Source organism: Eschrichtius robustus, chromosome 16 (assembly GCF_028021215.1).
Source record: "Eschrichtius robustus isolate mEscRob2 chromosome 16, mEscRob2.pri, whole genome shotgun sequence".
NCBI classification, from domain to species: domain Eukaryota; kingdom Metazoa; phylum Chordata; class Mammalia; order Artiodactyla; family Eschrichtiidae; genus Eschrichtius; species Eschrichtius robustus.
In genome coordinates, this window is record NC_090839.1 from 14,580,395 (window position 1) to 14,636,877 (window position 56,483).

At 40.9% G+C, this 56,483-nt stretch overlaps 2 protein-coding genes and 1 pseudogene across 2 annotated transcripts; all 3 read left to right on the top strand.

Annotated features, from left to right (window-relative positions):
- Positions 1–16,520: 16,520 nt before the first annotated feature.
- LOC137750321 (RB-associated KRAB zinc finger protein-like) lies at positions 16,521–31,958 on the top strand. The gene is made up of 5 exons (XM_068524715.1): positions 16,521–16,666; positions 27,955–28,106; positions 28,368–28,463; positions 31,403–31,669; positions 31,927–31,958. The coding sequence occupies exons 1-5, from the start codon at positions 16,521–16,523 to the stop codon at positions 31,956–31,958; spliced, it is 693 nt and encodes a 230-aa protein (XP_068380816.1).
- Positions 31,959–32,100: 142 nt separating this feature from the next.
- LOC137750322 (zinc finger protein 25-like) lies at positions 32,101–33,180 on the top strand. Its single transcript, XM_068524716.1, has 2 exons — positions 32,101–32,287; positions 32,444–33,180. Exons 1-2 carry the CDS (start codon positions 32,101–32,103, stop codon positions 33,178–33,180), a joined length of 924 nt encoding a protein of 307 aa, XP_068380817.1.
- A 13,206-nt stretch (positions 33,181–46,386) lies between these two features.
- LOC137750090 (methylsterol monooxygenase 1 pseudogene) lies at positions 46,387–47,303 on the top strand (annotated as a pseudogene).
- The last annotated feature ends 9,180 nt before the right edge of the window (positions 47,304–56,483 follow it).

A 56,483-nucleotide genomic window follows, 5' to 3' on the forward strand; every position in this document is an offset into this window, starting at 1 on the left:
GAGACTTGTTAGACTACGCCCATCCCACTTGGCTGAACAGGGTTAAGCTGCCACCAATGATTATGGGAACCAATTCAGGAAAGTCTAGATTTCTGACACAAGGCCTGATTGTATCCAGCATTACACACCAGTATTAGCATGCACTAGAAAACTTATGATTTAGTCATCAGGGAATACAGGAAATCAACTTATTACAGATAACACTATGAGTAATAAATTCTCCAGGTCCTGAATCTAAGTCCTAGAATTGTTGCAATCTCTCCATCTCCTCTTCGTTCTCCAGATACATCCAAGAGTGGTGCCAGCTATTTGGGGAGGCTGGGTGTCTTCGAGTTGTTTTCATTTAGAACAGGAGCAGAGACCATCTTCTCACCACTGACCCACAACCTTTGGATTTCTCATGTCTACCCTCTTAACTCTTTATCCTTTAGTTTTTTACATAGTGACCCACTTTTTGTTTTTCATTGTTCACTAGCAAAGTTTCTTCTTCTCTGAAGTTTTAATTCCAAAGAGATGGCTTTTGTTTTCCTTACTTACACTTAGATTAGGGTTGCATCCTCTCCATACAAAAGTTTACACTTTTAGAGAGCTACCTCTATTAAAAATATGATTTTATTCACCCAGTGAAAATAGATTATGAACAAACAGCAAAATGAATCTGTTCTTTTTACTACACCCTTTGAGCTGCCTCTTAGCCTAGTTCCCATCATAGGAACTGCCTCATTCAGTTTCACGTTTTGCTTGAGCATGTTTATTTTTGCTCAAAGATTTGAGTCAATTATAATATAGAAAGTACATCTCTGATCACATCTTCCTGTTTCTTCAACATGTATTTAAATTTCTAAAATATTCCATACAGGGTGAATTCATGCGGAAGAATGGGCTTTGGCTAAAACCCTTTCCACATTGATCTCTTTGGTTTAGATTTTTGATTTCTAGTAAAAGGTAAGTGATTTCTAAGTGCCTTCCTGCATCTTCTATAGTCTTAGGGTTTCTTTTTATCATGAGTTTTCAGATGTCGAGAAAGTTTAGAGTTTAGACTGAAAGCTTTTCCACACTGATTACATACGAAGGGTTTCTCTCCAGTATGGATTTTCATATGCTTACTAAGGTTTGAACTATGGTTAAAAAGCTTTTGACACTCACTACATTTATAGGGTTTCTCTTTAGTATGAATTTTTTTATGTCGGTTAAGGTCAGAGTAATAGCGAAAGGTATTTTCACATCCGTCGCATGTAAAGGGCCTTTCTTCAGAATGAATTTTCTGGTGTTTAATAACATTTGACTGATGTTTAAAGGTTTTTTCACAAACATTACATTTGTAGGGTCTCTCTCCAGTATGAGTTCTTCGGTGTCGCGTTAGATCTGAGAAACGGACAAAGGTCTTTTTACAGTCATCACAGATGTAAAGTTTCTCCCCAGTGTGGATTTGTTGATGACGATTAAGATCTATGAGCTGGGTAAAGGTCTTCTCACATTCATTACATGAAAAGGGCTTCTCTCCAGTATGAATTTTCTGATGTTTGTTAAGATTCGATTGGCTTTTAAAGGATTTTTCACAATCATTACATTTGTAGGGTCTCTCTCCAGTATGAACTCTTTGATGTAAGAGAAACTGTGAATATGGGTTGAAGTCCTTTCTGCAGTGATTACATGTGTAGTATTTCTTTCTAGTATGAGTTTTTTGGTGTTGAATTTTTTCTGAGGAACTGTGAAAGGTTCTTCCACAAAATGTACAGACAAAGAGTTTCTTTTGTGGAGGAGTTCTTTGATGCTGAGTCAGATTTGATCTCTTGCCAGCATGAAATCTCTGATGTGTAATAAGGGATGAAAGAAACCTGAAGGCCCTCTGACACACATCACACTTGTGTGGTTTCAGTCCGCTGTGTGTGCTCTGATGTTGAATAAACTTTGAAGCTCTGTTAAAGGTTTTGCCACATTGGTTACATTCAAGGTGTTTATCCAGAATATAAATTCTTTGGACTGTTGTAAATGATGCGGGATGCCTAAAGTCCTTTGCATTTTCATCGTATCTGTGGGCTTTCTCTACCTTGTGAATTCTCTGGTGTTCAGTAAGTTGTGATCTATAGCTAAAAGCCATGCTGCAGTCACCACATTCATAATGCTGAACAAAAGTAGAAGGTTTTTGATATTTTGCATGGTGAGAGCTTTGCCTGAAGGTATTCATAGATTCGTAAAGGGCATGATAATTCACCAGTGATGGTTGACATGCTAATGGGAAGACAGTATGAGAAAAATAAAATTAAATCCAGGCATCACAACAAATGAGATCACTAGTTAGTGGGGTAGCAGGGAGAGAAGGGTTCAGTGACTGAGGACTTTGGAGGGGTAGGAGGAGAAGTTGGAGTTTGTTAGGGGAGGAATGAGAGAGGAGTGTTCTCCAAGTACAAGGATAATTTAAGTGATCAACGTGTATCCAGTGAAAAATTTCTTTCAACTTGAAATACTTAACATTTGTAACTGAAAAATGACTCGTTGAAATTGTAATCACCAAAACAGAAAAGTTTAAAGACTCTAAAAAGAGCCACATGAAATTCTAAGCAAGGATTAAAGTTTTATTTTCACTAAGGTCCTTTAAAATCTCTCTCTGTAGATACAACAATTTGTGAAAGTGATTATACTTTAAATACTTTCCTTTGAACAACAAAACTGGGGATTTCTCTATGAGTAAATATTAACCTGGTTTATCAATTTTACTAATATTTAATATTTTACTTTATGACAGGGTTATTATTGATTGGGCCAGTGCTCTACTTGGATATTTGAGTTCTGTTTATTTTTGTTATTGCCGAGAACACTAAGAACAATCATATATACACATCTTTGTTAATTTGTTGAAATGTATTCTCGGCATAGATTCTTAGAAATGAAAAGGAGTCCTATTTTTTTATGTATACACACACCACACTCAAGTAAGTTCTTATATTGCATGAGCACATCTTTACTTTCTAGTATCTTGATAACACTAGACTCTATCAAACTTATGACCCCACAGTTTGACAAAAAGATAATTTCTAGCATTTATTTTTTTGGGTAATAAAGAAATCTAAATGAAAATGGGTTAATTGCTAGGAAATTTTTTTAATTAAAAAGGTTAATTAACAATGGAAAACTAGCATGTGTTTCTTTTACCCTCATCATTCTAGATCTTAAAATGCTACTGAAGTAATTAGAAAATGTATGGCTACAGAGGAATAGTTTAAATATATACATGACTAATACTGTCTAAAAGACATTGCAACATAAGATGAAATCAGGTGGTAATAAAAAAGAACAAAGTGAAAATTGATTTGAAGATATAATATTTAAATAAACCTAATAGTTCACATGTATAGAAAAATCGTATGGCCAAAGACAAAGTTACACAAAGACAACACAGTAACCTGGGAAACCTGGTTGGAGAACCCAGAGGAAAAAGGACTGAAGAAATGGAATATGTAACTCAAAAGTTAAAACAGTCAGGATTAAAAGAGAAGTATCACCATCCATTAATATAAGTCCCATAAGGGAAAAAAATGTTAGAAGATTTGCCAACTTCAAATGGCTTAATATGTGGGCAACTGGAATCTCTGAAAGAGATGAGAAAGGGAGATGGAAGGACCAGAAAGAAAAATACTTAAAGAAATAATGGCCAAAAAATTTCCAAACACAGTGAACACTATAACCTCACAGATCTAAGAAGCCCATCAAAGTCAAGCCTAGGAAACATGAAGAGAATCACAGCAAGGCATATCACAATCAAATTGCTCAAAGTCGGTAATAAAGAGAAAACTGTAAAATCAACCAGAGGGGGAAAAAATGCTGTACATGAAGATAAGGATGACATCAGATTTCTCACTGGAATACTGCAAGCAAAAAAAAAAAAAAAAAAAAAAGGAAGATCTTTAATGTTTAAAAGAAAAAGAAAACAAAAAACCTATCAACCAGAATTCTATGTCCAGCTAAACCCTTTCAAAAATGAAAGCAAAGGAGCTTCCCTGGTGGCACAGTGGTTAAGAATCCACCTGCCAATGCAGGGGACATGGGTTTGATCCCTGGTTCAGGAAGATCCCGCATGCTATGGAGCAACTAAGCCCATGTGCCACAACTACTGAGCCTGTTCTCTAGAGCCCGCGAGCCACAACTACTGAGCCCATGCGCCACAACTACTGAAACCCACGAGCCTAGAGCCCGTGCTCCGCAACAAGAGAAGCCACCGCCATGAGAAGCCCATGCACCACAACGAAGAGATTCCCTGCTCACCGCAACCAGAAAAAGCCCATGCACAGCAACGAAGACCCAATGCAGCCAAAAATAAATAAATAAAATAAATAAATAATAAAAATAAATTTAAAGAAATAATTTTAAAAAATGAAAGCAAAAAAAAATCAGACATACAAAATTTGGATTTAACCAAAGGAATAAAAAAAAATCAATCATAACTACATGCTAAATATGTAAGTTTGTTTAATAATGATAAAGAGGTCAATTAATCAGGAGCATTGTTTATGCACCTACAGAGCTTCAAAATACATGATGCAAAAAGAACGTCAAAGAGAAATAAATTCACAATTATAGTTGGAAATTTCAATACCCCACTCTCAATAATTGATTCAAGAGGTAAGCACAATATCAAATATAGTTGAACACAACTATCAATCAGCTTTCACCTTAAAATCTTAAAAGAGCAAATTAAACCAAAGTAAGAAAGGAAGTAATAAAAAAAATCAAAGCAGGAATCAATAAAATAGAGAACAAGAAATCAGTACAGAAAAAAACAATAAAACATAAAGCTGGTTCTTTAAGATCAGTAAAATTGATAACCTAGCCAGACTGATCAGGAAGACAAAAGAGAGGACACAAAGTATCAATGTCAGGAATGAAAGAGGTGATGTAACTACAGATTCTCTAGCCATTAAGAGTAGTAAGGGTATATTATGAAGACATATATAGACAACTGATTTTTTTTTTTTTTCCGCTAAGGTGCCAAAGACAATGCAGTGTTTTCACTCTAGGTGAAAAGGAGTAATTAAAACTACAAGAAAGACATCCTCCAAATACAAACAAACTGGAAACAACCCAAATGCCTGTGAAAAGATGGATGGATAAGCAAATTTTGTACAGCTATACAATGGATTACTTTCAGCAGTATAAAAGAATTAACTACTGATATATGCAACAGCATGGGTGACTCAGAATAATTATGCTGAGTTAAAGAAGCCAGACAAAAACAAAAAGTGTGTACTGCATGATCCTATTAATATAAAACTCCAGAAAATGCAATTTAGAGTGACAGCAGATCAGTGGTCGCTTGGGGATGAGGGGACAGGAGGGAAGGGTGAGGAGGGGAGGATTGAAAGGGGACAAGGAAACCTCTGGGGATGATTACTGTGTTCACCATCTTGACTGTGGGATGGCTTCCCAGGTATATCTTTATGTCAGAACTTATCCAATTGTATACTGTAGATATGCACAGTTTAAGTCAATTATACCTTAATAAAATTTTATGAGACTGATGTACTGCCAGCTGTGCTAAGAGGGCAAACTATAAAACTGTTTTTGAAAACAAGAAGTAACCTGATAATTTCCCAGAATTAAAGTGAAAAGACTGCAAATTGAAAAGCCCCATTGACCACCAAACAAGATAGAAAAGGAAAACCCAAACCAGGTAAAAATAAGAACAACAGAAATGAAAATTCTAAAAGCTCCTAGAGAGAAGGTACAGATCACCAATAATGCTAAGAGTCAGATTGATGTGAAGCTTTTCAATGGTAGCGATTTGGCAAGAAGATAATGGAGTAATACTTTCACAGTGTTGGCTGAGGATCCTCAAAAATTTTAATTAAGACTGTCATATGATTCAGCAATCCCACTGCTGGGCATATATCCAAAAGAAATGACATGAGTATCTTGAAGAGATAAACACACCCATGGTCATTGCAGCATTATTCACAAGAGCCAAGATATGGAAACAACCTAAGTGTCCATTGATAGATGAATGGGTAAATGTTGTATATATACAAAATGAAATATTATCCAGCCATAAAAAAGGATATCCTGCCATTGTGACAACATGGATGAACCTAGAGGACATTCTGCTAAGTGAAATAAGCCAGACAAAGGCAAATACTGTGTAATCACACTTGTATGTGGAATCTTTAAAAAGAAAAAAAAAAGTTGAACTGATAGAAACAGAAGAACAATGATTGCCAGGGGCAGCTGCGGGTGGAAAAAATAGACGTTGGTCAAAGTGTGCAAATTTTAATTTATAACGAATAAATTCTGGGGCCCTAATGCATAGCATTTTGACTATAGTTAATAATGTATGCTTGAAATTTCATAATATGGACAAGATCTATGGGTTATACATAAAATAATCTAAAATACAGTCAAAACATTTGAGAAAAAAATAAATGTATTAATGAATGTAAACCAACATCTGAATAGAAGGTAGAGCAATATTCATCAATGGGAAGAAGGATGGCAGTTCTTCCCGAATTAATCTGTGCATTCAATAGCATCCTAAAATAGCTGTATTTTTCATTTTTGAAACTCAAGTATTCTCAGAATTTATAAGAGAAGTACAGACTCTGAATAAATAGATTTTTAATAAAAGAATCAAGGCAGAGATAGGCTCAATTTTAAAGTATTAAGTATAACGTAGAAGTATTGAGATACACTACAAATATCAATGGAAGAATCCATTCGTGGATGAGTAACTGATTTTGAACAAAAGGACCGATGGGAGTACCTCCCAAGTATCTGACCAGTTCAGCTATTCATACTCCTATTCCTTCAAAAATTTTAACCAGCACACCATTTAGTACCCTAAGACTGGAGGAACAAGGAAAGGAGTACAGGGGGAGGGATGAATGTGGGATCAAAATAAGATTTCTTTAGAAGCCCACGGGGGAGCTCCTCTCCTGTCACTTGAGGGGTCCAGCTTAGTCTGACCAGTTGGGATGTGAACTGTGACGGCCTCCACCTGCTTGTTGTTTGTCAATTACCTGGGCATGGAGCACTTGTCACCTCTCTCTCCACCATCCAGGGCTCCTTCCCTCGCCTCAAAGAGGCTATCACTTCTGCCTTGTAAGTCCAGTGTCCTAAGAAAAATAAATGACCTTGACCATGCTGTGGTTATTACAGAATTCAGACCCATACTTTTGGTGATAATGAATCTCATATCACCTCAAAAATCTCTCAGGAACTGTTCTGTTTAAAAAAAAAAAAAGCCATTTACATTTTTAACAGTTCCCCAGCTATTTCATAGGCAGACATGAGCCTCAGCGGCATGGTTTTTAAGGAAGGTGTGATGGTTTGGAGAATATGAAGCTTCCGTCATCACGAAATGAAAATGCCTATCACCACCCAGCACCAATACTTTACCGAGGAATATCAAGTTGAAATTCAGCCAAGCATTTTCAGGGACTTTGCAGATGGTCCCATGGAAGGAAAAATTCTACCCTGGGCAGTTTTAAACTAACAAAGAAAGCTCTCCTTACCCAAAAACACAAGGTGATCACAGGTATCCAGCATCACATCCCGGTACAATTCTCTGTCTTCAGGGCTCAGATGAGCCCACTGGTCCGGAGAAAAGACCACAGCCACGTCTCTAAACTTCACTGACTCCTGAAGTAACAATTTATTCTTTATAGGTGTACATGCTTTCATGTGGCCCTTGGTAGATATCTTTCAAGTTGTCCGTAATAGGGAGGCAGGCAGACTATAAGGAATGAATACATACATACACACACGCACACACACATATACACAATGGAAGCTGTAAGAAATAAACTTTGTCCTTGTAGAGTCTGGAAGGCAAAATTACCTATCCTCATGAAAAAGTAACAGCTAAAGAAACATACATTTTGTGTATGTGTTTGGCTGAGGAGTCAACGGAGTGAAGCTACCATCTGCAGGATTGTGACCGCTGGCCTCTAATCAGACTCCCAGCCAGGTGGAATAATAAGGACACTCCTCCTGCCCGACCATTGGACTGGGACATCATTCTCTTCCTGCCTTCAGACTCAAACTGAAACACCACTCGAGTCTCAAGCCTGCCAGACTTCAGACTGGAACTTACACCATCGGCTCTCCTGGTTCTCAGCCTTTCAGACTTGGACTAGAACAAAACCATCAGCTTTCCTGATCTCCAGCTTGTTGACTGCAGATCTTGGTACTTCTCAGCCTTATAATTACATTATTCTCAGCCTTATAATTAGTCATTATATCTATATCTATATAATATACCAATATCTATATCTATATCTATATGGATGGATATATCCTGTTGGTTCTGTTTCTCCAGAGAACCCTGATTAATACAATCACTTGTTCAGTGCCATACAGTGTGAATTGATAGAGATTATATGGGCTTGAGGCATCAAGGGAGACCTTCAAAAATGAAATCAGTTTGAACTGTACTTTATATGAAAGGACAGACACCTTTGGTTCTAGCCATGATGGAATAGTTGCTCTGAATTACCCTCTCACTGTGAAAGGGCGGAAAAAGGTAGATAAATATACAACCACTACTTTTACACCCTGGAAAGCAACCTATTCAGGGTTTTGATCCTTGACAGAGGAAAAGCACGTCATCCTGGCATTCTCTTTGATGGCATTTCTAGAGCCACAGTGCAGGGACATAGAACCCAAGTAGAAAGCAGTGACCTTGCTGGATGTAGGGATTGGGCATCGGAGTTTGGAGCTTCCAACATAGCTGGCATTTGGAGGGCAGGGTGCTACACAGGGAGCCTTAAACGCTTGTATGAAAATTTCCCTTGGGTCCTTGGCTGTCATTGGAATTGTGCCTACACGGGGCCAGGCTTGAAGAACAGCTGCTGGGATACTGAGTCAGACAGAAGTTTTGAAGGTCATGCAGTGCTGGTAAGAAAGTGGGATTCCAGCCAGAGTGGAGAATGGGGTGATGGGGCATTTTGTTGAGGCCATGCACCTGGAGTTCTATACCCAGTGAAGATATCTTTTAAAAACTAAGGCAGATATAAACGTATCAATTTGGACTTGAAAATTGAATGACCAATGACCATAACAGAAATGGAAAACTTCTCTACCAGAAGAAATGTCTTGTTAATTTTTCTTGTATCAGTCTGTTATGGATTCATAGTGGTCCCCGAAAAAAGATACATGGAAGTCCTAACCCCCAGGACCTAAGAATGTGAACTTGCTTGAAAATAGGGTTTTTACAGAAGTAATCAGGTTAAAATGAGATACAAATGGGCCTTAATCTAATGGTTTAGGAAAGGGAAATCTGGATACAGAGGCTGACATGCACTGAGGGACAACTTTGTGAAGAGACACGGGGAGAACACAACACAAGGATAAAGGCAGAGACCAGGGTGATGCACCCACAAGCCAAGGAACACCAAGGACTGCCAGCAACCACCAGAAGCCAGGGGAGAGGCCTGCAACAGATACTCCCTTACTTACAGCCCCGAACAGCCAAATGTCATTAGGCCTGTAAATTGGTATTTAGGAAGGAACTCAGAAGTAAGTGATTCACCTGTGATGTCACCTTTAGAAATGAAAGAACCATTTTTCTCCTCTTCCTCCTTCTGTTCTCAGGGCAAAACAGGCTCCAGTGAGCTCACACCTTAAAACTGAGGGCAGAAGTATGTGAGATCAAGCACCCAAGTCCCCCATCCCCACCCCAAATCACTACCACCTCAACCACATACACAGAGGAAACCAGGAACGCACGACAGCCTCCCAACCTGGGCCTGAAGTTTCCCCTCTTCTCCTGGGCCCTACAAGGGGTCCACACACGATGCTGCAGTAGCTGGGATTTCAGGTATATTGGGCCTGTCCCCACGTGCCAAAGTGTGCCGCTCTATTTCCCAGATCTGCAGTGAACAAAACTTCCTCTGCCTTGCAGTGAAACAGGGCGTGAACTCACCCTCTCAGAGAGGTCAGCCCCAGCACGGCCAGCAAACCTGGCACACACCTGAGCCTGCTTATATAGAGTCCAGACCATCACACCCAGGATCTTCTCATTTCCCAATCAAGGCCAGTCACTGCCTACAGGACTGGGATACTGAATCAAACAGAAGTTTTGAAGGTCACGCAGTGCTGGTAAGAAAGTGGGATTCCAGCCAGAGTGGAGAATGGGGTGATGGGGTGTTTGGTTGAGGCCATGCACCTGGAGTTCTATACCCAGTGAAGATACCCTTTAAAAATGAAGGCAGATATAAACGTATCAATTTGGACTTGAAAATTGAAGTCATGAAGTCATTGGTCATGACCATAACAGAAATGGAAAGCTTCTGATCCTGAGGTATATTGAAAACAGGAAGGATTAAGGGACGTAGGATGGTCTGGTCAAGGTTTAGGGTGGAAATTTCCCAGTGGTCGTATTCATGCCTGCTGTGTATCCCAATCATGATGTCATATTACACACACTCCACTTGATACTCTTCCCAGTTGGATCTTTGAGATGAGGGGGGGGGTCTCATGTGGTGCCCCTCCCCCACATGAGGCAGCTACCTGGAGGAGGAGAGGCAGTTACCTGCATTTGGTAGGGAAATGGTGTCAGATAGCACCTCCACTTTCCCATGGCCCATCAGTGACATGGAGGAATCCAGCATGTGCTGCTTGCCCCACGCAGGGGCTGGGAACGATGGAAGGGTGTGGTACACAGAATAATGATCATCACCACCCCCAACAGGGCCACATCCTGATTCCCAGAACCTGTGAATATGTTACCTTACATGGCAGAAGGGACTTTGCAGGTGTGAGAAAGCTAAGGATCCTGAGATGGGGAGAGTATTCTGGAATATCCAGGTGGTCCAGATAGAATCAAAAGGGCCCCTATAAAAAGGAGGCAGGAAGGTCAGGTGATGAAGCCAAGAGCCCAGGAATGGTAAGCAGCCTCTGGAAGCTGAAAAAGGAAAGGAAACGGATCCTCCCTGGAGCCATCCAGAGGGATACAGTCTTGCCAATACCTTGGTTTTTTCACCTATTTCAGACCCATTTCAGACTTCTGACCTCCAGACTGTAAGATAACAGATTAGTGTTGTTTTAAGGCCCTTATGTTTGTGGGGGGTTGTGATAGCAGCAGGGGAAACGTGCAGAGGGCCAGAGACTGAGAATGGCCTAGGTTGGGATGAGGCGGGCATAGAGGGTGGATTCATGGACCAGAGGCTGTGAAGGGGGATGTCAGGTCCAGATGCTCACTCTCTCTAAAAGCCAGGGGGACCAAACGCTGCAGCAGGACAGAAGCCAAAACCGAAGCCCAAGCAGGGTGAGATGCCCCAGGCAGAGGCCTGCCGGACCTGGACACTGAATCTGCCAGCACCTTGATCTTGGACTTTCCAGCCTCCAGAACTGGGAGAAATGTTTGTTGTTTATAAGCCACTGAGTCTATGACATTTTGTTCTAGTAGCCCGATCAGACAGCACCCAGCCCTGAGACATCTGCCTGCTCCTTCACTTGTTTGGCCATCATGCAGGGAACACTTAATTCAGAGGCACAATAGGAGGAAAGGGAAAGAGCACATGTGGGGAGAGGATGTGCCTGAGAGCATCTCTAAAATCAGAACCTCATTTCGCAATTAACTGTCAACTTCAGAAGAGTCTGTTTTAAGAACGAAGGTGTGCAATTACCTTAGAGCGGTATAAATACATGTTTCCTGCCATCATTTGTGGCTGAGCAAATAGAGTTGGATTATACAGAAAGTAAAGACGGTGACATTTTGCATCTATTGTGGCCATTTTAGCCGGCTGCAGGAAGATACTGAGAACCTAGCAGGTGCTAAGCCCTTCCATACTCGTGACCTCATTTCCTGACAGTCTCCCTCTAAGGAAATCATCATTCTTATTTTGGAGACAAAGAAAGGGAGGATTCAAGATATAAGCGATTTGCCCAAGGTCACATAGCACTGAGGGGCAGCACAGGGCTTCACCCGCTGATCTGTCCGACTCTAAAAGACTGGGCTCAGGACTTCCCTGGCGGTCTAGTGGTTAAGACTCCTCGCTTCCACTGCAGGGGACGTGGGTTCGATCCCTGGTGGGGGACCTAAGATCCCTCGTGCTGTGTAGTGTGGCTAAAAAATAGGAAAAAAAAATTTTTTTTTAAATTAAAAAAATAAAAGACTGGGCTCTTTGGCACTCCCCTCAAGGGCATAATCCTGGGCAAAGTTCACATTTCTAAGGCTGTCCCTTCCTCACCTGGCCACATTTTTTCTTAGCCAGGCTCATCAACTCCCTGCACCCACTTATTTTTTATACTTCGTGCTGCACAGTTTTTAAAAATAGATGTTATTTTCTCTTCCAAGACTTCGCTCATGGAGCCAGGACTGTACCTTTTATCTTTCTATACAAAGCCTTTAGTTCTAGCATCTAGCACTTAATATGCCCAAAAAAAGGCGTTATTTTGAGAGTCTCCTACCACACATCCATTGTACTAGCATGAGTTATTTTATTTCAGCATCTTGAAATCCCACTGGTGTAGGTACAATTGACTCATTTTAATGAGTAGAAAATCCAAACAGATTAGTTTTCTAAGATCACACGGCCAGTTGTAGTACTGATGGGATGTATCCCAAAGGTCTTTGAACCCAGGGCTGGAGATCTTGACAGTTGCCACCAAATTCTCCATCATTGTAATTATAGAGGCAGAAATCATGATAATCTGCTTAATATTAACAAGCTTTAGGGGTTTAGGTACCTAACCTTGATGTACCTCTGTTTTCTCATCTTTAAAATAAAGGTGTTGGGTTCTTTCACATTGTTTATCAGGAGCATGATACAAACATACCTGAGCTTCTGCAGGTATAACCTGAGAATGCACAAAAAAGTGAAGACCTTTTGAGTCTCTTATTTTTTATTTTTAATAATTGACAATTTATTCAGATATTTATAGATTCATATGTAGTTGTAAGAAATAAGAAAGAGATCCCATGTACCATTAAATCAGTTTTCCCGATTTAATCAATGGGAAGAGTGTACCTGTACCTGTACCTTCTCTCTAGGAGCTTCTAGAATTTTCATTTCTATTGTTCTTATAACTCATGATATTTTTACCTGGTTTGGGTTTTCCTTTTCTATCTTGTTTGGTGGTCAGTGGGGCTTTTCAATTTGCAGTCTTTTCACTTTAATTCTGGGAAATTATCAGGTTATTTCTTGTTTTTAAAAACAGTTTTATAGTTTGCCCTCTATAATCGTCACATGACGATTGGTGGCACGTTGTATGCTTTTAAAAACTGCAGTAAAACAGAAATAACATGAATGCAAATACGTATTGCCAAGGACCTAGGGATCACATTCAAATGACTGGATGGCAAACTTTACATGTTAGCAAGATAAAAAGAAATTGCTTAATCTTTTTTTCCCCCTGTATTAAAATAATGAGTCTTAGATGACAAAGTAACAAGATCCAAGATACCTTAAATCAAAATATTTATGAAAAGTTCAATAATGTTTTAGAGCAAACAAAAAACAAAAAGGCGAAATTAAGGAGATCATGCGTATTCTAAATTTAATTTTTTCTGTTGGTTCGCGTTGGAGCGTGTCAGTGCTCCAGACACGCAGGCTCAGTAGTTGTGGCTCACGGGCCTAGTCGCTCCGTGGCATGTGGGATCTTCCCAGACCAGGGCTCGAACCCGTGTCCCCTGCATTGGCAGGCGGATTCTCAACCACTGCGCCACCAGGGAAGCCCTTTACATTTGTTTTTATACTCTTAGAAGACATCTATGATTTTTACCAAAAAAATTAAAAATCAATGGCTTGTATTCTTGTGTAAAGAGCATTTTATTTAAAAATATATTGTAAACTTCCCCATGTCAATACATCTCTGCATTATAATTTTTTAATGGTTTCCTAATACCCCAACTTATGGGCTCCTACAAGCTCATTTCTTTTGTTTCTTTCTTTTTTTTTTTTACATTTAGATTTTTGACAATGTGTTGCTGTTAACATAAACTTTAACATAAACATACCTGTATCTTTGGACAATCATTTCCTTAGTTCATATTTCTAATAATAAAATTGCTCCATTAAAGTGCAGGCTTTTTTTAAATGCTGGTACAGAGTGGCCTCCAAATTGTGTTATAAATTACATTCCAAATAGAAATTTATGAGAATAAACATTTCCCCAAATTTATGCCCCCCTGGATATCATTTTTCTTTATCATCTTTGCCGAGTGTAAAAATCAAAAAATGTATTTAAAAATTTGCATTTTTTATTTGTAGTCCATGGGCTGCTTTCACATATTTATCCCTCATTTGCATTTTCCCTTTTATTACTTTTTCCTTCATATCCATAGATCATTTTTATGGTAGGGTGATCTTCTTATAAATGTGTAAGAGATAATTAAATAAAGTCAGTAAACCATTTCTTTCATATACTTAACAAATATATTTTCACCTAGGTTTTTTTTCTGAAAGTAAGGTTTAAAATTTTTCTACAGTAAAATTCAATAGTCATGGACTTCCCTGGTGGCGCAGTGGTTAAGAATCCACCTGCCAAGGCAGGGGACATGGTTTCGAGCCCTGGTCTGGGAAGATCCCACATGCCACAGAGCAACTAAATCCGTGTGCCACAACTACTGAGGCCACACGCCACAACTACTGAAGCCCGCATGCCTAGAGCCCGTGTTCCGCAACAAGAGAAGCCACCGCAATGAGAAGCCCGCGCACCACAATAAAGAGTAACCACCCTGCTCACTGCAACTAGATAAAGCCCGCGCGCAGCAACGAAGGCCGAACGCAGCCAAAAAGAAATTAATTAATTTAAAAAAATTCAATAGTCATTACTTTTATGGTTTGACAGCCTGCCATCCCTACACAGAGATTAAATGAGAAAATTCTTTTCTATTTTCTCTAGGTACTTGGTGGCTTAACTACTGAAATGTTAAATCAAGAATCCATATGAAATTTATGTGGTATAAAGGGTAAATTTATGTGGTTTAAAGGGTGAGAGAGATAATCTTCCCCTCTCCCCACACTGCCTCTAGTTTCCTAACATGATTTCTTGACTACCTCATTTCTCCCCTCCCCCCATGGTGCCCTACTTGGAAATTCCACCTTTATCATACTGTAAATTCTTATGAACTCTTGGGTACCTGTTCTTTAATGAGCCAGAGGCAGCTTTTTGAATATTATGTTAATATTATTCATATTCATATCTGATAGGAAATACAGGTATTCTGATTTTTTTTTAAAGTCCTGGCTGTTTTCCTAGGTTTTTTTTTTTTTTTTTTCTGCCAGATGAAATTTAGATGTGTTCTGTAAAGTAAAATAAAATTAAAATTAAAGAAAGAAACCACATCACTCAGCTTATTGAGATTTTGATTGGAATTTTGTTAAAGAATGTTGTCTTCCTATCTAGGAAGACAGTACGTCTCCGTTCACATTTTAATGTCACACAGTAGAGTGTAATAGTTTCTTTTGTGTAAGTTCTGCCCAGTTCTTGTTAACCTAGTCCTAGATACTGACTGCTACTGTGACTGGAACTTATTTCCTATTACTACTATTGGCATAAGAGAAACAATTGATATAAAAGTACGTTGACCTGCACATCATCTTAATCATGGAATCAAAGTTAATATTACCAAAAGTGGGACAAACTGACATCATGTGTATGAAACTGATCTGGTATAATTTACTGAGAAGAACATAACATCCATTATGTTATGCCAAGAAATGTATAACCTGAATTTAATTGTGGGGAAACAGTCAGACAAATCCAAATGAAGGAACACTTCAAAACAAGTCTGTCCTCTTCAAAGTTACCAATGTCATAAAAGACAAAAAAGGCTGAGGAACTAGATGAAAGAGGTCTAAATGACGTGACAACTGGATGTAAGGAATGACTCTGAATCAGATGCTAGATCAGAAAAAAAAAAGTTATAAAGGACATTATTGGTACAATGGGTGAAATTTGAATATGTTCTACATATTTGATAATAATAGTATATCAGTGTTCACTTTCTTGAATTTGATTTGTGGTGGTTATGTAAAAGGATGTTCTACTCTTAGAAAATGTATGCTAATTTTTGGGGTGACAGTTCATGTTTGAACTTACTCTCAAATGGTGAGGAAGATGAGAGAGAGGAATTGAGAGAATGCAAATGTGGCAAAATAATAACAATTGGTGCTAAGTAAACATTTTATAGGTGTTCATTCGTAATGAATCATTCCTGCAACTTTTCTGTAAGTTTGAAATTTTTCAAAATAAAAATGTAAAAAGAATAAGAAAATTATTAACCACTTGTTTAATGACAAGGTCAAAATAACACTGCACTTTTAGGGTCCTATTTTAATAAAGGTATCACCTAACATGGTCATTTCTGGAAGAGGAGATTATGAGTACTCTCCTTTGATCAAATCTTCGTTTGTTTTATGTGTATCTGCCGTTTTAGCCACAGTTTTGGTGTATTACTTTTGAAATCCAGTTTTGAGTGGAGGTGGACAAATTATCCAACTCACCAAGTAAAGCAGGAACTCTTCTGACATTCTCTAACGAAGGGGACGCTGAGACTTATGGGAAACGGAGTCCCGAATTTGATGGATTACCGGGAGGAGAGCGCAGGGAAGTGGTCCCTCACAGCTCCTTCTGCGCATGTGCAGTTCTCCTCATTGTTCGCCCGCTCCCAGGTCTCCAGCTTCGCGCGGCAGATAATTCCAGAGCCTCCCGGTCTACGCATTGCTCGGTGAGGGGTCCTGCACGAAGGATGTGCGCTACAGGTGAGAACCTAGTTTGGAGGGGGTTTTTGCTGAGCTTGGGGTAGGTTTTGTGCCCACACCTGGTGGAAGCAAAAACTTGGGCGAATCCCACGCAGGCTGAGACCCTGTATAGCACTTGTTCCTGAGTCTGGTCTGCATTTGCCGCTAAAGAAAGCCAAGTGACAGAGCAGCTTGGCTACGGACCTACAGGTTCCACGAAGAGGCTAAGGGAGAAGCGCGGGTTACTAGGTCACAATGAAGTGCGCTGAGAAAAAGCATACAAATGGTAACGAGCTGTTTCCAGAAGCTCCTCGAATTTGCATGCGCCCTGGCCAGCCATTCATTATCGAGTCAAATCCAGGACACCGGCGGGGGTGAGAATAAATTCTGATAACATTTATTATGTGCACGCTGATTTAAGAGCCTGAATTTGAACTAAGAAGTTCAAATTCTAGCCTGGCCACTGAGTCTCCATGGACAAAATGATGAGCCTCTAAATCTCAGTTTCCCCATCTGCCAAAGGAAGTTATTCCAAAAACCTGTCTCAAAGTCGTTTTGAGGATTGAATTAAGATAACCTGTAAACACTCAGCAGCGGTCCTGGCATTCACTAAGCACCCAGGAAATGTTAACTGCCTTTATCACTGTTCTTTTCATTAAGATCGTTATTGGTTCTCAAAGACCCCCTGGAAAGTCAGTATTACCCATCCCATTTTAACTGACAAGAAAACCAAGACTCTGGAGGGGAAGTCTCCAGGCCAGTAATTGAAGGAGCTGGGATTACAAACCTCAAACAGTTTTATTTCCAAATCCCATGCTGGGTTTTGTCTAGCAGCACATCCTTCACAGGACTAAGCAGAGTGGCACGTCCCTAAGAGCCAGAGGGAAGGACCTGGAGTGTACAGGGACTGAGTCTTCTCCAGAAGCTCTGGAGATTTCTTGGTTTCTGTTCAGAGCCCTTGGGTTACTGCATAATTGAGGCCTCTAGACTCTCCTTTCATTGTCCATCTGTCCTCTGCCCGCAGCAGTTTACAGACTCCCAAGCCAGATTTTCTGGCAGTGGTTCTCAAAAAAGCACGTATCAGAAACAGCTGGAGGGCTTGTTAAAACCCAATAGCTCTGCTGGGCCTCACCCCCAGAGTTTCTGGTTCAGGAGGTTTGGGGAGGGGCCCAAGAATTTGCATTTCTATCAAGTTCCCAGGTGACACTGATGCTGCTGGTTGGGGATCACTCTGTGAGAACTTCTGTTGTAGAGGATGGTGAATTCATTGCAAGAGAGAGTTGGGACTGGGGCTGAAGATTCCAGTTGTTTGAATTTACCCTCCCCCCTCCCCAGCCAGGTACAAATTTTCCCTGGATCACACAGCTCTTGTGAGGAAAGAAGGAGGGGGGGTGGTACCAGGAACAGGACTCTCACCTGGGAGATCCTCACGCTACCCGGACACGCTCATCACAGCTGCAGGGCAGAGATCCCAGAAACAAGCAGGTTCTCTATTTGCTTGCTTGGAAGCAATTCCTGATCCTTCTGCCCTGAGTAACACCACCACACCAGAGGCTGTGGAGAACCATTGGTCCGTGAGGTGTGGGCCAACTTTTCAAAGGAGGGGGAGTTGGGCTGAGGGTGGTGGGCAGGAGGCAGGCTTCTCGGGAAGAGGAAATTCTGAGGACGGTTGATGAGGACACGTCTGGGAGGAGGGATAGGGAGGCACTCTCTCCACTCCTCCCAGAAACTCCTCCCGGATGCCCTTAATTCTCCAGCCCCTCTTCCAGGATTTTGCACAGCCCTCAAGCCACGCCCATCATCACATGAATTTAGAGATATGCTGCCCACCCCCCATCCCTGACTTTATCCGGGTACAGGAAGAGTTTTCAGGAGTTCTGTAATCCTGCCTCAATTGGGGGCCTGAGGAAGTAATTAGTGTGGGGTTAAATACAGGGTTTCTGGAGCCACACCGCCAGGGTTCAAGGCCCAGCTCTACCGCATTACTTTAACTTCTCAATTTCCTCATCTATAAAATGGGATAGTAATAGTACCTACAGCTTGCTCTTTAAAAAATGTTTTTAATTGAATTGCTTTATTTAGTTTGTTAATCCTTGTTAGGATTTTTGCATCTAAGTTTATACGGGGAAACTAGTGACTAAGTTTTTCTCCACTTATCCTAAACTGACATTGGCCTCAAGAGTACAGGAGCCATACAGATTGAATTGGGGAAGTTTATTTTTTTTTGTTTCTGGCATGTATTCTGTAGATTATTGTTTTTCTTGAAGGTTTGGGGAAAACTGCTTACACAAATGGACTTGGAATTTTGTAGGTGTGTGTTAAATTTTTAATTTCTGCTTTAATATTTTTTGTTTTGGGTTTTTTGTTCTTTTCTATTATATATATTTTTTTATTGAAGTATAGTTGATTTACAGTGTTGTTTTAGTTTCAGGTGTACAACAGAGTGATTCAGTTATACATATATATATATATTCTTTTTCAAATTATTTTCCCATATAGGCTATTATAAAATATTGAGTATAGTTCCCTGTGCTATACAGTAAGTCCTTGTTTATCTGTTTTATATACACTGGTGTGTAGATGTTATTCCCAAATTCCTCATCTTGCTCCATTTAAGGAAGAAATGAGGTAATATATGTAAAGGACTTAGAACAATGTCTGTTACATAGTAAGCACTATGCAAGTATTGTTGGTATCACTAATAATATTATACCCACATTCTTAAAATCTAGCTTTGTATTATTTGTAAGTGGTGGAACCAAAAGGCACATCCAGGGCCCCTGCCTCCTCAGCCACTGTTCTGCCCACCGCATCTCAGTTAAGTCAAAACAAGTGTCTTAGTAAAACATCCTTTGGAGACACTGGAACCAAAGGAGAATAAATCCCTTTTTAAAAAAATAGACTTGTTAAAGCACCCCATCCCTGTTGTCAGAAGTTCCTATTAATTCTTTAACTTCATGGAGTTAAAAATATCAGTAGAATCTCTATCAGGTTTTGGTTGTTGCATCATTTTATACACTTTTTAAAATGGAAGTATTCAAAACATACAACAGTAAAGAAAATAATATATATATACTTGTCACAGCTTCAGCAATTATCAACATATATATCCTCCCTGCCACCAACATGCATGCACGTACGCACGCGTGCATACACTTTCCCCCTTCCACCTTCCTCTACTGGATTATTATTATTTTTAAATTAATTAATTTAATTTTTTTAGCTGCGTTGGGTCTTCGTTCCTGCGCGCTGGCTTTCTCTAGTTGCAATGAGCGGGGGCTACTCTTCGTTGCAGTGCGTGGGCTTCTCATTGCGGTGGCTTCTCTTGTTGCAGAGCACGGGCTCTAGGCGCACGGGCTTCAGTAGCTGTGGCTCGCGGGCTCTAGAGCGCAGGCTCAGTAGTTGTGGCGCACGGGCTTAGTTGCTCCGTGGCAAGTGGGATCTTCCCGGACCAGGGCTCGAACCCATGTCCCCTGCCTTGGCAGGTGGATTCTTAACCAGTACGCCACCAGGGAAGCCCTCTACTGAATTATTTTAATGTAAATCCCAGACATCAAAAACTTCAGAAATGTAACAGGTTTAATAACAGCCAAAAGCACAGCATGGCATCCTTGCTATGCTATCTGGGTTTAACCAGGTCTTTCTTAGTTGGATTTTGCCTTATTTTATATTTGTCTGCTATTAAATCAAAGAAGGCTATAAATTGTAAGAAACCAAAAAGGAAAAAATATTTACTCTCCACAATGAAAAGCCTGCTTCTTTTAGCTCCCCCTGGTTATACCAGGGTTGCAAGAGTCCCCTCGGCATGCCTGCCCCTTCTGAAGGGTCAGAGACAATCTCCCACCATGTGACTGTCAGCTAATATGTGGGGATTTCTAGGCAAGTGCTATAAGGACCTTCAAGGTTGATCATATTTCTCACAGTTTCTTTGCTCTTTCCCTTTCCTTCAGCTCTGCCTTCATAGTTCTCTAAACTTTTCCAGGAGCAGGAGAAAATGAACACAGCCCAGGTGAGTTGTTTACTTATTACTCAGTATTTTTCAGTGACATCTAAGAGTTGCTTTGCATTTTTAAAAAAATATTTACTGATCTTTTTTTTAAAAAAAAAAAAGACTTATTTATTGATTGATTGCTATGTTGGGTTTTCGTTTCTGTGCTAGGGCTTTCTCTAGTTGCAGCAAGCGGGGGCCACTCTTCATCGCGGTGCGCGGGCCTCTCACTATCGTGGCCTCTTTTGTTGTGGAGCACAGGCTCCAGACGCGCAGGCTCAGTAGTTGTGGCTCACGGGCCTAGTTGCTCCGCGGCATGTGGGATCTTCCCAGACCAGGGCTCGAACCCGTGTTCCCTGCACTAGCAGGCAGATTCTCAACCACTGCGCCACCAGGGAAGTCCCTGCTTTGCATTTTTAATAACCATGCTTTCTTGTCAATTGTCCTTCTTCATTTTTTCATTTCCCAACGTTTTCCTGTTTTATTATTTTACTTTCCTTCTTTCTTCTTCTACTGTTTTTGAAGGTCTACATTTTATTTTTATTCCATTATTACCTTTGATGTGTTTAACACATATGTGAACACATTTTTCTACCAACAGCAGGAATCATTTTCATCTGTAGTTTCATCCAAATAAGATACACTCCTCCCTTACCTCGGGCTTTGTGGAAATGCTCTAAATATTTTTTTTCATTTTCTCTTTACGTAATAATTACGTATTCTTAGAATTCTTTGTTAACAATAGTATCACATCTTCTAGCTACTTGAACAATAATTATTTCAATTCTAATATACATTTCCTGGTTATTTTTGCTGTCCCAAGTTTGAAGATAAAGTGACAGAATTATAATAGTTATAATATTACCTACAATTTAGGGCTGCTTATTATTCTCCAGTCACTCTTAAATTCCTTACCTGGATTAGCTCATATAATTCTGACAACAGCAGTAGGAGGTAGGCACTTTTATTATCCCCTTTTCACTGAAGTAAAAGTAAATAACTTCTCAAGAGCTTGTAACTGCAATCATTCTAAGGATACATCATTAGAAATTTGGCCAGATGGAGACCTGGAGTCCAAGTCCACTGCAAACTTTCCACCCTTTGTTGGGAGTAAGTTATCATCTGCTTGTGTTCCAACCAGCCCAAGATCTTGGAATGGGAGATCTCTTAGGCCTAGGGTTGCCAGATAAGACACAGGACGAATAAAATAAAGTAAATCTTGCATGGGACATACTTATACAAAGAATGTAATTGTTGCTTATGTGAAATTCGAATTTAACTGAGAGCCCTGTATTTTTATTTACTAAATCTGGGAACCCTACTTAGGTAGAAAGACAGTTTGAGATGCCTTCTGCCGACCTTCTGCTCTGGCAGCCCCAGCCCATCCAGAGGACCAGCCATTCTGTCTTCAGTGGCTGATTTTATTACCTGACTCCAGATGGCCTGGTGTTGAACTGGGCATGGCCTGCTTCAGCATCCCCGTCAATCACCGTAACAGCTCCTTTTCCAAAGTTTCAGGAATCCTCAGGCTTGGTACCCACAATATGAAGCTTTGTCCAAAACTGTAAAATCTTTGCCTGCATACCCTTCATAAATAACTTTCAAAAGATGTTTCCTTGCGTTAACTCCATGCACGCTTCCCTTTCACAGTCTGTAAGTCACCCACCCTCTCTGGCTGTGCCAAGAACCAGTTCCTATAGCTCTGTCTGTCCACCACGATTTCCATATGGCACGCATTCTTTCCCAGATTCTGCTGAGTTTTGATAGAGACCTCTGGAGTGGTCTACAGAATCACTATGTGGTTATACGCCTTCTGAGTCTGGGTATCTGAAAGGGCCTTTATTCTGCCCTACTCCATGAATGATTGACTGGTTATAGAATTTGGGGTTGAAATCCCTTTCCTTCAGAAGATTATAGATGATCTGCATTATCTCCTAGTATTTGGGGAGACTGAGGAGAAGTCGTGTGGCGGCTTGATTCTCATTCCTTTGTAGTAACCGGTTTTATTTTTTATTTATTTATTTTTCTTTTAAAATTTTTTTAATGACCACTGTTAAAGATTTGATGAAAGTTCATAATAATGCAGTTGACAAGAAAATTAGTTATTTCTGAGATATACATTTTAAAGTAATAACTAGGATTATTACTTATAACATTATACCAGAACATAAAAGATTTTTAGAAATTTCATATAATGTCTGAAACATTTATATTAACATATTTCCATACATATTTCCACACAAATACAAATATAAGATTTTTTGAAATTTCATGTAATGTCTGAAACATTTATATTAACATATTTCCATACAAATAACCCAATGAAAGTTTAGTATTAGTTGTTTTGTTTGTTTGTTTTTTTATACTGCAGGTTCTTATTAGGCATCAATTTTATACACATCAGTGTATACATGTCAATCCCAATCGCCCAGTTCAGCACACCGCCACCGGTTTTATTTTTTCTTCTTGCAAGTTTTTCATTATCCTTGAGCTTTAGATATTTCCACAGGCAGTGTGTCTGGCTGCCTGTCTTTTTTCAGAGTGCCTGCTTGGTAATTGGATGGATCCTGTGGAGATGAAGACTGACTTGCTCTGGGACATTTTCGGTTCGTTCTGTGATTATTTCCTTCCCTCCACCCTCTTTGTTCCTGCCACCCAGAAATCCCATGAGACGGTCAGTGCCTCTCCCCAGTCGGCCCTCTGTGCTCCTTTACTTTCATCGTTTCCATTTTTCTGTGTTTTTATTCTATGCGTTGAGAGATTTGCTCATTTTTGTCATTGGGGTCATTTTGTTTTCAAGTCTTATCTTAAGAGTTTTTGGGTTTTTTGTTGTCCTAAGTCAGCAAAAGAATATTTAATATCTGTATCTTTTTTCTGTGTTCATAGCCAACTTTTCTCCTTTTAGGGAAATAAGACTCTCTTATATGATTTGCAGACACCAATGGGAATACTTAAAAATTATTCTCTTCAGTATCTTTACTTACATTTGTTTTCATAGTCTTCAGTCTGTTGGTCTTGGTACTTATCTTTCAGGCTGTTGCTTTTTACTGGTGTTAAATTTGTTTAGCAGTCTTCAAATGTGTTCTTCCTGATGCTTCTTTCTCAGATCGTTGTTTTCCCTCCAGCATCTGGACCCTTTGCTGTTTTCTGTGTGAAGAGAAAGGTAAAGACCTCATTAGATCAATGTAGGCAGCTGATGTGTGATGCTCAGCAAGGCAGAGGTCTGTTTACTTGGCAAGATTTTCCTTTGAACGAAAGGACAGACTTAGGGCCTCTTATACGGATTATTGGGTTATGTGTACAGAACAGGCTTCACTTAGGCTCTCCAGAGAGGGACAAAGCTTGAGGGGACCCCCTTCCGCCTGCCAAAGTGGGTAGTGCCTTACCTGATGGCAGAGCATGATAGTCTGTTTCCCCAGAGTTGCCTTAAAACAAAAGCTGTGACCAAATCGGGGGACTAAGCACAGTACCCTGCTCCTCTCTTTGGATGCAAAGTTCACGCAGACACCTTGAGGCAGTTCCTTGCTTTTTTTTTTTTTTAATTTTATTTTGTACTGGAGTAGAGTTGACTAACAATGTTGTGTTAGTTTCAGGTGTACAGCAAAGTGATTTAGTTATACATGTACATATATCTATTCTTTTTCAGATTCTTTTCCCATATAGGTTATTAAAGAGTATCGAGTAGAGTTCCCTGTGCTATACAGCAAGTCCTTGTTGAAGTTCCTTGCTTTTTACAGGGAACGTTCTCCTGAGTGTTAACCCTCAGCCCACCCCTCCTGGGGGTCAGGAGTGTGGCAGCCCTTCCGTGACTCACATTCCCTGTTCTTCAGCCCAGAGCCTATCTCGGCTTCCAGCGGCAGCTGCTGCTGAGCTGGGAGGTCTCTCCGGGCTCTGAACAGAACTTGAGACTTTTGCGCATTCTGTGTTTGCATTAAGGGACGAGCACAATGCCTCCAGTATCTGCCTCCTACTCTATATCTTCCAGAAACTTCCTCTGCTCTGAGAAGTATATTGGTGTTTTTATGACTCTCCCTGCTGTAGTTTTGGAGGCAGAGGAGATTAGGTTGTGCAATCAAATCTTTATCTCCTCCATGAAGCATACCCTGAAAAAACTGAGATTTAACCCCGTCTCCCTTTGTGACCTCACTCTACCTTGTACACACATTTTTTCATGGTTCCTGTAATTTATTACTGCATGTGTATGTTTATGTAGAAAGTCCCATCATTCTGTAAACTCCTTAAAGATAGGACCAGTGTCACACATACACAATGGAATCCTACTCAGCCGTAAAAAAGAATGAAATCATGCCATTTGCAGCAACATGGATGGACCTAGAGATTATCATACTAAATGAAGTAAGTCAGAAAGAGAAAGACAAATACCATGTGATATCACTTATATGTGGAATCTAAAATATGACACAAATGAACTTATCTGCAAAACAGAAACAGACTCACAGACATAGAGAACAGACTTGTGGTTTCCAAGGGGGAGGGGGAGTGGGGGAGGGACAGATTGGGAGTTCGGGATTAGCAGATGCAAACTATTATACATAGGATGGATAAACAACAAGGTCCTACTGTATAGAACAGGGAAGTATATTCAATATCCTGTGATAAACCATAATAGAAAAGAATGAAAAAGTATGTATATATATGTATAACTGAATCACTGTGCTATACAGTAGAAATTAACACAACATTGTAAATCAACTATAATTCAATAAAATAAATTAAAAAAACAAAAAACAGGACAAGTGTCTTACCTTAGCATCCTCTATGGCTAGGACAATTGTAGGCCTGTAGAGGAACTCAAATTGTTTTATGAATCACCAACTAAAGATAGAGGCAGAGTATTTCTGGTATGATTTCTCTTCCTCCAACAAAATACAGGCAGACTTCATTTTATTGTACTTTGCTTTATTGAGCTTTGCAGATACTGCATTTTTTTTTTTTACAAATTGAAGGTTTGTGGAAACCCTGCCTCAGGCAAGGCTATTGGTCAACAGCCTTTGCTCACTTCATGTCTCTGTGTCACATTTTGGCAATTCTTGCAATATTTCAAATTTTTTCATTATTATTGTATTTGTTAGGGTGATCTGTGATCAGTGACCTCTGATGTTACTATTATAATTGTTTTTGGGGCACCACGAACTTTGCCCATATAAGACGGCAAACTTAATCCATAAATGTTTTGTGTGTTCTGACTGCTCCACTGACCAGCTCTTCCCCCATCTCTCTCCCTCTCCTTAGACCCCCCCTATCCCCTGAGATACAACACTATTGAAATTAGGCCACTTAATAGCCCTACAGTGGCTTCTAAGTGTTCAAGTGAAAGGAACAGTTGAATGTTTCTCATTTAAAATCAAAAGCTAGAAATGATTAAGCTTAGCGAGGGAGGCATGTTGAAAGTTGAGACAGGCTGAAAGCCAGGCCTTTTGTGCCAAACAATTAGCCAAGTTGTGAATGCAAAGGAAAAGTTCTTGAAGGAAATTAAAGTGCTACTTCAGTGAACACGCAAATGATAAGAAAGCGAAACAGCCTTATTGCTGATATGGAGAAAGTTTTAGTGGTCTGGATAGAAGATCAAAGCAGCCACAACATTTCCTTAAGCCAAAGACTAATCTAGAGAAAGACCCCAACTCTCTTCAATATTATGAAGGCTGAGAGAGGTCAGGAAGCTGCTATCTAGGACTTTCATAGCTAGAGAGGAAAAGTCAATGCCTGGCTTCAAAGGACAGGCTGACTCTGTTGTTAGTGGCTAATGCAGCGGGTGACTTGAAGTTGAAGCCAGTGCTCATTTACCATTCTGAAAATCCTAGGACCCTTAAGAAATATGCTAAATCTACTCTGCCTGGGCTCTATAAATGGAACAACAAAGCCTGGATGCCAGCACATCTGTTTATAACATGGTTTCCTGAATATTTTAATCCCATTGTTGAGACCCACTGCACAAAAAAAAAAAAAAAATGATTCCTTTCAAAATTATTACTGCTCATTGACAATGCACCTGGTCATCCAGGAGCTATGATGGAGATGGACGACAAGATTAATGTTGTTTTCATGCCTGCTAACACAACATGCATTGTGCAGCTCATGGAGCAAGGAGTAATTTCTTTAAGAAGTACACTTCGTAAGGCAATAGCTGGGCTTCCCTGGTGGTGCAGTGGTTAAGAATCCGCCTGCCAATGCAGGGGACACGGGTTCAAGCCTTGGTCCGGGGAGATTCCACATGCCACAGAGCAACTAATCCCGTGCGCCATAACTACTGAGCCTGTGCTCTAGAGCCCGTGAGCCACAACTACTGAAACATTTAGTAGTTTAGCTTTTGGAAAGCATTCTAGATGCCATGAAGAACATTTGTGATTCATGGGACGAAGTCAACATATCAACATTAACAAGAGTTTGGAAGAAGTTGATTCCAACCCCCAAGGATGACTTTGAGGGGTTCAAGACTTCAGTGGAGGAAGTAACTTCAGGGGTAGTGGAAATAGCAATAGGATTAAAATTAGAAGTGGTGCCTGAAGATGTGTTTGAATTGCTGCCATCTCATGATAAAACTTTAGCAGATGAGGAGTTGCATCTTTTGGATGAGCAAAGAAAGTGGTTCCTTGAGATGGAAGCTACTCCTGGGAAGGATGCTGCAAAGATTGTTGAAATGGCAACAAAGGATTTAGAATATTGCACATACTTAGTTGATAAAGCAGTGGCAGGGTTTAAGAGGATTGACTCCGATTTTGAAACAAGTCCTACTGTGGGTAAAATGCTGTCAAACAGCATTGCATGCTAAAGAGAAATCGTTCGTGAAAGGAAGAATCAATCAATGTGGCAACATTTATTGTTGTCTTATTTTAAGAAATTGCCATGGTCACCTCAGCCCTCAGCAGCCACCACCCTGATCAGCCACCAACATCAAGGCTAGACCCTCCACCAGCAAAAAGATTACAACTTGCTGAAGGCTCGATTGTTAGCATTTTTTTTTAGCAATAAAGTGTTTTTAAATTAAGGCATGTACGTTGCTTTTTTAGATATAATACTATTGCACGCTTAGTAAATAGCATAAATATAATGTTTATATGCACTGAGAAACCCCTCAAAATTCGTGTGACTCGATTGCAGTAGTCTGGAACCAAACCTGCAATATCTCTGGGGTCTGCCTGTATAACATGATGGAAGGTATGTGGTAGACAACCTTTATAACATTTTCTGGTCAACTCTTTACAGTGAATACGGTAGGATCAGTACCCCCTACATATTTCCCGTGCCATCTGGTCTTGTGCATTGCAGACTGAGCAGCCTTGGGCTATTACAGGGATTGGTGTTGTTCGAGGATGTATTGGTGGACTTCACCCAGAAGGAGTGGCAGTTGCTGGACCGTGCTCAGAGGCTCCTGTACAGGGATGTGATGCTGGAGAACTACGGGCACCTGGTGTCCCTGGGTAAGCCCAGCTTCCCGTGCAGCTCCCGACAGCATGCATTTCCTGTCTTAGGAACCAAGTCACTGTAGTGCATCATGCATTTTGGGTTTGAGATTTTGGATTCAAAAACCTTTTAGGGAACTTGAAAGTATATTGTATTCTCACCTCCCTAGTGAAAGTGTCCCCATCATTCTACAGCTCCTAAAGCTTCTCCCTTCTGATTCTTCAAAGGGCTTGACTCCTAAGCAACTTTGCCAAGTCCCACGTCATTTCCCACAACAGGTCACTGTGTTTCCAAACCTGAGCTGATACTCAAGTTGGAACAAGAAGAAGAACCGTGGATATTAAAGGGACAACTCCCAAGTGAGAGCCACCCAGGTGAGTTAATGAGGTCACCTGGAAGGCAGCCAGGGGAAACTGGATCCAAAGTGGCCAGTTCAGGGGGTAGTATCTTTGAAATGGGTTTTAGGAATCTCTTTTAGAGGCTCCAGACTTTTAGAAGTGCTAAAGGCAGATGACTACCATACCTTAGATATCAAGCCTCCATATATCACTCTCATATATAAATGCTCTTTGTTTTCTGTTTGACTTTTATAGAGAGAGATTCGCTTGGTTTTTGTAGAATCCAGTTGCTGACTTCCTCATCCTAGACCTTTATTTCTCTGTTTTTCTCTCTGTTCAATAATGACCATCCTTTACGTTCCCTCCTGTGCCAAATGTTCTGTAAATATGCATTTGTTGATGGATCATTTTATTCAATAAATATTTACAAAGCACCAGCTATGCACCAGTCACGTTCTAAGTCACAGGAGATACAAAAGCGAAGTCTCTTCTCCTATCAGTAGATCCGAATAGCAGATCCATATGTAACATGTCTGGTAGTAATTGGCACTCTGAGAAATTAAAGTCAGATGAAGGGGATGGAGAACGAAAGGGAGTCCTTTTTCAGAAGGAAGTCAGGGAAGGCCTCTTTGAGGAGGTGGACATTTGAACAGGAGAGTAGAATGGAGTCTTGAATGAAGGGATGGAGTGAGCGACGGGTTATCTGAGAGATTCCAGATCAAGGAACAGCAGATGTCAAGCCTCTGAGACAGGAGCGTGCCTGGTGTAGTCAGAGAACAGCAAGGAAGTTGGTGGGACCGGAGGGGGTTCAGTGAGGAGAAAGCAGCAGATGATGTCAGAGAGTTAGCTAGAGGCAAAGCTTTATAGGCCTGGTAAGACTGAATTCTACTCTGAGTGAGATAGTAGGTAAGAGAAGAGGTCAAGGACTGCACCCTTGAGCATTACATTTGGAGGTCACGGAGACATAGGGCTCTAGCAAGAGAGACCAAGAAGGAGCACCCACTATGGTAGAAGGAGAATCAGGAGTCAGGGGTTTCCCAGGAGCCACGTGAAAAAAAGTGTTTTTTAGAAGGAAAGAGTGAATTCCCAATATGCAGATGCAAATGTAGTCAGCATCGCCCTTTTTTTCCCTCTGCAAATTATCCAAAGGCCACAAGGAAAAAAATTTTAATGTCAATTCCATTTTTTTTATAGGTTGGAGGCAGCTGAAATCCCAAACTTTAAAAAAAGTGGAAAAACTGCCAAAAGCAATGAAAGTCAGGCTTGTTCGCAGAAATAGAAAGTATCATAGCTGTGGAAATAGTGATAGAACATATTATACAGACAGTATTTACTTGCCGATTTTACCACAAATGGAACTTAAAGTGTTGAGATTTTTTTTTAACAGTGGGATAGTAGCATTACTCTGAAGGATATCTAGGTTCTGAGTAGAGCTAAGGACATAATATGTGCTAAGGGAAGACCATGAGAGTGTATTTGTTGTTGGAAACACACAATTGATGGAATTAAATACCCTGGTCTGATAGGAGCTGACAATACTGTAGACTTGTGGGATGATCAGTTGAACATGTGTTGTGAATTTAGGTATAAAAATCTAGTATAAAGTCTAAGTATGAAAATCCAATATCAGATCTTTCTTGCTAGCATATTGGCTTCTATTTGTTTTATCTGCTACAGAAAAGTCTTAAGTTTTTAAGCATACAACCAATGTTATTGCATAAAATGAAAATAATAGAAGATAATAATAATCACTCATAGCCAAAAATTTTTAAGACAAAGATTAATAAAGGTCCTAAGACCAAGTCGAATAGCCAGGTGCTTGAGTTCTCACAAAAAAAGAGAAATCAGAGAGGAAGAAAAAACGATGTAAAAGTAGAATTAAACAACAAGGTTTTACTGTATAGCACAGGGAACTCTATTCAATATCTTGTAATAAACTATAATGGAAAAGAGTCGAAAAAATATATATAGGTATATACATATGTACATGCATAACCGAATCACTTTGCTGTACACCTAAAATTAACACAATATTGTAAATCAACTATACTTCAGTATTTTAAAAGTGAAATTAAAAATTAGTATTGTGACAGGGTACAGTCAGTTGGTACAGTACATCAGCAGATTGAAAGAGGGGAAAGTAGACTTGTTGTCAATCAAGACAAATAACTATTGATTAGCTCTGATAGAATCAAATGATATGCCAGCATGGCTTATCCTCCATCTTTGCTCTGACCCTTCCCTTGATCACCCTTTAGTCTTCCTCGTCTCCCTACTCAGTGTCCCTTATCTTTGCCCCATTCTTTTAATACCCTCCATCCTTGGATCAGTTGTTTTCCTGACATCCTTTGGACTCACTTCACCACTCCTTGTGTTTTATTTCAAACTCTCTACCCATTTTGAGGTAATTTTTGTAACAAGCCAAAGCTACTCATGTTAATTTTCAGCTTTCTCTCCCTTTTTCTACTGCAATATGTGTTTTTGTTCTTGTTTTCATGTACCAACTAAAAGAGTAGGGTAGATATGTGCTTAGGAGTTCCTTCATCCCAGGAGACTGTGTCTGAAACCTAAGAATTAACTCAACTTAGAGCATTTGTTTTTTTTAAATAAATTTATTTATTTATTTATTTATTTTTAGCTGTGTTGGATCTTCGTTTCTGTGCGAGGGCTTTCTCTAGTTGCGGCGAGCTGGGGCCACGCTTCATCGTGGTGCGCGGGCCTCTCACTATCGCGGCCTCTCTTGTTGCGGAGCACAGGCTCCAGACGCGCAGGCTCAGTAATTGTGGCTCACGGGCCCAGTTGCTCCACGGCATGTGGGATCTTCCCAGACCAGGGCTCGAACCCATGTCCCCTGCATTGGCAGGCAGACTCTCAACTACTGCGCCACCAGGGAAGCCCAGAGCATTTGTATACGAGCCTATTCCTTAAGAAATGTGTTAAGATTTATAATGTATGTTAATTTTTTATATTTCTAGAAGTCCAAAGAACCAATAACATGAAAGAGATAAGCCAAGAAAATGAAGACAAGTATTTGAGGCAAGGTTTATTCATCAACAACAAAACATTGACTGAGGAGAGAACTAAGACCTTCAGAGAAACACTTAATATGACCACAAATCCAGTGCCCTCAAAAAAAATATCCCATCAGTGTGACCCATTTGTAACAAACTTGAAAAGTGTTTTTGAATTAGTTATTAGTAATAGAAGCGGTGTGAGAAAAAAATCTAATGATTTCAATGGATGTGGATTCCTTACTACTGTGCATGAGAAAACCCATACAGGGAACAAGCCCAGTGAAAATGATCAAAAGAGGAAATCGCACAGACAAATTGAGGACTTTATTCAACGTCAGAAGAATTCAGCTTTGGAGCAATGTCTTGAATATAATCATTGTGAGAAAGCTTTTCACAGAAAAACAGCCTTTGTTGCATGTAAGAGAGCTCATACAGGAGAGAAACCCTCTGAAGGTAACAAATATGGACAAGCCTTCCTCCAAAAGTTAAAGCTTGGTGCTTGTCCAAGAACCGTTAAGGAAAGGAAACCACACGAATCCAGTAAAAATAGGAAATCTTCATGCTTGAAGTCAAAACGTGCACATCAGAGAGCTCACTGTGAATGTAACAAATTGGGGAAATCTTTTAGCGAGAAGTCGAACCTCACTCAACATCAGAGAATGCACGCAGGAGGAAAACCTGATGAGTATAACAGAAGTGAGGAGGCCTTGCAGAAGTTATCCCACACTCAAAATGAGCGAACTCATACAGGAGAGAAAATCTATGACTGTAACCAGTGTGGGAAATACTTCCACAAAAAGCCACATCTGACTCAACATCCGAGAACTCACACAACGGAAAAACCCAGTAAGTGTAATGATAGTGAGAGAGCTGTGAAAAAGGAGTCCTACCTCGCTCTAAAGCAGAGAATTAACACGAGTGAGAAAAGCTTTGAAGGTAGTAAGTGTGAGAAATCCTCCCACAAGACATTGAAACTCAGTCAACATCAGAGAACGTGTTCAGGGGAACCAAATAATGAGTGTAGTGAAAGTGGGAGGGTCTTAAGTAAGAAGTCACACCTCACTCAAAATCAGAGGGCTCACAAAGGGAAGAAAACCTATGACTGTAATAAATGTGGGGACAGCTTCCCTAAGAAAACAGACCTTTCTCAACATCAGAGTGTGCACACAGGAAAAAAGCCCTATGAATGTAGTGAATGTGGGAAGTCCTTTTTTGTAAAGTCCAACCTCACTGAGCATCAGAGAACTCACACAGGAGAAAAACCCTACAAATGTCGTGAATGTGGAAAATCGTTCTGCCAGAAGTCGGCCCTCACCGTACATCAGAGAACTCACACGGGAGAGAAACCCTATAAATGTAATGAATGTGGGAAAACCTTCTGTGTGAAGTCAAACCTTACTCAACATCAAAGGACCCACACAGGAGAGAAACCCTATAAATGTAATGAATGCTGGAAATCTTTCTGCGTGAAATCCAACCTCATTGTACATCAGAGAACTCATACAGGAGAGAAACCCTACAGATGTCCCGAATGTGGGAAAACCTTCTATGAAAAGTCAGCCCTCACAAAACATCAGAGAATTCACACAGGGGAAAAACCCTATGAGTGTAAAGAATGTAGAAAAACCTTCAGCCAGAGGTCAGCCCTCACCAAACATCAAAGAAAAAAACATAAGAAGAAAACTCCCACCAACACTCTCCACGTGCAGAAGCCATCCTCTGCAGTTCATAGCCATTGAACATCAGCAAATTCACAGGGCAGAGGCACTTAGATGTCAACACATGTAGGAAAGTCTTTATCAATAGGTTAGAGCTAATTGGAATTAGAGAAGTAATATAGGAGCGAAATAGGAGCTCTCTATGAATGCTTTGATTGTGTGAAAGCTCTCAAGAAGTATTCAGAGATATGGAGGGCAAATGTATTATTTTAAGGAATATGGATAAAAAATGTTCCTGTGGGAAAATGTTCTTGTGGAAATAGAAGTCGTATTTCAGATGTGATACCAAACTTGTTACAAAAAAAGATAATAAAATATTCAGTTCTTAATAGAATGTGAAAGTGGAGCTTTTGTCAGGAATAAATTAAGGTCATTGGCACAGCAGTGTTAAATATATATGTGAAGACCTTCTGAAGTATATGGATAGGTATATAGTACATGAGTGTGTTATATAACATGAATTATGTGTATGTTGGATTTACATAGGGAACCCACCTCTCTCTGAATCTCAACAATACAGTATATAAGTGAAAACTGAACAGTGACATAACCTGTGCCTCAACAATTGTGCTTCTAGATACATACCCTAAAACAACTGGGCGTTCTAAAGGGTGTTTGGAAATACTGGGATGATTAGTTGTCACTGTGATTGAGGGTGCTTCAGGCATTTAGTGTGTGGGAGGACCAAAGATACCCAATACCCTGCACCATGTCAGAGAAAGGACAGGAAAAGGGTCTCATCCAGGATGCCAGCAGCTCCATCACAGGAAAACCCTGCCCTAAAGAAACTCTTGCACATCCGCACCAACAGACATGTACAAGAAGGTTCATTGCAACCTGTCAGGTTTTTGTAATGACAATTGAAAAAAAGAGAAAGTAGCAAATGTCCATTAACAGTAAACTAGATAAATAAATATTGGTATGTTTATACAATGGGAATAACATACACCAATGAAAATGAACCTCAGTTATACATATCAAGATTATTATCTTAAAACAATAATGTTTAATAAAAAGAAACTATAAATACCATGTTATTGCATTTATATAAAGTTCAAAAACAAAGAATTCAACAGTACACTGTTGAGGGATACATATATAAGTAGTAAAACTACAAAGGAAAGCCAGTGGATGGTTAACACAAAATCTAGGATAGCAGTTACATCTATGGAGGAAGGAGGGGCTTACATTTAGGGAGGAAGCTTTATGTTTCTTAAATGGGTCATGAGTATACAAGTATTTCTTATTTTTCTTTATATTATATATATGCATATATATACATACATATTTCTGTTTATAAGCTATTTAATTTTCAAGAAACAGGTTGAAGTAATTGCATTATAATGTTAGCAAGAGCTGGTGTATTCATGTGCAGTCAGTATCTGGGCCCCAAGCACAAATTTGCTTTAGATGGAACCTCCACCCTGGTAACCAATGTCTGTCTCTAATGGCACCCACTGGCCCCTGGAATCTCAAACCTAGCTTCTGACAAACTCAAACCAGAGCCACTAAGAACAACAACAACAATAACACAAACAAACAAACAAAAAACAGGCTGGAGAGCCCATGAGCCATCCTCAAGCTACAGGAATGCAGCTTGGCCTCAAACTCCAAAGACACACCAAGATATTCCAGGAGTAGAAGGCAGGAGTCAGTTTTAATTCAGCATTGATTTCCTGGGGTCACTGAAGGGCATTTCACCAGGCTAAGTGCTCTGAAGAATTCAAAGACGGTTACTAAAATACATGTCTGGGTTTTAGGCGATGTGGTATATTGAAAAGCCTCTAAAAAGACGGACAAAAAGAGAGATAAGGCATAAATTACCAATATCAGTAATGAAACGGGATATCATGCCAGACCCTGAAGACATCAAAATGATAATAGGGGGATCTGTGAACAACTTTATTTGTATAAATTTGACAACTTAGGTTAAATAGACCGATTCCTCCAAAAATAAAAACTATCACAACTCACCCAATATGAAATAGAATTAAGGAAATTTAATTTGTAATTTTAAAACTCCCAAAAACGAAATCTCCAGGCCCAGATGGTTTCACTAGAGAATTCTACCGAATGTTTAAAGCAGAAATAACACAAGTTCTACACATTTTGTTCCAGAAAATCAAGAAGAGAAAACACTTCCCTGTTCAGTTTATGAACTAGCATTCACTGATAACCAAAACCAAAAAAAAAAAAAAAAAATTTAATACAGTACAAAAAAGGAAAAATACAGACCAATATTCCTCATGAATTAGGCACATAAATCCTTAACAAAATATTAGCAAATAGAATTATTTATTAATTATATGAAAAGACTTATATGAATATATGAAAAGAATTTTATACCATGGGATTTATTGCAAGGATACAAGGCTGATTCAATATTCAAAATCAATCAATGTAATCCACCAAAATCAATCAGTGTAATTAACAAACCAAAGAAATATCACATTATATCCACCAGTGAAGAAAAAGTATTTGCCAAAATGTATTTGAAATTTATGACAAAACTCTCAGAAAAATAGAAATAGAGGGGAACTTGATAAAGAGCATCTATAAAAACCTACAGCTAACATTATACTTAATGGTGAAAGACTGGATGCCTCCCCGCTAAGATCAGGAACAAGGGAAAGATATCTGCTCTCACCAGTCTTATTCAACATAGTGCTGGAAGTTCTAGCCACCGCAACAAGGCAAGAAAAGGAAATAAAAAGCATACAGATCAGAAAAGAAAGAATAAAACTGTCCTATTTACAGATGACATGATTGTCTAAGAAGAAAATCCCAAGGAATCTACCAAAAACAAAAACAGAAAACCTCCTAGAACTAACAAGTGAGTTCACAGGATACAAGGTAAACATGCATTTCTGTATGCCAGAAATGAACACATAGGTATCAAAATTTAAAACACAATATCGTCCTTTAATTGCCAAAAAAATTATATAGTTAGGTGTAAACCTAACAAAACATGTCCAGACCTGCATGCTGAAAACTACAAAATGATAATTGAAGAATATCTTAAAAAGTGGATAAACATACCATGTTCATGGATTGGAAAACTCAACACAGTAAAGATGCCAATTCTCCCCATACTGATATATAGGTGTAATGCAATCCCTATCAAAATTCCAGCAGGAATGTTTTTGTAAATATAAGCAAGATTATTCTAAAGTTTATGTGGAACGAGAAAGGAACTAGAATAGCTAAAACAATTTTGAAAAATAAGAATGAAATGGAATGATCAGTCTACTGATTTGAAGATTTATTATATAGCTACAATGATCAGGACCATGTGGTTTTTGTGGATGGATAGACATATAGATCAATGGAACATAATAGAGAACCCAGAAATAGACCCACACAAATATGCCCAACTGATTTTTTACAAAGGTGCAGAAGGAATTCAGTGGAGGAGAATAGACTTTTCAACAAATGATGCTGGAGCAGTTGGACAGCTATAGGTGAATAAATGAACCTCAACCTCTTGAGGAGGAAAGTATGGGCTTTGGATTCAGACAAACCTGACTTTGAATGCCAGCTTTGCCACTTACCACTGTGTGGTTCTAGCTTTAATAACCTTTTCTCATAAGGTTATTAAACCTTGCTGAGCCTCAAACCCAAGCCTAGAGCTCATCAATGACACGTTAGGGATGCTAGGGAAATAGAAAGTAAATGAATGGGCTACATTTAATTTACTAGGGTATGTTCCCAAAATGGCCAGCAGAAGGCTCTAGTCGCACATGAAAGACTCCACCACGTCTCTGCTCCGGCTGAAAGCGGTCTGCCTTCCAATCCCCACTCTCACTTCAGCCACCCAGTTTCATTAACCGACATTAATGCACAGTGCTGGGGAGACATTTTTCACAGTTACGTGTGTCACTGCGTTTCTGTCAAAGAAACATATCAGATAATTTAAGTTATAATACTGCTTTTTTCCTGCCTGCTTTAATGTTTTTCTTAACGGAATAGACATGCATTCTCAACAGGGCAATATTGCCCACAAGGGGGTGAAAGTTTGTTCTTGGAGCCTGAAAAAAAATCTTAGCTATTACAATGGTTTGTGGCTCTCAAAGGACCATAGTACATAAACAGATATGCAGTATATCTGTGGTATTAAATTTTTATGGGGAGGACAATTAGGAAAAATATCTAAAAAGTCCCCTTGGAGGAGCTATAACTTAAAAAAATAAAGGTTGGGAAACACTGGAGTAAGGGGAGATGAATCAAGAGAAGATGCCATCATTGTACCACACCTGAAGTTAGGGACACGTAGCATAATTCTTTCTCCTATAATTGGGGGACAGCCATGGCAGTGTCCAACCTCAACAATTCCTAACTGGAGGTCTTGTCATTGTTCAGAATGTCCCTCTGCCCCTTTCCGACTCCTCTGAGAGACACCACTTTCAGTGATTCAAAAGGAGTCTCTCCTGGGAGGACTTCTTCAGAGATGCCACATGCCCTCACCCGCCCACCGGAGTTGCCAAGATTGAGCAGAGGAGGGCCAGATGGCACAAGCAAGCTGAGTGAGTAAGCAACCCTGACCCCCATTTCATCCACCTGTTGCCTGCCCCTTGGCTTAAACCTATGGCTGAGGGAATTCCCTGGCTGTCCAGTGGTTAGGACTCCAAGCTTCCAGTGCTGGGGGCCCGGGTTCAATCCCTGGTCAGGGAACCAAGGTCCCACAAGCCGCTTGGCACTGCCAAAAGAAAAAAAAAAAACCTATGGCTGCATGCAGTGGGAAGTGGGTCCCTTATGACCAGTTGACAGAGGAGGAAGAAGCCTGAGCTTGGTATATGGAGGAGGTGCCCAATTTTGATGGTAGATGGACACATCCATCCATCATGGCCTCAAACTGAGAACAGCATAGTTACCAGGAAGGGCTCAGATCCCTTAGGAATGAGGGTTGAAGGTCACACCACCAGGTAAGCCACCATATCCAGCAGAGGTGCTAAGGGTGAGAGGAATCTAGAATTGACAGTAGAGATAAGAGCTTTTCTGAGCAGCTGCCCCAGCTCTGCACCTACCTCTTGTTACACAAGGAAAAACAAATTTCTCATATGTTTAAACCACTGTGATTCAGGTTTCTGTTACACGCATTTCTGGCTGATACAGTATTCCTAACAATAGCATATGCCTGGGTTTTGTTCTCTAATCCTATTTAGCACACCTTGCGTTTTGTTTTTTATTTATTTATTTATTTATTTATTTATTTATTTATTTATTTATTTATTTATTTTTGGCTGTATTGGGTCTTCGTTTCTGTGCTAGGGCTTTCTCTAGTTGCGGCAAGCGGGGGCCACTCTTCATCGCGATGCGCGGGCCTCTCACTATCGTGGCCTCTCTTGTTGTGGAGCCCAGGCTCCAGACGCGCAGGCTCAGTAGTTGTGGCTCACGGGCCTATCTGCTCCGCGGCATGTGGGATCTTCCCAGACCAGGGCTCGAACCCGTATCCCCTGCATTGGCAGGCAGATTCTCAACCACGGCGCCACCAAGGAAGCCCCACACCTTGCGTTTTAATAGGACAATTCAGTCCCTTTGAGATTACTGTAAAAATGGATATATTTTATTTTATTCCTTCCATTTTAATTCGAGCTTACTATTTATTTACTTTGTTATTTCTCTTCCTTTTTCTTGTTTTTGCTGGCTTGAAAATATGGCCATTTATTATCTGTTTTTCTTTTTTTTTTTTAAAGTATAATTTACATACAACAAATTGCACACACATTAGGTATACAGTTTAATGAGGGTTTTTTGTAGTTGTTGTTTGGGGTTTCTTTGGCTGTGCCTCACAGCTTGTGGAATCTTAGTTCCCCAACCAGGGATTGAATGCAGGCCCTTGGCAGTGAGAACATGCAGTCCTAGCCACTGGACAGCCAGGGAATTCCCTCTGTTTTTCTTTTAGATTTTGGTGTTCTATAGAGCTAGCAACTACCTTTTCTTTTTCATATTCAGGAAAAAAATACATAATCAATTATATAATCTTCCATTATATGAAACACACCATCTATTTCTTCACATTAAGATGACCGATTGTAATTCTTTTACATCATGCTCCCCAAGCCCCAAAGAGATTTAAATGCTTTAACTTTTTTCCTCTCCACCCGCCCCTCCCCAAGTACCAGGCTGAGATCCTTCAGTATTTATAGTCCCATATTATTATTAGTCTTCCTTTAGGATTCCCTTTTCCCCTCAAAAGTCTGTAGATATTATTACATCATCATTTACTTCCAGTATTGCAGATGAGAAGTCCAGTGGCAGGCTCATTGATTTTCATTGTAAGTTACTTATTTTCCCTCTCTGGAGGTTGGTAAGCTTTATATGTATACTTGGTGTTCGTTTTTTTTTTTTTTTTTTTGGCGGGGAGGAAGCTCTGTTTGGAATTCAGTGACTCCTTAAAATCTTCTGATCAGGTCTTTGTTGGAAAAATTTCAGGGAAAATTTCCTCCATTGTTTTGTTTCGTTATTGCCTGCCTTCCACTTCCTCCATTTGATGAATTTCCGTTTTTCCAATAATAATAATTCCAATATTGAATAATTCAAATAGACAGGTATTTGGTTGCCTCCATCATCCCCCCAAGCTCTCTGATTTCACCTCATCATTTCCATCTCTTTAAATTTTTGATATGTGTTTTATTTCTCCATTTGGTATTCCACATCCAGTTGCACCAGTAACCTTCCTCTCCTTTGATTCATCTCCTGAAATGTTTAGTCTGAATATGAGATTTTCCTTCGATCCAGAACATGAATGTGTGTGTGTGTGTGTGTGTGTGTGTGTGTGTGTGTGCATGCGCGTCACACTGTATCTGTGGCTCCTTCGGGTGTCGTTTTCATCGTCAATTTCTGTTCAGATTACCTTCTCTCTTCTCCTGTAGGTTTGTACTGGCTGTTCTCTGTGATACACCAGTTCTCTCTCTTTCTCATTTTGAAGACCCCGCAGGTACATTGGTATTTTCCTTTGCTGGCTCCCCGGGGTGCGTGTTCAGCTGCTGGGGATCTGCGGCAGGTCAGGCTCTTGAGTCATGGACCGCCCAGCAGTCTTTGCTCTTCTGGGTCAGCAGTGCTCCGGCTGGTGGGTCGCTGGTCCCAGAAGGACTCCCTCTGCTCCTTAGTCTCCTCAGCTGGCATTTTCCCAGGGTCGAAAGGATTGAGCACACCGATTTCCTCCCCCTCAGCTTTCTGAGCACTGGAGTCACAGGGGCAGGCACACAGCTCCCTAAGGAAGTTCTTGGATTTGCATAAGTCAAGTGTTCCCAGATGTTACCTCTTTCCTTCTGACCATCACTACTGGGGCCTGGGCCTCTGGTGGCCCGGCTCTCACTGAACTCAGACTAGACCCCAGAGATCACTAGATCTTGCTTCTACCCTAAAACCTCAAAAAATGCTGGCCTCAAAAAAGAAAAAAAAGCTGCTGGCCTCAAAAAATGTTCAGTAGCTGGTTTTAAATTGAAAGATGAGGGCAGCAAGGATGTATTCAAGCAACCATTTCCCCAGAATTCAGAGGATACTTCCGTATACAGTAAGTCCCCTACATACGAACCTTCAAGTTGAGAACTTTCAAAGATGCGAATGTGCGTTCCATCAGCATCAAGCGTGAGTGAATTTGCAGCTCACCCTCCATATGCTACTGCTGACGATCCTTCAGCTCTACCGTCTCCCACCTTCTCTCCCTCCTCCAGTCAGTAACTCTTCTTGCCTGTTCACTTGATGCCAGCCCCTGTATGCCAGCTGTTGTACTGTACTACTGTACTTTTCAAGGCACTATACTGTAAGATTAAAAATGTTTTCTTTATTTTTTGTGTTTGTTTTTTATGTACTATTTGTGTGAAAAGTATTATAAACCTATTACATTACAGTGCTGTATAGCCAACTGTGTTAGTTGGGTATGTAAGCTAACTTTGCTGGACTTAACAAATTGGACTTATGAACTTGCTCTCAGAATGGAACTCATTCGTATGTAGGGGACTTACTGTAGTCAAAAGGCAGAAATACCATAGGCCATTTCACAGACTATAATGCAATAAAACCAGAAAACATCAACCAGAATAGCCAAAGAAAAAACAAAACCTCACCACCACCAAGATCCCTATAGACATGAATATCCAAAATTCACTCTTTTAGCTACCATCAGGTTAGAGAGAAAATCAGAATAGAAATTATAAATTATTTTAATGAATAACAATGAGAACACAAAATATAAAAATCTTTGAAGTGTGACCAAACAAAAATTCAAAGGAAGAATTACAGATTTAAATAACTTTATTAGAAAAACAAATAAAAGATTTAAAATAATGAAGAGGTCCCAGGGAAAGATAGCAGATGAAATATTCAAGTCTAATTTTGGTCCCACTGAGACGCCTATTAAAAATAGAGTAAAGGGATTTTATTTTCACCTTTATATTTTGTAAAATTTCAAATCCCCAGAAAAGGCAGAAGAATGCTACAATAAACATCTCTATACGAACTACTTAGATTCACCAATTGTTATGATTTTGCCATATTTGCTTTATTTCTCTCTCTCTTTTTATACATACATACACATTTCTTTTCTGAATCATTTGAAAATAAGTTACCAATATTATGACCCTTCACTCGTAAGCATGTATCACTTAAGAATAAGGGCAATCTACAAACTCAAATAAATAAATGTTTCTTCAAATACAGAATGTACATTTTTATACATACATGAGCATTTACTAAAATTTATCACCCACTTGGCTATAAGGAAAATCTTGAAAAATTCAATAAATTAGATATTTCATAGGCTATCATCTCTGCTCATCATTCAATAGAAATGAAGTAAATGATTTTTAAAGTCACCAAAATATGCTAACTGCCTGGAAATTAAGTCTAAGAAACACACTGTTTGGGAACACTTGAATCGAAGGAAAGAAAAATGAAATTATAAATTATCTAGAAAACAAAGAAATGGAGAATTCTTCACTGGAAAACTTATGGGAGATAGAAAAAATTTCAAAGGAAATTTTTTAGCCTTAAGTAACTTCATCAATAAATGGAAAGAACTTGATACTTTATATGATTCAGTTTAAGCATTGCTCAGATCCATAGCCACACCCTACAGCGTACTCTTCTTCCCCACCTGTCACCCCCTTACTTTCTCTGTCCCCAGGCACTGCCCTGCTTCAATGAACAGCTGCCACCTTGAAAGACTGACTTGTATCTTCCCTCTTAGAGCAGAAATGAGGGCATCTTGTTCTTGTATGTGCTCCAAGGTTACAAGAGGGTGAAAGCAGATCTGAATGGTGCAAGGGGTAGAATTGCTAGCCTTAGGTTATGCACCACCACAGATCTCTGTGGCGTTCCCCCCTCAACCCCACTACTCACCAACCTCACCCCTAAATCATTTGCCTTGACTCCTAGATGGAGAGGCTCTACAGGGAACAGCAAGCTATTTCCTGGTCATTAAGCCAGGTCATGGCCTCTGCCATCGACTGCACTGCAGACTGAGGAGCCCCACAGTAGCACAGACAGAAAGGGAGAGACAGACCACTATATGCAGTGGCCAGATTGGTCCAGGAGGCTCTGGCTTCCCCAGAGGCCAGGTAATACTGCCTGGATGCATCAGGTTAATGCCCTGTGGGGCAGACTTTGAACCATAGGAGATGGGGGACAGGAAGGACCCAATGGATAAATTCTTCTCACCTTCTCCTCCTGAGGGATGCTCCAAGACAGAGGAGTTCATACAGCCTCTCTGAGGATGTACTGTGAGCCCAAGGAATTAGCCACACTGGTTACAAAACTGTGAGCCTCTCAGGAACGCAGCCTCTTACCTTTGCCCTCCTCCCTCCCTTCCTCACTTTTTCCTTCAACCTGGTTTCTGTTGTTGCACAAACCCAGTGAAGTGTTAGCACGTAAACTTTTGACACAGGCTCTATTTTCTGGGGAACCCAGGCTAAGACAATAGTCTCCTTGAGAAATAGAAAAAGAACAAGAAAATAAGCTGAAAAAAAGTAGGAAGAGAGAAATCATTAAGATGGAAGATATTTTTTAAATAGTAAGAAAAAATAAATCCCAAATCTCTTCTTGGAGGAAAACCATCCCAGTACACCAGTCAGGGTTCTATAGTGAGTTCTGTATTGCAAAAGAAGCTGATTCTGATGATTAAGGAGCAAGCAAGTTTTTAAAAGAGATATCGAGTAGCTCACAATGTCATTGTGAGGGCTGAAAAGCCAGACTCAAGGTTAAGCAATGCCCCGAACCATACCCAGTTCTGCCCTATGAGGAAACTGCTGCTGCTGTCACCACCCTCCCAAAGCCAGGACCATGACCTTGAAACCACTGTCGCGGCTGCACTGTCAAAGCTCATTGCCTGTGCCACCTGGACCCATGGAAATGGAAACTCCACGTCGAACTTGATTCCCTGTGTAGCTCACTTCCCATTCATTCCATGAAGGTCAAATACACACATCCTAATGGTGAGGGAGGCTGGGAATTTGAGTTCTGATGAATAATTTCTCCAAATACAAAAGGGCTATTCAAAAGATGATGGGAAGTGATGAATCAGACAGATGTCTACTATAAGCAATAAAATAGATACACCTCTCAGGAGGCAGATAAATGATAAGTGAAAGAGAACAAAAATGTTTAAAAAATAGTTCTGGCATGACCGATGATCTGGAATAGTGCTGTGCAATGGGAATATAATGTAAGCTGTGTATGTAATTAAAATTTTTCTCTGAGCCACATTAAAAAGTAAAAAAGAAATATATGAAGTTAATTTTAATACTTTATGTAATCCAATATATCCAAAATATTATGATTTCAACATGTAATCAATATAAAAGTCATTAATGAGACATTTTTCATTCTTTTTTTTTATATCAAGTCTTGGAAATCCGGTGTATATTTTAAACTTACAGCCCATTTCAGTTCAGACCAGTCACATTTCAAATAACGTAATCGTCACACTCAGCTAGTGGATACCATAGTGGATGGTGTAGAGATTGAAGAAATAAAATCAGAACCCTATTTCACATCATTTAAACAAAAATAAATTCCAAATGAGTTAAAAACAAATCTAAAAAATCAAACCATTAAAATCTTAGGACACCTGTAACACTATACCTACTTAGCCCTCAATCAGATCTTGTGACCCATCTGCAATGCAGATGGCAGATAAAGGGTTAATATCTATATATACGAAGAGCATTTGCAAATTAGTATCAGAATTAAACTGGCTAGACGCTATCACTAGTCTATTCATAGAAGAACAAATCCAAATGGTGAATAAACCTAAAAAGATGTTCAACTTCCCTAGGAGTCAGGGAAATGCAAATTAAATAAAAATGAGATGTCACTTTACTCACATCACACTAGCAAATCAATCGGGAGCGTGACAACACCTACTACAAGCTGGGAAGGGACTCTCTTCACCACATTCCAGTAGCGATGACCTTGTTGGAGAGCGATCTGGCAATGTATATCAAAATAAAACAACTCCACATATTCTTTGACCCAGCAATCTCATGCCGGGGAATCCATCCCATTGAAGTAAAAGCACCAGAATATATGTGGCTGTGGGTATTCACATCAACAGTGAACATGATTGCAACAAAACCCTAAAAACAAAGTGTATACTCAGAAAAATAGTTGAATACTTTGTGGTACCTTTATATCATGACATGTTGCACAGCCATTAAAAAAAAATTTCTTAAACCTCTATCTAGTGACTTGAGGGAACTTTTATCTTTCATCTCTGCAAGAGGCAGAGAAATGTACTATAAACTGCGGTTCTATTTCTGTAAGAGATACGGACAGAAATCTACATAGGTATATACATTTGCATCTGAGTTTATGAGCATGAAAAAATATAGAAGAATATAATCCATCTGCTAGCAAGGCTACCTGGGAGGAGGAAAAGCAGATGGTACAGATGGAGAGAAAAACAGGAAGGGAGGAAAGAAAATATGAGAATAGGAGAAAAGTGAGGAGGGGGGTTAAAAGGAAATAACTATTATTTCAAATAAGGACAATTTTTGTAAAAGTTATCACGTGTGTGTGAAAAGGGAAAACGTATCTCCATATAAATCTATCTTGTTAATCATGGTAACACCTTACTTGATTTTTTGACTACTCGTTCTGTGGATTTCTAACAGGTAAGTTAAAGTTTCTCACAAAACTGTGGATTTGTTGTTTTTTCTTGTGATTCTATCAGGTTTAGTATTATATATCTCAATTCTATGTTACTAGGCACATATAAGCACAAAGACTAAACTTATTGGTAGAGTAAATATTTCATCAATATCTATTTTTGTCTTCTCAAATTATACTGATTATTTTTGCCTTGAAATCCATTTTGCCTAATGCTAAAATTGATGCTTTCCCTTTGCTGGCATTTGCGTGGAATACCTTTTTCCATCTCAGTATTTTCAGTTTTTCTATATTGCCCTGTTCTTGCTGTCTCTTATAAAACATCACACAGTTTGACTTTTTAAACTCAATTCAAGAGTCTTTGTCTTTTAACAGTGAATGTAATAGATTTACATTTATTATGGTTATTGATATATTTGCACATGTTCTACCAATTTACCATGGATTTTCTATTGCATATGCTGTTTTCATGCTTCTCTTTCACCCCTGCTATTTGGTTAGTTGATAGCATTTTGTTTGTCCTCAATTAATTTTTCTTCTGATGACTTGGAAAATATATATTCTGTTCCTATTATCTTTATACCTTTTTAAAAAAATTTTTTTTAGATTGATTGATTGATTGCTATGTTGGGTCTTCGTTTCTATGCTAGGGCTTTCTCTAGTTGCGGCGAGCGGGGGGCCGCTCTTCATTGCGGTGCGCGGGCCTCTCACTACCGTGGCCTCTCTTGTGGCGGAGCACAGGCTCCAGACGCGCAGGTTCAGTAGTTGTGGCTCACGGGCCTAGTTGCTCCGCGACATGTGGGATCTTCCCAGACCAGGGCTCGAACCCGTGTCCCCTGCATTGGCAGGCAGATTCTCAACCACTGCGCCACCAGGGAAGCCCCAATCTTTATATCTTTGACACACATAGTTAAGCATATTCTTAATCAACATCTAGAGTTAATTAACATCTGTATCTTCCCACTAAATAGAATGAGGATCTTAGCATGCTTTTACTTTTCTCTCCTACCTCCTCCCCAGATTTCATACCTCTCCACCCCATGTTATCACCTTAGCTTTTAGTTAATTATTATAAGTAAAGATATTTATTTAGATTTAAAAATAAACCTTTCCCAGCGGCGTGCAGAATTATAAGGCTGTCTGCAGAGATTTGAAAAATGGCAACAAATGAAAGTATCAGCATCTTTAGTTCAGCATCCTTGGCTGTGGAATATGTAGATTCACTTTTACCTGAGAATCCTCTGCAGGAACCATTTAAAAATGCTTGGAACTATATGTTGAATAATTATACAAAGTTCCAGATGGCAACATGGGGATCCCTCATAGTTCATGAGGTCCTTTATTTCTTGTTCTGTTTACCTGCATTTTTGTTTCAATTTATACCTTACATGAAAAAGTACAAAATTCAAAAGGATAAGCTAGAAACGTGGGGAAATCAATGGAAATGTTTTAAAGTACTTCTCTTTAATCACTTTTGTATCCAGCTTCCTTTGATTTGTGGAACCTATTATTGTACAGAGTATTTCAATACTGCTTATGATTGGGAAACAATGCCAAGATGGTACATGCTTTTGGCAAGATGGTTTGGCTGTGCAGTGATTGAGATACCTGGCACTACTTCCTGCATAGGCTCTTACACCGCAAAACAATATATAAGCATATCCATAAAATTCATCATGAGTTTCAGGCTCCATTTGGAATGGAAGCTGTATATGCACATCCTCTGGAAACCCTAATTCTTGGAACTGGATTTTTTCACTGGAATCATGCTTTTATGTGATCATGTTATTCTTCTTTGGGCCTGGGGGACCATTCGTTTGACAGAAACTGTTGATGTCCATAGTGGTTATGACATTCCACTCAACCCTTTAAATCTCATTCCTTTCTATGCTGGTTCTCGGTGTCACGATTTCCACCACATGAACTTCATTGGAAACTATGCTTCGACATTTACATGGTGGGATAGACTTTTTGGAACAGACTCTCAATTTATTGCCTACAATGAGAAGATGAAGGCTGAGAAAAAGACTGAATAAACATCTCACATAAGCCTTCCTGAAGATACACATTTCCTGAATTGAAGCTAGTAGCTAACATTGCTTCTGGGGAGTGGAAATAAATATGTCTTGGTTGCTAAGTGATAAAAAGAACATTAACAACTTTTAATTATCTTCCTAGTGGGAACTTTTATATGTTTAAGTACAGTTTCCCTGAGGAAGCTTTAAAGGCCATGTTGCTAACCTCACAAAAAGGATTTAAGTAATGGAAGGAGTATTAATGTAGGTCTTTTCCCCAAGTTGTACTATAGGCCTGAAGCTGAAATTGGTCTTCAAACCTTTTATTTTATTTTATTTTTTTAATTTATTTTTATTTATTTATTTTTGGCTGCATTGGGTCTTTGTTGCTGAGTGCAGGCTTTCTCTAGTTGCAGTGAGCGGGGGCTACTCTTCGTTGCGGTGCACGGGCTTCTCATTGCGGTGGCTTCTTTTGTTGCAGAGCACGGGCTCTGGGCGCGTGGGTTTCAGTAGTTGTGACACATGGGCTCAGTAGTTGTGGCTCGCGGGCTCTAGAGCGCAGGCTCAGTAGTTGTGATGCACAGGCTTAGTTGCTCCGTGGCATGTGGGATCTTCCCAGATCAGGGCTCGAACCCGTGTCCCCAGGATTGGCAGGCGGGTTCTTAACCACTGCACCACCAGGGAAGCCCTCCCATTTTCTTTCGTGGGATTCCTGTGAGCATCACCCCAGCGTCACTCATTGACCTTGGCAGTGGCCATTTCTTCCTGTAACACCAGTTGAATCCAGTTTGCAAGTTTTTAAACACTTACAGAAGCCTTCTTATGCCCCTGCAGACACCAGCACCTGCTGTGCAGCACCCCATCCTCAAAGGTCTGCATCCCACCCTCATAGCCCCTCCTCTGAGCTCAGACACCAGCACAAGCTGGCCAGGAACCCCTCCTCAGAGGTTTCTGAAACCACGTCTAAGTTTTAATAACGTCATTGTCTTTCCTTTGTTCCTTGAGCCTTAGGGGTGGTAGATGCTTCCTGCAGTCACTGCCTCTGTGAGAACTTCGAGTTCTTTTGATCCTTTTTTAGTTATCCACTTAACAACTTTATACCTAGCTAACGATGCTTTATATTGATTGATCTCTTTTAAATAACTGGTGTGGTTTCTAACTCCTGACTAGATAGACCCTGACTCATACATACCCTGGAAGGGGTGGACCATCCCCCAGGCCAAGATGTGACCGTACACCTAAATGAAGACATAAAATCTCCAATGGAAGTGGGTGAACTTCAAAAGAGGATTGGTCAGCCATTGAAGACTGGACCAGCGAGAGCCAGCAGCACAAACCCCAGCAGGACATCCTCAGCAGTGACAAGAGGACAAACCATCGTCATCTGTAGCCTGGATGACCGTAAAGAGCTCTGTTGGAGGATGAGCCCACCACTCAGCACGGCGACCAGCTAGATTTAGTGCTTCCTTGTGTACAGGAGCACGTGGCCGCTCAGCATAGTCTCATGAGCAAAGCAAAGGGTTAATCTTACACAGGTTTGGGGAAGAGTCTGCTTTGGGATTGCGTTGGTTCCAAAAGCAGGAGTGGGGTGATGCCAGCCTTAGAAGCATGTTCATTTCAGTGAATTCACTGCAGATTGGCTGGTTTTCAAAGCACAGACTGTCACTGATTGGTTGGTTTCAGAGGCAGGATCAGTGACGTGAGTTGCCCTTGACCTGTTAGACAGGTTTAAGACCAATTCTGTTGTTTATTTATTACTAGGACTGTAGAAAAATCAGTCTTTTCCTAGGAGTGTACAGGCTTTTTAATATTCACATCCCATTTGGTCCTCCTGCTTCCATCTTTGAATCCTACCAGCCATTCTCAACACAATCTGATCACAGCACCCAAGAGATCTTTTTGCAAAACTCAGATTGGATCGTGTCATTCCCCTGCTTCCAACCCTCTCATGGATTCCTGTTGCACGTAGAACAAAACTGAAGCTCTCCACAGCAGAGCTGACAAGACCTGCATTAGCTGGCTTCTCCCTGCCCTTCTCTTCCCTTTGTTTGATCTAACGACCCAGTTCAAGTCAGGATCTCTCCTACCTCCAGGGCTTCCCACGTTGCTGGCCCTTCTGCCTGGAACACTCTCCCCTTCACCCTTCACCTGGAAAACTCCTATTCATCCATCAAGTCTCAATATAATCATCACCTCCTCAGAGAGGACCTCCATGACTGTGCAGTCCTCCTGCTTTAGTTGCTGAAATGTGGGGAAATGAGCCTAATCATTCTCCTATAACATTTATCCCTGTTTATAATAACACATTTTTAAATTAATTAATTAAGCTAGTTATTTGCTTGTTTGTTTGCTGTCTATCTTCCCTGCAGGGCTCTGAATGCTCTGAGGGCAGAGACCACGTTTGTTTTGCTCACCGCTATACAACCAATGGCTGGCGTACACCAAGCACTCAGCAAATATTTGTGGAAAGAAAAGATAAACTCTCAAGTAGGGAAGTCTTCCTACAATAAACAGGAGCCCCTCCACATGGTCTCCTCCCCCAGCCAGAACTCCACGGCCAGGCCCTCTAGCAAGATTAATTTTCTGGCCACGGCATGCGGGATCTTAGCTCCCTGACCAGGGATCAAACCTACGACCTCTGTAGTGGAAGCATGGAGTCTTAACCACTGGACCTCTAAGGAAGTCCCAAGAGTGGGTCTTCATTTCTTCTATCATGGCCACCTCAGCTTCTCAAGAAACAGGCACCTGCTCCAGACAAACCAGGCCAGTTCAATAACACTCATGGAGGTGTTTAGGGAGCAAAGGAAGCACCGGCCAATACAGGAACCCTCACCCCACACCCAGGCTCTGATCTCTAGGGCTGGGCTTACAATTAGAGGGATGAAGGCAAGGGATGATGAGTCAAAGGGGCCCTGGGTCAGCAAGGCTACCTCACTCTCCCCCCACACCCAACACACACACACACACACACACACACACACACACACACACACACCACATCTGTTTGGCCATTAATAACAACCCCCAATGACTGAACGCCTACTCAGAGCTACAAGCAGAAACTTTACTTGGCTTTACCTCATATAACTCCCTCACCAGCCCCACGAATCAATTTCTAGTATTATCCCTATTTTACAGATGAGGATAATACATTTCAGAGAGGTCAAGCAAACTGCCTGAGGACCCACGGTAAAGATGGCAATACTCAGCCTGCATAGCCATAGCAATCCTTAAAGTAGTGAAATTCCCACGCATTATTAGCTGGTAAATAGTAGATGCCTCAAACCCCTGAGTGTTTTCTCCACTCCCGCAGCAGCCCTGACCTCTCCCGCCACCTTTAACCCCTTCACCTCCCCACATTCCAGTAACTACAGGGTTAAAGCAAAGCGGCCCTGGAAAGGGCAGGGAAATCCTCTAGGAATCTTCTCCAGGAGCTGTCTGTTCTGAGCCGGCAGTATTCATGCCTCACTGGCTGCTAAATATTTCACATTATTATTTAGGATTCTCTGCTTCTGTTGTAACTAAGATCTTCCCGCTGGAGAAGTAGATCGAGGAAGCCCAGCTTCGCGTTGGCCAGGGGCTTATCTCCGGTTCAGAGGGATGCAGTGGGCTGTAAGAGCAGTCCCCCTTCCCCTTCCCCGCCCCCGCTTGAGTCCAGAAAGCAGCAGATTCACCACCAAACCCTAGTATGCTTACCATTTTCTTTTCTTTTTTTTGTTAATTAATTTATTTTTGGCTGTGTTGGGTCTTCGTTTCTGTGCGAGGGCTTTCTCTAGTTGCGGCAAGCGGGGGCCACTCTTCATTGCGGTGCGCGGGCCTTTCACTGTCGTGGCCTCTCTTGTTGCGGAGCACAGGCTCCAGACGCGCAGGCTCAGTAGTTGTGGCTCACGGGCCTAGTTGCTCCGCGGCATGTGGGATCTTCCCAGACCGGGGCTCGAACCCGTGTCCCCTGCATTGGCAGGCGGATTCTCAACCACTGCGCCACCAGGGAAGCCTGCTTACCATTTTCTAAGAAATTATCGAGCCATTGCTGTGTGTCCGCTCTCACTGAAGCCATTTACAGGGTACTAGCCGGGACGGGGCGGGGGGGCGGGGAGGGCGCTCCGGATCTAAAGAACGGCCATTTGGTGGTTTCCAGAGCATGGACGCCAAGGTTAGCGTCCACTTGCTCAAGCCCCAGACCTGCCACTGAAGAGCCATAGAGCAAATGACTTAACCTCTCTGTGCTTCAGTTTCCTCTTGTGAAAAATGGGAGTAATAATAATAATAATAATTCTGACTTCAGCGGGTTGGGGTGAAGGTTCAATTAGATGCAGTATGTAAACGTCCCTAAGAGTAAATAAAATTAATGTAAAATCTTTAAAACAGTGCCTGTCCCTACCCTAATGCTATATTGGTAAGTGGTAGCTATTGGTTCTGTTTACTAGGTGTGCTAGCCATTTTGCAAATCTCACCGAATACACTGAATACGGTCCCCTGCTGCCCTGCCGCAACACGCGCCCGCACGCACACACACGGAGCTACGGATGCTGGTAGATGATTTCCTACGCCAGCAGAGGGCTCCGGGCTCACACAAGCGGCTGGAGTAGGTCCCTGCTGGGGCTGACAGCTGACAGCTCACCAAGGCCTCCACCTCCCACGCCCTGCTCCGCTTCCACTCACACAGATACAGATAAGACCCTCGTTCCTGGAAGAATGATCTTCGCAAATTAAGTTATCGTGAGTTATGTGAACCCCCAACCTGCAAGAGCCGAAGCTAGACTTGCTGTCTGCCTCCTGCCCTTTGCTTCCCACTGAAAGAACCAAGTCACCATGACTTCTCTTAATGACGCTTTAGTAGCCTGGTTTAGTCATTTTTCTTCTCTTTCTGAGGCAGAGAGATGTCTTAAGGGAGACAGCACAATGTTGCAGGAGAGACCCAGGTCTTGAAATTAGAATTGGATTTTAATATTGGCTTCACCACTCCGCCAAATAACCCCGGGCAAATGGCTAACTCTCTGTGCCTCAGTTTCTTCATTTGTATAATAAAGGTAATAAGAGTATGTACCTCATAGGAATGTGAGGATCAAAGGAGATAAATCATGAAAAGAACTTAGCGCAAAATCTCATATGTATCCGGGGCTAACAAGTGTTTGACATAAAGAGTGAAATGCCCAGGTGTATTGTTTTCAGTGATGAGAAGGTCATGTACTGTGAGGTCAGACTGACTTGGGTACCAAACAGGCTGTGTGGCAAGTTTTTTGCATCTCTAAACCTCAGTCTTCCTCATCTGTAAAATGGGCACCCTGGGGCTTCCTTGGTGGTACAGTAGTTAAGAATCCGCCTGCCAATGCAGGGGACACGGGTTCGATCCCTGGTCCAGGAAGATCCCACATGCTGCGGAGCAACTAAGCCCGTGGACCACAACTACTGAGCCTGCACTCTAGAGCCTGCGAGCCACAACTACTGAAGCTGTGTGCCACAACTACTGAAGCCCACACGCCTGGAGCCCGTGCTCCACAACAAGAGAAGCCACCGCAATGAGAAGCCTGCGCACCGCAACTAAGAGTAGGCCCCGCTCGCTGCAATAAGAGAAAAGCCTGCACACAGCAACGAAGACCCAACGCAGCCAAAAATGAAATAAAAAAATAATAATAATAAATAAAAGGACACCCTAGAGCTCCATTGAAAATTGGCAGTTTGTTTTTTTTTATAAATTTATTTATGTATTTATTTTTGGCTGCGTTGGGTCTTCGCTGCTGCGCACGAGCTTTCTCTAGTTGCAGTGAGTGGGCTACTCTTCATTGTGATGCACGAGCTTCTCATTGCGGTGGCTTTTCTTGTTGCGGAGCACGGGCTCTAGGCCCACGGGCTTCAGTAGTTGTGGCTCATGGGCTTAGTTGCTCCGTGGCATGTGGGATCTCCCTGCACCAGGGCTCGAACCTGTGTCCCCTGCACTGGCAGGCAGATTCTTAACCACTGTGCCACCAGGGAAGTCCCTAAAATTGGCAGTTTTAAATGAGATCATGTATATAACAGTCCCCAACATAAGTCTTGGCACATAGTAGACCCATAATAAATACGGGTTCTATTTCTTTTAGCAGATAAATGTAGGTTTCGATTTTTATGAGCCACCATATCAGAAATCCTTCTGATATGGTGGCAGGAATTGTATTTCAACAGTAATTGTTTGTGAGAAGGGACATGCTTAACTTATGAGTGTTTAGGAAGATTCAAACATAGCATGAGTCAGGTTCATAGAGACCAGTTATCCATGGTGTCTTTTTGTTTATTTGATGGTGTAATACATAAGATATTGACTATGTACTATGTACTAGATATGCTCTAGGTGCTGGGAATATAGCCAGGAACAAGACTATCAACATCCCTGCTGTCATGGAGTCTATAAGTAATATGGAAGTCAGAAAACAAAGTAGTAATATGACATCAAGTGCAATAAAGGAGATTGGAGCAGGATAAGGAAACAGAGTGGGGTTGGAGGGGCTGGATCAGAGAAGATAGGGTGGTCAGGGAAGACTTGCCTGAGGAGGTATTAGAGCATGACCTATTGAATAAAGTGAAGAAGTAAGCCATGTGATGATTGGGGAAATAGCATTCCAGGAGAGGGAACAGCAAGTGCAAAGGCACAGAGGTGGGAAGAAACTGTGTTCAAGGAATGGGAAATTAGACCTGTAAGACTCAAGCAGAGTGAACTACGGGAGAGTGGAAAGTAGTCAAGTGCCAGATCATCTGAAGTCTTTTAGATGATGGTGACAATTTTGTCTAAGCCCCCCCAGCACTCTAAAGGTGGACCACAGTACGGCATAGGTGGATGCTGATAGGAATAACCAAAGCATCGATTTGTAGGGGAGAGGGGATGACTGCAGAAGCAAAATTTCTAGGTAGGTGAGAGGAGATGAAATGCACCTGCACCTATAGGACCGCCCTTATGGAGGATCAGAGAAGGTGCATTTGTAACAGGAGGAGATGCAGAACACTCAGGCCCTGATGCAGGTAGTTTGGTGGATTTGCAATGAGAAGATGAGATTGTTTTCTTCTTATTGTTTCTTTTCTTTTCTTTTTTCTTTCTTTCTTTTTTTTGTCAGAGAGATAAGAAGGTCATCAATTAAGAGTAAGGAGTTGAAGGCAGAAGAGAGAAGATTCAAGATAGCCTCTGGGTGAGTGAGAGTGAATTGGCCAGGGAAACAGGTGCTGAAGGATTTCCCCATGATGGGGAGGACCCATTTGCGGGTCTGTATTTTTCTCTGGCCCCAGTTAATTGCTGGGCACAGGTGTGACAGGTGGTGATTTAGGTTTAAGCAGAGTTGGGATTCTGCAGGTGAGTAGATGGAGAGAGAAGGGGGCATGGGAGTTGAGGGTGAACACAAGGGCGTGATGATAGTAGAACAGGGTAAGGCGGTGAGCTGGGTAAGGGGGGAAGTGAGGCCACAGAGGGCAGACTACACAAATGTGGAAGTCAAAGGATTGGAGAACTAGGAGAAGTATTTTGATATGCTCCAGTTTCGGATGTGATTTTAGAGGAACTAAAAAAATACAATGAATACTTATTGAAGGCCTGCTATAATTATTAAAAGTACATACAATTTATTGAGCACTTATTATGTGCCTGGCACCCTGCTAAGTATTGGACATTTACTGTAGCTCATTTAATTCTCATGACAATCCATCAAGGTTGGTACTGTTATTATCCCCATTGTACAGATGAGGAGACCGAGCCTCAGAGAGATCTAGTAACTTACCCAAGAACGCACAGCTGGTAAGTAACTGTATGGTTAGGCCACTCAAGATGGCTGTTTTCTTGCTCTCTCTACATCCCCTGCTCAGCCAGGTCCTGCTTCACTCACATGACTATCTAATTCTCTTAATTATAGGGCTTAATTAGTCCCTGGTAACTTATGTGCCAATTCCCCCTATAAACGGTACCCTCCTTCTCCCCCAGGTTGCAAAGGGAGACTGCTGCCATGTCTTGCCCACCATCTGCCACACACAGTGGGGTGTCACTCTGGAACCCTTTGTGTAAGAGACCCCTGCCCAATAAGCCATTGATGTCTCTGTCTCTGTCTCCAGACTCTTTCTTCGGTCTTAGGGGCCTGCGAGGAGCAGTCCAACAGTTACAAAGGGCTCTGTATAATTACAAGGCCGAGGGATTGTAACTATTTTGCCATACCAGCTGCCAGACACTGTGCTGGGTTCATATAATGATAACATTCAGCTTCAGGTACTTCTCTCAGTTGATCTCAGCCTGAAAACAAGGCATCTGGCCTCAGTTGCCCAGGGGTAGCAGCTGGAAGTGGAGGTAGAGGGATCTGGAATTCTTGTCTTGTGTAGTAGTCTTGGTGGAGCTGTCAGTCAGGGCACCTGCCTTCCTTAGCTAAGGGGAGGGCATGTTACCTGAGCACAGCCACTGGACTCTTGCTCCAGGGACCTTGACTCTGATCAAAGAAAGGTCTGATCAAGAAAGGGGAGAAAAGGATGGAACTAATTCATTTTGCCTACCTAAACGCCCAGAGCATCTCCAGGCTCTGTCCTTGTCTAAGCCTAGTCCTCCAGCTTCCTGTCACCTCTGTGAATTAGCTACTAGCCTGCCAATATACTCCTTTTCTGCTAAAATTAGCCAGAGTTGGTTCCTGAAACTTGCAATTAAAGAACCTGCACTGGCACATCAGGCGGGGAAAGAGACAAAGTATTGTAAAGCTAAAGTGATTGATTTATTCCTTGGATAAATGTGTACTGAGCAGGGCCAGGGCTAGGGTGAAGCAAGTGAGATACCCAGGGCACCAAATTTAAGGAAGCTTTCACTCAACCCCCTCCCCCACAAAAAAATCAGTGGCTTAAAGAACAAGGATTACTTCTCTTTCACATGAGAGTATGAAGTGATCTAGAATTGTTCCAGGTCAGCAGGTAGCGTTGTGCTCTATTCAGGGACACTGGCACTTTCTATCTGGTGATCCTGTCATCCCCTAGCACATTATCATCATCATAAGGCCGGGAGAAGGGGTTTTGGCGGACAGCTAGCAGACTCCGTGGAAGTCATTGCCCACGTGGAGCCTATTTTCCAGCAGATTCTATTCTTAGTAATAAAAGGCTGCTGGGGAAACATACTCACAGACTAGAGAACGAACTTATGGTTACCAGGGGAGGGGAGGGGGGGAGAGTTCGAGAGTTTGGGATTGACATGTACACACTGCTATATTTAAAATA

What these genes read in the sequence shown, in the direction of transcription:
- LOC137750321 (XM_068524715.1), top strand. Translation starts at nt 16,521, where the DNA reads ATGGATTACCGGGAGGAGAGCGCAGGGAAGTGGTCCCTCACAGCTCCT. An exon ending in CCCGGTCTACGCATTGCTCG is followed by an intron (nt 16,667 to 27,954) that starts GTGAGGGGTCCT and finishes TGTGCATTGCAG; the next exon opens with ACTGAGCAGCCTTGGGCTAT. An exon ending in CCCAAGTGAGAGCCACCCAG is followed by an intron (nt 28,464 to 31,402) that starts GTGAGTTAATGA and finishes TTATATTTCTAG; the next exon opens with AAGTCCAAAGAACCAATAAC.
- LOC137750322 (XM_068524716.1), top strand. Translation starts at nt 32,101, where the DNA reads ATGCACGCAGGAGGAAAACCTGATGAGTATAACAGAAGTGAGGAGGCC. An exon ending in TCACACAACGGAAAAACCCA is followed by an intron (nt 32,288 to 32,443) that starts GTAAGTGTAATG and finishes GAACGTGTTCAG; the next exon opens with GGGAACCAAATAATGAGTGT.